The sequence below is a fragment of the Doryrhamphus excisus genome, linkage group LG6, assembly GCF_037039965.1.
Source record: "Doryrhamphus excisus strain RoL-2023G ecotype Guam linkage group LG6, RoL_Dexc_Guam_v1.1, whole genome shotgun sequence".
Classification (NCBI taxonomy): Eukaryota; Metazoa; Chordata; class Actinopteri; order Syngnathiformes; family Syngnathidae; genus Doryrhamphus; species Doryrhamphus excisus.
Genome location: NC_136362.1, coordinates 2238756 through 2310844, shown reverse-complemented (window position 1 = coordinate 2310844; position 72089 = coordinate 2238756). Strand labels below are relative to the sequence as shown.

Genomic DNA, 72089 nt, shown 5'->3' with positions numbered 1-72089 from the left:
TAACCAGGGCGCTCACTAACCGAGGTTTCCAAATTGGTAATTTTGTGAAATTATAATTGTAAAACTCTAATAACATGACAAAACAATAATGAACCTGAAAATGTACATAAACCGACATAAACCACAAAGCATGCTAACCAGGGCGTTCAATATCCGAGGTTTCCAAATTGGTAATTTTGTATCAGATGTTGTGAAATTATAATTGTAAAACTCTAATAACATGACAAAACAATCTTGAACCTGAAAATGTGCATAAACCGACATAAATCACAAAGCATGCTAACCAGGGCGTTCACTAACCGAGGTTTCCAAATTGGTAATTTTGTGTCAGATGTTGTGAAATTATACGTAATTGTAAAACTCTAATAACATGACAAAACAATAATGAACCTGAAAATGTACATAAACCGACATGAATCACAAATCATGCTAACCAGGGCGTTCATTAACCGAGGTTTCCAAATTGGTAATTTTGTGAAATTATAATTGTAAAACTCTAATAACATGACAAAACAATGATGAACCTGAAAATGTACATAAACCAACCAACATAAACCACAAATCATGCTAACCAGGGCGTTCACTAACCGAGGTTTCCAAATTGGTAATTTGGTGAAATTATAATTGTAAAACTCTAATAACATGACAAAACAATAATGAACCTGAAAATGTACATAAACCGACATGAACCACAAATCATGCTAACCAGGGCGTTCACTAACCGAGGTTTCCAAATTGGTAATTTTGTGAAATTATAATTGTAAAACTCTAATAACATGACAAAACAATAATGAACCTGAAAATGTACACAAACCGACATGAACCACAAAGCATGCTAACCAGGGCGTTCACTAACCGAGGTTTCCAAATTGGTAATTTGGTGAAATTATAATTGTAAAACTCTAATAACATGACAAAACAATAATGAACCTGAAAATGTACATAAACCGACATGAACCACAAATCATGCTAACCAGGGCGTTCACTAACCGAGGTTTCCAAATTGGTAATTTTGTGAAATTATAATTGTAAAACTCTAATAACATGACAAAACAATAATGAACCTGAAAATGTACATAAACCAACCAACATAAACCACAAAGCATGCTAACCAGGGCGTTCACTAACCGAGGTTTCCAAATTGGTAATTTTGTGAAATTATAATTGTAAAACTCTAATAACATGACAAAACAATAATGAACCTGAAAATGTACATAAACCGACATGAATCACAAATCATGCTAACCAGGGCGTTCATTAACCGAGGTTTCCAAATTGGTAATTTGGTGAAATTATAATTGTAAAACTCTAATAACATGACAAAACAATAATGAACCTGAAAATGTACATAAACCAACCAACATAAACCACAAAGCATGCTAACCAGGGCGTTCACTAACAGAGGTTTCCAAATTGGTAATTTTGTGAAATTATAATTGTAAAACTCTAATAACATGACAAAACAATAATGAACCTGAAAATGTACACAAACCGACATGAACCACAAAGCATGCTAACCAGGGCGTTCACTAACCGAGGTTTCCAAATTGGTAATTTGGTGAAATTATAATTGTAAAACTCTAATAACATGACAAAACAATAATGAACCTGAAAATGTACATAAACCGACATGAACCACAAATCATGCTAACCAGGGCGTTCACTAACCGAGGTTTCCAAATTGGTAATTTTGTGAAATTATAATTGTAAAACTCTAATAACATGACAAAACAATGATGAACCTGAAAATGTACATAAACCGACATGAACCACAAAGCATGCTAACCAGGGCGTTCACTAACCGAGGTTTCCAAATTGGTAATTTTGTGAAATTATAATTGTAAAACTCTAATAACATGACAAAACAATAATGAACCTGAAAATGTACACAAACCGACATGAACCACAAAGCATGCTAACCAGGGCGTTCACTAACCGAGGTTTCCAAATTGGTAATTTTGTGAAATTATAATTGTAAAACTCTAATAACATGACAAAACAATAATGAACCTGAAAATGTACATAAACCAACCAACATAAACCACACAGCATGCTAACCAGGGCGTTCACTAACCGAGGTTTCCAAATTGGTAATTTTGTGAAATTATAATTGTAAAACTCTAATAACATGACAAAACAATAATGAACCTGAAAATGTACATAAACCAACCAACATAAACCACAAAGCATGCTAACCAGGGCGTTCACTAACCGAGGTTTCCAAATTGGTAATTTTGTGAAATTATAATTGTAAAACTCTAATAACATGACAAAACAATAATGAACCTGAAAATGTACATAAACCAACCAACATAAACCACAAAGCATGCTAACCAGGGCGTTCACTAACCGAGGTTTCCAAATTGATAATTTTGTGAAATTATAATTGTAAAACTCTAATAACATGACAAAACAATAATGAACCTGAAAATGTACATAAACCGACATGAACCACAAAGCATGCTAACCAGGGCGTTCACTAACCGAGGTTTCCAAATTGGTAATTTTGTGAAATTATAATTGTAAAACTCTAATAACATGACAAAACAATATTGAACCTGAAAATGTACACAAACCAACATAAACCACAAAGCATGCTAACCAGGGCGTACACTAACCAAGGTTCCCCTAAGTGCCGCTTAAAGGCTAACATTGAACGAAGCACAAATAAACCGCAGACACGCAGCATATGCGGCGGTGCGTTCGTGTGTCAGACTAAGCACTTAGTGTCAGCTGGTACGAAACCAGCGGCACTGGCCTCTGAAGCAGCACGGCCGGCGTCCAAGTAACAGCTTTTCCACTTGCCGTGACACATCCAACGTCTGGTCAACGATGGCATGCGACCACAAAGACAAAACAGGTGCCTCGTGAAAAAGTTCAATATCTGGTTTCCGTAAGAAAAAGCTAACTGGAAAGACTTAATAAGAATAGAATAGACCTATAACAGAAGGGAAGTAGTTGATAATGTGGAAAAACTGAGCTGGAGATGTGACATTTATTTATTCAGTCCCCCCCCCCAGCCCCCCACCCCCTACCCCTGTCAAATGCAAAGCCAAGAAGTCATTTGGTTCTATTTCATGCTGCGGTTCAGCTGAACGCTGCGCGGATGAAAGTGTACGGTCTGGAAGTTACATTTCCCTTTAACATCTCACTCTTTCAGGAGTGACAATGTTTACCAACATGCTAACACATTTAGCATTTAACCTCAGGAACTAGCTCTTGGGTTCATTTTAAGGAGGTTTCATGTTTCATAGCAGGATGGATTTTTGTGTACAAGGCCAACTGAAAATGTGAAAAAAAATAATTACTCTTTCCGGATTAGACACACTTGAAGATATGTGAGATTGTGGAAGTGGTAAAGCGAAACGCATCACAATTTTGCGCTGAGGTCATGTGCAAGAGGCAATATTTGGCATTCACCGGAATCATAATTCAACCAAGTGAGAGGTTGGTTCCAGAGTTGGTTGTCAACTGGTGGGTTGGGACCCAAAAGTGGGTTGCGGATCCATTCTGGGTGGCTCGCAGACAGATGTATAATATAAAACAGATGTTGCAAAATTGAGGCTTTGTAAGCAAAATATATGATTATGCAATTTTATTTAGTGCAATTTTTTAAATTTTTATTATTTTTTTTATTTCATTTGATGCATTATTGACATGCCATTATCCTGTCCTTTGTCATTCCATGTCAAAATGTGGTAATAAATTCATTTTTAATTGAATAATTAATTAACTAACTAACTAATTAATTAACTTTGGACACATACATTTCTGTATTCATGTTTCAATACATGATATGAAAAAAAAACAAATTAATTGACTTGGTTTGGTTTCAATAAACTGTGACAAACCTTAAAACATATTAGGAAAGCAGGAAGTGAACAAATGTAACAAAAATTAAAATTTAATTAAAAACATAATTTAAATTTAAAATAATTTTAAATAAATAATAAATAATAATAAATAATAAATAATTTAATTTAATTTAATTTAATTTAATTTAATTTAATTTAATTTAATTTAATTTAATTTAATTTAATTTAATTTAATTTAATTTAATTTAATTTAATTTAATTTAATTTAATTTAATTTAAAAAAACTTAAACTATATTAGGAAAGCAGGAAGTGAACAAATGTAACAGTTACTAATTGTAAAAGTACCAAATGGAGGGGTAGGATTTAATAAGCTTTGCTTCTTCCTACTCCTTTTGGACATGTGGAACTGTGAACTGATTATGGGATGCACTCAATTGTAATCTGATGCATGTTCAAATGAAATAAAACCATTACCATTACCAAAAATAACTGTAAAAATAAAAAAATACAACATAAAACAGACTTAAGAGTGTAAAAAATAACGTAAACAACATCTATGTTAACTCTAAACGTATCGGAGCCGGGAGCACTCCCTTAAAAGGGAATGATGTGTGTTTAGAGTTATTATTATTATTATTATTCCCGATAGCACTTGTCGTTCTACAGTATGTGTTTTTCTTACCTGTCAATAATGTGCTGGTATTTTTTGTGTCACACTTGACATTTCATAGTGTGGCTACGCTACTGCTTGCCCAATTAAAGGGGAGGGGGTGTATGTAGAGATAAAGACAGGAGCATTTTTTTTTTTCTCTGGATCCCGAGGGCTCGACTCTTTTTAGGTTTTGCCTGTTAAATAATTCCTTTTTCCATTTCTATACGACACTGGAATCTGTCATCCGAACAAAAAGACGCAGCCAAGGGAAGAAGACCTTTTAGGATGGCAAACACTAATAGAGCACCACGGTGGTTCTCAAGCGTACTTACAAAAGTATACAAGATGAAGGGGTTTTTTTTGTGCTGTGCTATTTTGGTCTTAACATGTGGAACAATACAAAATATTCACAAATGGTAATGGTAATGGTTTTATTTCATTTGAACATGCATCAGATTACAATTGAGTGCATCCCATAATCAGTTCCCAGTTCCACATGTCCAAAAGGAGTAGGAAGAAGCAAAGCTTATTAAATCCTACCCCTCCATCTGGTACTTTTACAATCAGTAACTGTTACATTTGTTCACTTCCTGCTTTACTAATATTGTTTAAGGTTTTTTTTATTAAATTAAATTAAATTAAATTAAATTAAATTAAATTAAATTAAATTAAATTAAATTAAATTAAATTAAATTAAATTAAATTAAATTAAATTAAATTAAATTAAATTAAATTGTTTTTTATTAAAATTTTATTTTCGTTACATTTGTTCACTTCCTGCTTTCCTAATATGTTTTACGGTTTGTCACAGTTTATTGAAACCAAACCAAGTAAATTTATTTGTTTTTTTCATCATGTATTGAAACATTAATACAGAAATGTATGTGTCCAAAGTTAATTAATTAGTTAGTTAATTAATTAATTAATTAAAAATGAATTTATTACCACATTTTGTCATGAAATGACAAAGGACAACCAGTAAGTGTTACATTTGTTCACTTCCTGCTTTCCATAATACAGTTTAAGGTTTTTTTTATTTTTTTGGTTATTTTTTTTTTATTTTTATTCTTAATTTGGGTTTAACTTCGGACATGAAAGGGCAATCGGTGTCTTGACCTAACGATGTCCTGGGGAAAATCTCGTAAATAAATATCTAAATATCTTTCTTTGTGTTTTTTTTACCTGTTAAATTAATACAGTGGGACCTCAGTTAGCGGATTCCCTGGTTTGCATGTTTTTGGTTAACAGTGGAAGTTTTGTCTTGGTTTGCGTACATTTTTCATTTACATTTATTGACTTCCTGCCTTCCTAATACAATTTAAGTTTGTTTTTTTAACTTTATTTTATTAATTTTAGTTTTTTTTTTATTAATTTTAGTTTTTTTATTTTATTAATTTTAGTTTTTTTATTTTATTTAATTTGACTTTTTTAATTTTTTGTCACATACCAAAGTACGAGGTGATATGAGCATCCAATGACATAATGGGTACCATAGTAAGTGCCAATATAGTGATAAATAATGCACATCATGACTGGTTCAAGACTCTTCATCCTTGTATTTAGCAAACATCAACTGCTTGTATTGTTTCTTGAAAAAAAAAAGTCTTAATTATGACCAAATAATTTGGGAAGAATAGTTGAAAATGGCATTTTAAAAACAACCACACAAAACAATTTGTCACTAAATTCATGTTTTATTTTTATTTTTTGTTATTGTTTTAATTATAATGATCATGAAATGTGAAAAAAAAATTATGATAGGACTGAACTCCGTTCTTGAACTCATTATTGTATATCATGTTTTTTGTTAAGTGTGCTTCAGTTTCAGTTTACATGGGGCATATCAAAGACATTAAAACCAGATAAACCTGTGCGGTAACATACTGTCCAGTATCCCCCATAAATCCATCACTTCATCCATCCATTCCCAGGTCTATCTCTACGAAAAAGCACGTCTAGCGATCCAAAGACTAAGGTGCATGAGGTAGTAAATCTCAGTCGGTGAGGCAATTCTCCAAGTTGGAAAAATCAGTTCATATTTTACAATCCGTGAACGCACCGTGGGAGATCAATCGCAGTGTTGCCAGGGTCCGTATCGACTTTCTCTTCAGGATTTATGAGAGAAATATTTCATTAGTTATTCACATTTGTGACAATTAAGTGAAATCAAGTCGAACGTAACACAACAATAACTACTATCAATTCCTGCACGATTCCGCTTTTGATCAATCAATCAAAAGGTATGAAGCAAATTTGGTGGCAATTCAATGGAACACCCTAAGTCAGGGGTCTCAAACTCAATTTACTTGGGGGACACTGGACCTAGGGTCTGGACGAGACTGGGCCGCATCAGGTTTTCAAAAAAAAAAACACAAAAAAAAAACGCATTTATTAAAAACAGAAAAATTAATAAACTTTGCCTTGGTTTCGATTTTCTACAAGAAAAGCTCTGATAAAACATTCCACTGTCCTTCAAGTTATTTCCTTTAAACTTAAATAGCCAAAAACTTACCACTTCCACACGGATAGGGAGGATAACTAACAGTTATTTAACCTTTAACATGAACATTAATCCAACGTAATAATTTTTTCTGGGTACATGATACCATACAGCAGGGGTCTCAAACTCAATTTACTTAGGGGACACTGGAGCTAGGGTCTGGGTGAGACTGGGCCGCAACAGGTTTTGCAAAAAAAAAACAAAAAAAACAAAACGCATTTATTAAAAACTTTAAAAAAATTATTATTTTTTAAAAAAAACGTCGCTTTGGTTCCAATTTTCTACAAGAAAAGCTCTGATAAAACATTCCACTGTTCTCAAATATCTTACTTTTTATTTTTTTACACAAAATAAGATGAAAAATAAATAAACAAATCAAGAATAAAAAAATCAATCAATCAGTAATAAATAAATATAATAATAATAATAATAATAAAACGGCAAATAATAAAAACTTAAGAAACCACATATAGTTGGTCGGTGAACAATTATTTTTTTCAGATAAAAATGAACAAAGCATTATTAGAGCCCTGTAGACATGACAAAACACGACTATAGTCACATTTATACTTTTTTTTTATTTACAACATATTGCGCAACTGCAGGGTCTTGACACACATGCTAACTCGCAAACTACAGCGCTAGCGACCTAAACGGCAGCCTTCAAGTTATTTCCTTTCAACTTAAATAGCCAAAAACTTACCACTTCCACACGGATAGGGAGGATAACTATTAACAGTTATTTAACCTTTAACATGAACATTAATCAAACGTAATAATTTTTTCTGGGTACATGATACCATACAGCATCCATATCAAACTTGCGCGAGCCGCACTAACATTAAACTTTCATATCAAGGCGGGGGCCTCAAAGTAGTGTCCTGCGGGCCACATTTGGCCTGCGGGCCGCATGTTTGAGACCCCTGGTATAAGTCATATACAGAAAGGACATAACAATCTGGAAGCCTGAACAATCCGTGCTGCAGTTATTATTATTATTATTATTATTATTATTTTGCAGGAATGCACAGAAACTGAACTTGACTGAATTATGTAACACAAAAAAACATAAGCAAAACCCTCGGACAGGTGGTACGGATCTGGCACACATTCTGCCTATAAAAAGTAGCATAAGAATGATGTGTTCCTAGTTACGCACTTTATTAGTCGGTATTTCTTCAAGTGGAACTTGGAAAATAACAAATAAAAAGATGTTTTTTTTATTTTCAAGGCTGCGTCTGGTATTGTGCTACACGATTGATGAACACATTCTAATCAGTTTGACACAAGTCTTTCTTCCAGCAGATTTCTTTGCGCCTGTTGTGTATAAAACCCGATCTGATATTAATTTCAGCCTCATCATTTTGTGTTTGTGAAAAATAACACAAATAAGTCCTACAAATCGGCGGAAGTATTAAAGAACTAATTTTGCTGCATACAAATCGTGTATTTTGACAAAACCCGGAAGGTGAAGTGTGTTATTATATATTATTATTTGGAGTTTTGATACCCAATTTTAGTTACTGCTTTTATTGTTGTGTGTTTTTATTATTATTATTATTATTTTAATTATTATTTTTTTCTTAATAGAGACAGGATCTTTTTTATTATTTTTGGTAAGGATTGTGATTTTTATTTAAGTGACATTTGTGCTAAAAAAAAAGACTGAGATTCCATTTTATTTTCATTGGTTTTTTTGGCCTTTTTTGTTTTAATATGCTGTTTTGTGTGTTTAATTTATTTTTATTAAAAATTTAAAAATATAATTACAATATTTAAATTTAAAAAGATACCATAATTGTGATAATTGCTATTGTTTTAATAAAATTATTATTTTTATTATTATTATATTTTATTATTTCTTTTGATTATTATTATTATTATTATTATTTCTTCCCCATATACACATAAAATCACACATACAATAATATACTGCAGCTAAATGCACATGTACACCTACAAATTATTATTATTATTATTATTAAATTATTTATTATTTATTATAATTTTAAAAAATATAATTACAATATTAAATTATCTTCGAAAATTAAAGTGTATTGCTTTGGTGTCATTATCGTGCCATACATTATGATTAAATTAATAAACAATTGTGTCAAAATAATGTTGATCAGCAATAATTGGTATGAGAATAATAATTGGTGTTATCATGACAGGACTAGCAGTGGCTGATTGCCGCAGCCAAAAATCGTCAGAACAAACAGGGAACAATTATACTGCACCCAATTCCTTACATAATTGCCCTTATCAGGACACCATCTGGCACCGTTTATTGGCTATATTACTGTTTTGCTTTGAATACTAATAATTCAAAAACTTTGTGAATGTATTTTTTTAATGACTTAGTTGGAGAGAATGTGGCACGTAAGCCCTTCACAGTCAAATTGGATGTACTAAGTGCTTCTGATATACAATTAGACAGGGGTGATTGCCGCATCACCAATTTCATGCAGGAAATGAGAGTGTAAAATGGCATAAGACACACCGGATTATAAGACACTAGGCAGCTTTTATTTTGAAAGAGGCCGCCATGGCAGCCATTGGCCAATTAACTGTTCTACTGGTAACAATGCAGTTAAAGTAGTTGTTGTTTTCTTACATAAAACCCTATTGGATTTGTCTTGTATATTTCTTAGGTACCCTTTGAATGTTGCTAAGTGATGATTTTACTCCCGTGTTGAGACCCGGTTTTGGGAACTCACTAAAACTAATAAATGAGCTGAGTGAAGAGAGTGTAAGAAGGCAGTCAGGGAGTTCATCTGATCTACATATATAAGTACGTATATATAAGACTATAAGACACTAGGCAGCGTTTTCTTTGAAAGAGGCCGCCATGGCAGCCATTGGCCAATGAACTGTTCTACTGATAACAATGCAGTTAAAGTAGTTACTGTTTTCTTACATAAAACCCTATTGGATTTGTCTTGTATATTTCTTAGCTACCCTTTGAATGTTGCTATGTGATGATTTTACTGTGATGATTTTATGATTTTATTTTAAGTAAAAAAAAAAGTGAGTATAACAACAAAAACGTCCTTCTCTTCCACTCGACATTGTGAACTTGTGCGGTGTTAAAATCCTTCTCGTAGGAGTCGAAGTGTCCTTGCTTGGCTGGAGAATCTCATTTTGTGGCAACAATGAAAGAAAGTGCCTGCCGTCCGAGACAATAATCTGGTTCATCGCCCTCAATCAAAAGACGTCGTTACTTCACAAACTACCACATTCAAAAAATAACAATGCATCCCGAGATATAAAAGGTCCATGATGGACCTCTTGGAGATAAACAAGCCTGTCAAAAACCACAACCACAATAGGAATAATAATAATAATAGTGACTAAAAATTCATTTAAAAATATTTGGATTCATCATATTGTTAATGAAACGCTGTAATGATCATCTTGGGTGAATGTAAACATGTAAAAAATATAATAACTATTACATTTGCAGGAAATTATTCCATATGTGGGAAAGTGAAAAACTGTAAATGTAATAACTTCCCATAAATGTAATATGAGACAAAATAATGATCTTTGTGGTTGTTGTTGTTGTTTGTTCTTTCTTCTTTTAATGAGGGCAAAGGTGTAGATGTCATTTTGAGGATTTTTTTGTGGAAAAAATATTATTCAAAGAGTATTATTTGAATACATTAAAGGAATATTTGATTACTAAATTATTTATTATTTATTATAATTTTTATTTTTTATTTATCAAGTTTATTTTAAATTTAAAAAGATACCATAATTGTGATCATTGCAATTGTTTTAATAAAATTATTATTACTATTATTATTATATTATATTATTATTATTATTATTATATTTTATTATTTCTTTTGATGATTATTATTATTATTTCTTCCCCATATACACACAAAATCACACATACAATAATATACTTTAACTAAAACGTACATGTACGCCTGCAAACAGAGTGATTAATTTTTATTATTATTATTTTACAAATTAATGTTTAAATTATTTATTATTTATTAGAATTTTTATTTTTATTTATAAAGTTGATTTTTAATTTTAAAAGATAACATAATTGTGATAAGTGCAATTGTTTTAATAAAATGATTATTACTATTATCATTATTATATTTTATTATTTCTCTTGATTATTATTATTATTATTATTTCTTCCCATATACACACAAAACCACATATACAAGAATATACTGTAACTAAAATGCACATGTATGCCTACACACAGAGCGATTCATTATTATAATTATTATTAAATTGTTATAGAAATTTATTATTAAATTATTTATTATAATTTTTATTTATAAAGTTTATTTTAAATTTAAAAAGGTACCATAATTGTAATCATTGCAATTGTTTTAATAAAATTATTACTATTATTATTATATTTTATTATTTCTTTTGATGATTATTATTATTATTATTTCTTCCCCATATACACACAAAATCACACATACAATAATATACTGTAACTAAAACGCACGTGATATTTACACCAAATTTGAATCTAATTGAATGGGAAAAATATGAATATTAAAAATCTTCAAGTTGCTCACTAAATGTGTTCAACAGGCTGAATTTTGAAAGATTTACACCGCCAATACATATCACAGCAAATAAAACCACTGCAGAAGCAAAAGTGCCTGGTGTCCAACATAAGGATTTCGTCCCGTAATACTGCTCAAACGTGAAAACATGGCGAGACAATTGACAAGCTGAAAATACCACAGCGATAAAAAAACATTCCCATCAAATTCAGGTTTGGGACTCTAAAAGGTTAAATGAGCCGTCAGAGGTAATAAATAGCAGCATCCAAGGGCAGTCTTGCAGCCGTCTGAAGGTAAGTAAACAAGTCAGTCATTGCACGCTTCCTCTTTCGGGTGAGACTCGCACAAGTTTAAATCATTCAATGGAAATTGAAAAAAAAATAAAAAAGTCATGACCGGCAGCATGACTTGGACACAAATGGAGTGTTTCTGTTAACAGTTGATGGTTGGTCCTGAAAGCAAACATGTCTTTTATTTGACCCCGCCACCCCATGCTAACGTTTTATAGACCTGACTGCTGTGCCCCGCCCCGCTTTAGCCTTGTTTTTAGCCTTGTTTTTAGCTCTGAGTGAATGTATAGATATTGTATTTTAATGCATCTTTTAATCAGTTTTTCGACTCAACTTTTATTTATTTTCCCACTGTAAAGCGTCTTTGAGTAGAAAAGCACTAAAAAAAAATGTATTAAAAAATGTATTGGAAAAAATGTATAAAATAATAATAATAATAATAATTATTATTATTATTATTATTATTATATATTTTATTCTTTTAATGTATTATTAATTTATTATTAATAATATTCTTATTATATTATAAAACCAATTGTATTATTTATATATATATAATATTAATATATAATAATATTAATGATCGTTATTATTATTATTATATATTTTTTCTTCTTTTTACTATGTATTATTAATGTATTATTAATTATATTCTTATTATTGATTTATAAAAACAATTGTATTATTAATATATATATATATATATATATTATTAATGTTAATATTATTGATCATGATAATGGTCATTATTTTATTATTATTATCATTATTTTTTTTACCATTATTATATAATATATTTTATTATTATTGTTAATATTTTGCATTGTTAATTATATTTTTATTGTATTATAAAAATAATTGTATTATTAATATTAATGTATATGTTAATATTAAAATATTAATATATAGTATATATAATAATATATATTAATATAAATATATTAATATATAGTATCTATAATGTTAATATATATATTATTAATGATAATGATTATTATTATTAATAATAATAATAATAATAATAATAATAATAATAATAATAACAATAATAACGATAATAACCATAATAACCATAATAACAATAATAATAATAATAATAATAATAATAATAATAATAATAATAATAATAATAATAATAATAATAATAATAATAATATATGTGACTGGATGTTTGCATTTCCTTTAGGATCAAAAAGTCAATCTATTTACTTCCCCCACTATTGATAGATTTTAATTAAATTAGTGGCAAAAAATAAATAAATTAAATGGGAAGTCGTCAAATTTTTTGTCTTATTTAAAGAAGTATGCAAGTAGTTGAGCTAATAATGAGTACTAACGTAGACCACAGAGGGTCATGTTTCAAAAGTTCACTTGAGGTCTCAGACCGAGAAGAAACATTCTCAACTCACAAAAGGTGCTTTTGATTACGGCGCTGGCATTGAGCTGCAGGAGAGCCAGCTCTGCCTCCCCAATGAGGCTCCCCCGTGTCCAATTAATCACAGGAGGTTCAAGGCGGCCCGCAAATTACTCTTTTAGAATCTTTCAGGAGCAATTTGGAGTCAAGAAGATCTACGACCAGTCCCCCCAAAATGTCTCCAGCCAGGTTTGGTGCCATGTAAAGAAATGGGCAATTGTACCAGTGGTTTTCCTGTGGTGGTTTTTACTAACCACTTAAGGTACATATCAGGGAAACTAGACTAGGGAAGACCAGGAAGGACTTAAACACTTTTTGTTTGAGCGTCCATACATTCATTAAGAGTTTAAAAAAGGATAAAATATTGAGTAACCATTGAGTAACAAAAACATATTTCTATGTTGTTTTTTTTTATCCCGAATGCTTGCTCCAAAAAAATGTTTTTTTCGCAAAAAGTACACAATAAGAGGTAACTTTTCATAAAAAAACATAAAAAGTGCATCTGATAAATGCCTGGGATTAAAGATCCAAGAGTGCAAATTGTAAATTTTTGCAATCTTTCAACTGCTCTTGGTTATCAATCATGGACTCTAACCAAAACGCACTCTGACAAAATCTTATTTCCCCATAAAAAATAATGTGAAGTAATTAATCAGGTCTAGGAAGCCAAAACTCTTAACACAAAACACATATTTTATCGTTCTAGTATAGTTTTACATGTAGAAAAAACTTTGAAATACATATAAAAATACTTCGATTTTTTTTAGTTCTATTGTTGATACAACAAAAATATTTGTATATTTGACCTAATAAAGAAAGTTCCCAAAAGTCATGTGAACTTGATCTTGTAAATTGGAGAAACTTGAGTAACAAAAGCATATTTCTATGTTTTTTTTATCCCGAATGCTTGCTCCAAATTTTGGTTTTTTTTTTGCAAAAAGTACACAGTAAAAGGCAACTTTTCATAAAAAGTCATAAAAACGTCCAAAAGTGCATCTAATAAATTGCTGGGATTGAAGATCCAAGAGTGCAAAATGTAGATTTTTGCAATATTTTAACTGCTCTTGGTTATCAATCATGGACTCTAACCAAAACGCACTCTGACCAAATCTTATTTCCCCATAAAAAATAATGTAAAGTAATTAATCAGGTCTAGGAAGCCAAAACTCTTAACACAAAACACATATTTTATCGTTCTAGTACAGTTTTACATGTAGAAAAAACTTTGAAATACATATAAAAATACTTCGATTTTTTGAGTTCTATTGTTGATACAACAAAAATATTTGTTTTTTTGACCTAATAAAGTTCCCAAAAGTCATGTGAACTTGATCTTGTAAATTGGAGAAACTTGAGTAACAAAAGCATATTTCTATGTTTTTTTTATCCCGAATCCTTGCTCCAAATTTTGTTTTTTTTGCAAAAAGTACACAGTAAGAGGTAACTTTTCATAAAAAAACATAAAAACATTCACAAGTGCATCTGATAAATGGCTGGGATTGAAGATCCAAGAGTTCAAAATGTAAAGTCTTGCAATCAGCTGCTCTTGGTTATCAATCATGGACTCTAACCAAAACGCACTCTAACCAAATCTTATTTCCCCATAAGAAATAATGTAAAGTAATTAATCGGGTCTAGGAAGCCAAAACTCTTAACACAAAACACATATTTTATCGTTCTAGTACAGTTTTACATGTAGAAAAAACTTTGAAATACATTTAAAAATACTTCGATTTTTTTTAGTTCTATTGTTGATACAACAAAAATATTTGTATATTTGATCTAATAAAGAAAGTTCCCAAAAGTCACGTGAACTTGATCTTTTAAATTGGAGCAACTTAATTGTGAGTTGAAATTACCTGAAAAAATTTGCTCGATTTAATAAAAAAATTTTAAGTCAGCGAAGTTAAAAAAAAATTTAAGTTGAGTCAACTTGGATTTTTTTTTAATTTACTTGAGCTAATTAGTTTGACTAAATAAAAAGTCGGTTGAAATGACTTGAGTAAATATTTGTTTATTTGACCTATAAATTCCCTGAAACAATTTGCTAGATTTAATCAAAATTTTAAGGCTCAACTTAAAAAAAATTTTTAAGTTGAGCCTTAAAATTTTTGATTTTTTTTTTGAAATTTTTTTACACTGCCGATGACTTTGAAAGACGAGCGACGGATCTTATTCCGGGTTCCTGTTTCCGTGTGATAGAAACCTAACTTGCTAATAATGTACTCAAACCAAGACAAAACCTCCACAGCTAACCAAAAACATGCAAAGCAGGGAATACGCTAACTGAGGTAATGAGGTAACGTTGGTTAAAAAACAGACAAAGAAAGATATTTAGATATTTATTTATACTACAAAAAGTATAGTAAAGTAAATAAGTATGACATAGGAGCTTACTAGACTGAAAACTACAACCACAATAACTAACATGTGGTACTTCTGTTACCAGTTATATTTCGGTTTCCATGTACTGAGAGTATTCAGCCGGATAATAAGATCCGTACTCCTTCACCACATGATTTACAGTATTTGAACGCGGTATCATTTTCCTGGCATGCAGTTATGTTTTATGATATTTTTCCATGCTTTATATAATCAGCACCATACCAGCACGTAAATTTAGATCAAAATCATAAAGTGATTTGCTCAGCATGCATGGTACGCATGACAAGGCCATACATCGAGTACTTTGAAGTAAAGTTACACAGATTATTGAAGTGAAATATGACGTCGTCACACCAAGTAGGATTCTACTCGCATGTTGCACAAGCTCAAATATTATTATCTGATTGATGGATCCTTTGGTCATACGTTTGGATATGATACGCAAACTACTAGTCGCAACTACAACAACAACAACAACAACAACGACGACGACGGTTTGTACTTGAAGGCCACACAGGCAGGATCACAGCTCAGGAAAAACTCTCAAAATATTAAGACACAAAAGCTGCATTTTAACTCATAATAAATAATAATAAATAATAATAATAAATAAATAATAAAGTCAGAATTTTATGAAAACAATGTCATTTTCGGGGGATCGCGGGGGTGCTGGAGCCTATCCCGAGATTTATTTTAGGGGGAGATTAAATATAAATTTTTAAATGTATGAAATATATTAAATATTAAATATTAAATATTAATTATTAAATATTAATTATTAAATATTAAATATTAAATATTAATTATTAAATATTAAATATTAAATATTAAATATTAAATATTAAATATTAAATGTTAAATATTAAATGTATCAAACATCAAACATCAAATATTAAATATCAAATATGAAATATGAAACATCAACTATTAAATGTTAAATGTATTAAATGTATTAAATATCAAACATCAACTATTAAATATTATATGTGTTAAATGTGTTAAATGTGTTAAATATTAATATTAAACATTAAACATTAAACATCAACTATTAAATGTTAAATGTATTAAATGTTACATATTAAATGATAAATGTAATAAATTATTAAATGTATTAAATATCAAACATCAAGTATTAAATGTTAAATGTATTAAATGTATTAAATATCAAACATCAAGTATTAAATACTAAATATGAAATGTGTCAAATGTGTTAAATGTGTTAAATATTAAATATTAAATATTAAATATTAAATATTAAATATTAAATATTAAATATTAAATATTAAATATTAAATATTAAATATTAAATATTAAATATTAAACATTAAATATTAAATATTAAATAACTATTAAATGTTAAATGTATTAAATGTTACATATTAAATGATAAATGTAATGAATTATTAAATGTATTAAATGTATTAAATGTATTAAATGTATTAAATGTATCAAACATCAAATATTAAATATTAAATATTAAATGTTAAATGTTAAATGTTAAATGTTAAATGTTAAATATTAAATATTAAATATTAAATATTAAATATGAAATATGAAAAATCAAAATTAAAAATTAAAAATTAAAAATTAAAAATTAAAAATTAAAAATTAAAAATTAAAAATTAAAAATTAAATATCAAATATCAAATATCAAATATTAAATATTAAATATTAAATATTAAATTAATTAATTAAATTAATTAATAATAATTAAATATTATTATTAAATATTATTATTGATCGCCAGCCAATCACAGGGCACATATAGACAAACAACCATTCACACTCACATTCATACCTATGGACAATTTGGAGTCACCAATTAACCTAGCATGTTTTTTTTTTTTATGTGGGAGGAAACCGCAGTACCCGGAGAAAACATGCTAGAAAACATGCTAAACAAAATAAAAAACATGCTACGTTAATTAGCATGACTCCAAATTGTCCATAGGTATGAATGTGAGTGTGAATGGTTGTTTGTCTATATGTGCCCTGTGATTGGCTGGACACCACCTGAAGACAGCTGGGATAGGCTCCAGCACCCCCCTTTGCGACCCTTGTGAGGATAAGCGGTAGAAAATGAATGAAAATAATATCAATAATTGGAAATATAGTCCATAAAAAACAGCAAAAATGCCAAAAAAACAGCTGTAATTTTTTTCAAGACAGCAAAAAAGTTGCACTTATAGAAAAAAAAAATGTGATCAGTAATTACTGCAAGACCCACAAATATGTGATTCCAACCTGGGGTGGTGGGGGGGGGGGTGAAAAAGAGGACTAACTGTTGATACAGCAGCACAGCCCGTCCATTGTGAGACCAGCCAGACCAGTGCGGATATCGGAGCGCCGCCGGCTCAGAGAATAGGAACGTTCAGGAAAGGTCAGAACAGAGCCGACCTCTCCAAGCGTGTGACGGCGTGTGACGGGCAACACATTGATGCTTTTGTTTCCCGCCGCGGAGAATCAGCCAGCGCTTCCCACAGGAAAAACTCGACACAAAAGTTCCAATTGTTTGAAATCCAATACTTCTATATTATTATTAATATTATTGTTTTATTGTGCTAACCGATGGTGTGATATTATATAAACACACAAAATTATAAGTAATAAAGCTCTTTCCTGTCAATATATAAGTTTAAGTTAATGTTTTTAATGTGTTTTTTTTCTGTTATCAATCCACTATGTACGCTTCTGGTTGCTAAATGTACATTTTTGGAAGGAATAAAATACTAATGAAATACAGTAGTACATGTGAAATACTATAAAAAGTAAATAGGCTCCATATCCGACAGTGATAAGTGAATTTCAGCAAAAGTGGGATTACTCATTTTCATTCATTCATTCATTTTCTACTGCTTATCCTCATGAGGGTCACAGGGGGTGCTGGAGCCTATCCCAGCTGTCTTTGAGCGGGAGCGGGAGTAATCAAATATTAAATATTAAATATATTAAATTATTTTAAAATGATATTAAATATTACATTATTTTTAAATGATATTAAATATTAAATATTACATTATTTTTAAATGATATTAAATATTACATATTAAATACTAAACATTAAACATTAAATATATTAAATTATTTTAAATTGTATTAAATATTAAATATTACATTATTTTAAATATTAAATATTAAATTATTTTAAATTATATTAAATATTACATATTAAATATTAAACATTAAACATTAAACACTAAATATTAAATTATTTTTAAACATTAAACATTAAATATTAAATATATTAAATTATTTTTAAATGATATTAAATATTTAATATTAAATATTTAATTATTTTTAAATGTTAAATTATTTTTAAATGATATTAAATATTAAATATTAAACATTAAATATTAAACATTAAATATTAATTTATTTTAAAATATTAAATATATTAAATTATTTTTAAATTATATTAAATATTAAATATTAAATTATTTTAAATATTAAATTATTTTTAAATTATATTAAATATTAAATTATTTTTAAATATTAAACATTAAATATTAAATATATTAAATTATTTTAAATATTAAATATTAAATTATTTTTAAATATTAAATATTAAATTATTGTTAAATGATATTAAATATTAAATAATTGCAAAATTAATGTATTATTTATTATTTATTATAAAGCCAAATATTATGGAAATAATTGAGCTGCACGGCGTGTGAGTGGTTAGCGCACAGGCCTCACAGCTAGGAGACCTGAGTTCTATTCCACTCTTTGTGTGGGTTTTCTCCGGGTATTCCGGTTTCCTCCCACATTCCAAAAAATAAAACATGCTAGGTTAATTAGCCACTCCAAATTGAGTGTGAATGGTTGTTTGTCTAGAAAATGAAATAAAGAGAAACAAAGAAAAAAGGAAGTACAAACGTGCACGAATAACATGCACAAATACAATATCAGTAACATAACCACATGAATGACATTTTATGACTTTATTATGAATTATCCTCCCTTAAGTGACACGATACTTACAGCTTTTAATTTCTATTCTACAGATTATTAATCAAATTGTGAAACAGTGGCGTCCCTTCGCTTTAAAAGACATAATAATGTTATTAGTTCGGATTTTTGGATGTTCTGTGTGTGTATGTGGAATAAAAAATACATTTCAACACAAATCCTAAGCCAAAATACACACCGAGTGTCTCGTAGTGACGTAACAACAGCCTACTATTCGTAAAAGTCTGCAATTAACATAAATAAACGATAAACGAACACTAGAACTGAAATAAACGTGCCAGCGAAATGAAAGTGAACGCGTCGCAAACATAGTGTTGGAAACAAAGCACTTACCTTTACAAAGTTCCTGGCGACACCAATAACTTGTCACACGCGACAGAACCTCCAGGCTTCCACACGAAAACTTTCCGGGAAAATTCCCACGAATACGAAAAGAGTGGCCTCCGGTGGTGAAACTCCTCCGGGGTGTCTTCCGTTTGGGGGTTGGGGGCTGGGGGTTCGGGGTGGCCCCTGCGCTTCCCTGCTTGATGATGAAAGTCAGGATCCGTGTGTGCTTGGCCAAACAGGAAGTGATGGGAGAGCTTGGAGGACAAACGGGAAGTTCTTACTGACTCCTAGAGGCGCGACGGGGAGCTGAAAGGGATTTTTCAATATTTTTTTTAATAAATACAAAAAAATATATATATTTTTTTAGATATATTTTTATATTTAAAAATATTTTATATATAACAATTATTTTTAGATATTTATATATATTTTTTTTTTTTCCGCCATCATTGCATACACCATGGGTGTCCAAAGTGTGGCCCGGTGGCTATTTGCGGCCCATGGCTGTTTTTATTGGCACAGCCATCCATTTGCGTTAAGTGTATTTTATAATTTTATTTTAAAAATAATAAAATAAAATACAAAAATTTCAAAAAAAATCATTAAAATCTATTTCAGCTTCCACTTGAAATATACTCTTAATTTTCTTTTAAATAAATATATTCAGTTTATTTTCTACACACTTATTTACTTTCAGTAATACATCTGGCAGTTTATGTTTATGAAAAAAAATATATATATATATAAGGGGGAAATAGATAAAATAAAAAATTATAAATTAAATAATAAAATAAAAAAATAAAAAATGTTGTTAAAATCTATTTCAGCTTTCACTTGAAATATACTCTTAATTGACATTTATATGTAATTAACATTTAATATTTAATATACATCGAATATATCTAATATAAATTAAATATATTTAATATAAATTAAATATATTGATATTTAATATAAATTAAATATACTTAATATTTAATATTTTTCCAACTTTTCTTCACCGGTTCTCCGGCCGAATTATTTTCAAAAAAATCGACAAAGATGGTTGTTTGATGAACAGTTCAATGCTTGTGATTATTAAAATAAAATAAAAATATAATAAATATAATAAATATAATATAATAAAAATAAAATACTATTATTAAAATACTATTATTATTAAAATATTATTATTTTATTATTTATTTTATTATTTTATTATTTATTATTATTTATTATTATTTATTATTATTTATTATTATTTATTATTATTATTTATTATTATTTATTATTATTTATTATTATTTATTATTATTTATTTTATTATTATTATTATTGATCGCCAGCCAATCACAGGACACATATAGGGCACATATAGACAAACAACCAGTAACTCTTTACTTCATAACTCATGGCCAGTGTGTATTAACATATCATATCATATCATATCATATCATATCATATCATATCATATACTCCAGCTGCATGTCGTTAAATTACAAAAAAAAATGCTCAAACTCCAAGAAATAATACCACCATGTGTGCTCGTCTTCTGCTTGTCATCACGACTCGTAACCGAGATGAAACGAGCGAAAGGAGAGATTCCTCCATTTTTATGTGCGGCTTTGGGATCCCATTGACCTTTGACCTTGACCTCAATTTTTATAAATCTCAGAACGGTGCCGATACGGACACACGGGAGAAATATGACCCCGTTGCTCATCACGGGTCGCCTGTGGATGCTTCTGCTGTTACATCTATTAACCCCCCCCCCCCCCCCCCCCCCTCCCGTTGTCTCCTGCACATGTTCGAGTTCGGTAATTTTGCTGCAATTGACAGCATAAATTTTGAAAAAGTTTGAAAAGCAGATGTGCCCCCAAACCCCCCCTCAACCCCGTCCCCCAGGTGTTCCTGGATCTTGTTTCTCAGATGAATTTAGCTCAGGGGTCTGGGTGAGACTGGGCCGCATCAGGTTTTCAAAAAAAAAAAAAACACATTTATTAAAAACAAAAAAAACATTTTTTTTAATTAAAAAAATTAAAAAAAAAATTAAAAAAAAATAAAATAGAAAAACCTCACATTTTCTACAATAAAAGCTCTGATAAAACATTTCACTGTTCTCAAATATCTTACTTTTTATTTTTCTACACAAAATAAAATGAAAAATAAATAAATCAAGAATAAAGAAAATCTATCAATCAGTATTAAATAAATATAATAATAATAATAATAGTAATAATAATAAAACACCAAATAATAAAAACTTAAGAAACCACATATAGTTGGTGGGTAGACAAATTATTTTTTTCATATTAAAATGAACAAAGCATTATTAGAGCCCTGTAGACATGACAAAACACGTCTATAATCACATTTATACTTTTTTTAATTTTCAACATATTGCGCAACTGCAGGGTCTTGAGACACATGCTAACTCGCAAACTAGACCGCTAGCGACCTAAACGGTAGCCTTCAAGTCATTTCCTTTAAACTTAAATCGACAAAAACTTACCACTTCCACACCGATAGGGAGGTTAACTATTAACAGTTATTTAACCTTTAAAATGAACATTAAAAAAACGTAAAAAAAATTTCTGGGTACATGATACCATACGGCATCCATATCAAACTAGTGTCCCGCGGGCCACATTTGGCCCGCATGTTTGAGACCCCTGATTTAGCTAAAACATCGGCAACCGGGAATACTCTGTAGTCAACAAGTCATGCAGTCCCACAGCCTCTAGCATAATAAGCGGGGGCGGGAAAGGGGAGGGGGGTGCATCTGGATGTGACCTCTAAATGGTCTCACGGCAGGGGCTATAATCTGACGATATACCCACCATGAGGAATGGCTAATGGCTTAATAGCCAGCATGAGTACCACACACAGACCAGCACTAATTACGCAACCTGCAAGGCCGTGTTAATAAATGACACCCATCATGTTGCCACATGCTCCGGGTAGACATGTTCATACGTAGAGTCACGGTTCTTGGATGAAGCTCAAGTAGAACCGTGGTTCATCTCTCAAGATGAAAGTCGCACTCTCATTAACGAGCTTCCTGCGGCACATGAAAAGTATCATTTATCAAAAACGGACCCTAAAGAGGAGCATAAGAATCAATGAATGGAAGTACTGATTGTTGGTAATTAAATTAAATTAAATTAAATTAAATTAAATTAAATTAAATTAAATTAAATTAAATTAAATTAAATTAAATTAAATTAAATTAAATTAAATTAAATTAAATTAAATTAAATTAAATTAAATTAAATTAAATTCATGACTAAAAAAAGAAAAAAAAACTGTATTATGGAAAGCAGGAAGTGAACAAATGTAACAGTTACTGATTGTAAAAGTACCAGATGGAACTGGGAACTGATTATGGGATGCACTCAATTGGAATCTGATGCATGTTCAAATGAAATAAAACCATTACCATTACTTTTATGGACAGAATGCAGCCAAGGCGTTAAATTAAATTATAAATTATAAATTGCATTTTAAATTACATTTTAAATTACATTTTAAATTAAAAATTACATTTTAAATTAAAAATTACATGTTAAATTATAAATTACATTTTAAATTTTAAATTTTAAATTTTAAATTTTAAATTTTAAATTTTAAATTTTAAATTTTAAATTTTAAAATAAAATAAAATAAAATAAAATAAAATAAAATAAAATAAAATAAAATAAAATAAAATAAAATAAAATAAAATAAAATAAAATAAAATAAAATAAATTTCTTTGAAGCCAGCGGCCTCAAGCAAGAGACCCAATCCGGCATCCACCGAACCAAAACCCCCCAACGCCTTGGCTGCATTCTGTCCATAAAAGTAATGGTAATGGTTTTATTTCATTTGAACATACATCAGATTACAATTGAATGCATCCCATAATCAGTTCCCAGTTCCACATGTCCGAAAGGAGTAGGAAGAAGCAAAGCTTATTAAATCCTACCCCTCCATCTGGTACTTTTACAATCAGTAACTGTTACATTTGTTCACTTCCTGCTTTCATAATATAGTTTAAGGCTTTTTTTAGCTTTAATTTAATTTAAGTTTTTTTTGTCATTTGTTCACTTCCTGCTTTCCTAATATAGTTTTTTGTTTTAATTTAATTTAATTTAATTTAATTTAATTTAATTTAATTTAATTTAATTTAATTTAATTTAATTTAATTTAATTTAATTTAATTTAATTTAATTTAATTTAATTTAATTTAATTTAAGGGGTGTAATACCGGGCTTCAACCAGCAGAGGAGCTGTTTAGTCAATTTGAACAAATTTGACAGACGTGTTTTTATATGTTTAGGAATGTTATGTTTTATAATTCAAGCAGGGTGGGGTGCCCCTTTGATCGGGCAAATCTTTCTAAAGTGGGTTAGTTCCTTCCTTCCACAGTGCCCCTGGGATAAGGATCTGGGATCTCAGTGTGTCTGGGTCATATTATGGTTCCGCCAAACAATGTACGGAAACAAAAGAACTCAAACCGAGAAACACAATATTGCCATATTTTATGTAATAAAATGTTTCAGAATGTTTCCCACTGTGGGGCGGCTGTCACCAGCGGGCCTGCGAGGCTTTTCCTCGGCCGTTAAACTGTCAGACTAGCCGTTGATTACAAGGGTAGAGAGGGACTTCTGGAATGGCTTAGCATCGAATCACGTTACGTTCTGCAAGTACGCAATGTACTATGTACTATGTGTTGGCGTGTACCATATTGGGCTATTATTACAACTACATATATCGTGGAAATTATATACTGATGATTATTGTGGTTCAATGTACTGCAAGTACCCGGTTTATCTTTAATAGGCAATAATAAGGCACAGACATATTAGCATTAAATCATAGGCTAACATTGGACGCAGTTTATAATATTCACTGAATGTATTGTGCCTTATTACAAATGTATTAACAACGTAGCAGCTATAAAACATGAAGTATATTCTATTTGGTTTTCCTCAGCATGCCAAATATCATTTTTTATGTTTTTATGTATGTAAATAAAATAAAAAAATAAAAACAAAAAATATATATATTAGGAAAGCAGGAAGTGAACAAATGACAAAAAATTAAATTAAATTAAATTAAATTTAATTTAATTTAATTTAATTTAATTTAATTTAATTTAATTTAATTTAATTTAATTTAATTTAATTTAATTTAATTTAATTTAATTTAATTTAATTTAATTTAATTTAATTTAATTATGAAAGCAGGAAGTGAACAAATGACAAAAATTAAATTAAATTAAATTAAAACAAAAAAACTTAAACTATATTATGAAAGCAGGAAGTGAACAAATGACAAAAAATTTTAAATTAAATTAAATTAAATTAAATTAAATTAAATTAAATTAAATTAAATTAAATTAAATTAAATTAAATTAAATTAAATTAAATTAAATTAAATTAAATTATGAAAGCAGGAAGTGAACAAATTACAAAAATAAAATAAAATAAAATAAAATAAAATAAAATAAAATAAAATAAAATAAAATAAAATAAAATAAAATAAAATAAAATAAAATTAAATTAAATTAAATTAAATTAAATTAAATCATGAAAGCAGGAAGTGAACAAATTACAAATATTAAATTAAATTAAATTAAATTAAATTAAATTAAATTAAATTAAATTAAATTAAATTAAATTAAATTAAATTAAATTAAATTAAATTAAATTAAATTAAATTAAATTAAATTAAATTAAATTAAGAAAGCAGGAAGTGGACAAATGTTACAGTTACTGATTGTAAAAGTACCAGATGGAGGGGTAGGATTTAATAAGCTTTGCTTCTTCCTACTCCTTTTGGACATGTGGAACTGGGAACTGATTATGGGATGCATTCAATTGTAATCTGATGCATGTTCAAATGAAATAAAACCATTACCATTACCATTACCATTACCATTACATCATCATTTGCCTTTTACAGCGTTTTCTACCGCTTATCCTCACGAGGGTCGCGGGCGTGCTGGAGCCTATCCCAGCTCTAATCGTACAAGAGGCGGGGTACACCCTGGACTGGTGGCCAGCCAATCACAGGGCACATATAGACAAACAACCATTCACACTCACATTCATACCTATGGACAATTTGGAGTCGCTAATTAACCTAGCATGTTTTTTTTTTTGGAATGTGGGAGGAAACCGGAGTACCTGAAGAAAACATGCAAACTGTACGCTAACCACTCGACCGCCGTGCAGCTTGACTCGAAAACTTGTTTGCAAAAAATTGTGTTTTCAACCGGTAGTTTTAACATTTTAACCAGGAATCTTTACCACACTGTAGCAGAGGTCAAGGGGTCATATCAGCGCTGATTTTCCTTTCCGGCCAATCAGTGATGACCTCACTGTCGTCTACTATAAGTGCTATCATGGCGTAACGCACCCGAAGACATGAACGCGTGTCCATTCGGGGGGCTCGCTTCCTGTGGCGATCATCATCATCAAAGTGGCGTCAAAGTGCGGTTGATGAGGAGCATCTGCAGAAGCAGCCATGTGGAACGCAGAGGTTGGAGACCATTTGTGCTAATCACACCGTGTAAACATACAGTAGTGTGTGTATACGTAATAAATAACGAGAATCGCACTTGTTTCTGATACAGATGGCAAAGCTTCGTAATTGCTATCGGAAGCTAACTGGGGGGTCTTGGTTGTTTAGATTAGGGTCTCTCGTTGCTAAATACTTAGGGGCAACAAAAGGCAAACACTTTCTCATTGGTACTCTTAGAAACCACACGGACACCACCTTCCTGTTTTGCCATGAGTTATTTTTTGATATTTTTTTATTTTGATTTTTTTGATTCGATTCAATAGTTTTTCTCACATTAATCACCCAAAATGGAGCCAAGTTTCAGGAGCCAGCATTTTGATAAAGAAAGTGGACACACAGATGAATTTATTAAAATTAAAAAAATAACTCATGACAAAACAGGAAAATGATGTCTGTGTTGTGTCCAAGTCAGCTGTGACAGTGGAACCTTAGCATCGTTAATTCATTCCAGAAGGTTCAACTCTAACCGAAACGGATGCTAACTGAAAACTTGCTAACCGAAACTTGATTTGACTTCTCGTCTATCACAGTGTTGTTATAATATTATTATTATTATAATAATATTATATTATTATATTATATTATATTATAATAAAAAATAATAATAATATAATAATAATTATTATAATATAGTAATATAAATATAATAATATAATAATAATCATCATCATCATCATAATAATATGATGATGATGATGATGATTATTATTATTAATAATCATCATCATCATCATCATCATCATCATAATATTATGTGACAGTGGAACCTTAGCATCGTTAATTCATTCCAGAAGGTTCAACTCTAACCGAAACGGATGCTAACTGAAAACTTGCTAACCGAAACTTGATTTGACTTCTCGTCTATCACGGTGTTGTTATTATATTATTAGAATAATATTATAATATAATAAAAAAATAATCATATTGTTATTATTATAATATAGTAATATAAATATAAATATAATAATAATAATCATCATCATCATCATCATAATATTATGATTATTATTATTAATAATAATAATCATCATAATAATCACCATCATCATCATCATCATAATATTATAATGCTGATGATGATGATGATGATTATTATTATTGTCTTATTCCTTAGCATCTGGCTACAAACATGTTATTTCATTTGGTGTGTATTTTGCCACATGTGTGCATCTGTCTACTGTGTCTACACTTTTTGGTAGTTTTTATGAAAAATGACAGCCATGACGATGAAGCAAGCGCTTTGATGAATTCAACACATTATTTTTATGTTTTCAAGATCTGCTTCCAATTACTTGAAAGTGTTTTTAACAGCAATAATAATAAAAAAAAAAAACACAGCAACAACAACAACGCTCTCATGCTTCAGTGGTAAATGTGGAAGTGATCAACAAAATCCCTTCCAACCGGGTGACTCCATGATTTATGTGAAAAAAAAAACGCTTCGAACAAGTCATATTTCAGATCATGTGACTGAATTTTATTTATTAGTGTCCTCAAACTCCAATTAACGTGCGTAATTATCTGCTGCACCTGAAGGAAGATTAATGAAGCAGCTCAAACCCCGTCTGCTCGTGACATTTTCACGTTAGGAGACGCCTGCCTGCTTCGTCTTATGAAATATGGAGCTTTGCGTTCAGTACCAATTATTTCTTTCACATTGAAGCCATCAAACTTGAATGACTTCAGGCTGAGTCGCTTTATTATAACCAACACTCGAAAATCCGCCGACCCTAAAACGCAATAATAAATTCTTCGTCTTCTATTCTCTTCATCTCTGAGGCAAGATTTTATTTTTAGATCTAAGGTAACATTAACAGTTTTGGTCAGACATTAAACAGATATGAATCTATAAAACAAAATATAATAAGTCACATGAGTTCAAGTGGGAAATACAGGCATAAAGCCATTTCTAAGGCTTTGGGACTCCAGCAAACCACAGTGAGAGCCATTATCCACAAATAGCAAAAACAGCGGTGAACCCTCGCAGGACTGGCAACCAAAATTACCCCAAGAGTTCGTATCCATTAGGTCACAAAAGTCCCCACACCGACGCGTAAGAGTCTTCCCAGGACTGGGAACCAAAATTAGCCCAAGAGTTCTTATTCAATAGGTCACAAAAGTCCCCACACCAACGCGTAAGAGTCTTCCCAGGAGTTGAAACCAAAATTACCCCAAGAGTTCTTATCCAATAGGTCACAAAAGTCCCCACACCGACGCGTAAGAGTCTTCCCAGGAGTTGGAACCAAAATTACCCCAAGAGTTCTTATCCAATAGGTCACAAAAGTCCCCACACCAATGTGGAAGAGTCTTCCCAGGAGTTGGAACCAAAATTACCCCAAGAGTTCTTATTCAATAGGTCACAAAAGTCCCCACACCAATGTGGAAGAGTCTTCCCAGGAGTTGGAACCAAAATTACCCCAAGACTTCTTATCCAATAGGTCACAAAAGTCCCCACACCGACGCGTAAGAGTTTTCCCAGGAGTTGGAACCAATATGACCCCAAGAATTCCTATCTAATAGGTCACAAAAGTCCCCACACCAACGGCTAAGAGTCTTCCCAGGAGTTGGAACCAAAATTACCCCAAGAGTTCTTATCCAATAGGTCACAAAAGTCCCCACTCTGATGCGTAAGAGTCTTCCCAGTAGTTGGAACAAAAATTACCCCAAGAGTTCTTATCCAATAGGTCACAAAAGTCCCCACACCGACGCGTAAGAGCCTTCCCAGGAGTTGCAACCAAAATTACCCCAAGAGTTCGTATCCAATAGGTCACAAAAGTCCCCACACCGACGCGTAAGAGTCTTCCCAGGAGTTGGAACCAAAATGACCCCAAGAGTTCTTATCCGATAGGTCACAAAAGTCCCCACACCGATGCGTAAGAGCCTTCCCAGGACTGGGAACCAAAATGACCCCAAGAGTTCTTATCCAATAGGTCACAAAAGTCCCCACACCGACGCGTAAGAGCCTTCCCAGGAGTTGGAACCAAAATTACCCCAAGAGTTCTTATCCAATAGGTCACAAAGGTCCCCACACCAATGTGGAAGAGTCTTCCCAGGAGTTGGAACCAAAATTACCCCAAGACTTCTTATCCAATAGGTCACAAAAGTCCCCACACCGACGCGTAAGAGTTTTCCCAGGAGTTGGAACCAATATGACCCCAAGAATTCCTATCTAATAGGTCACAAAAGTCCCCACACCAACGGCTAAGAGTCTTCCCAGGAGTTGGAACCAAAATTACCCCAAGAGTTCTTATCCAATAGGTCACAAAAGTCCCCACTCTGATGTGTAAGAGTCTTCCCAGTAGTTGGAACAAAAATTACCCCAAGAGTTCTTATCCAATAGGTCACAAAAGTCCCCACACCGACGCGTAAGAGCCTTCCCAGGAGTTGCAACCAAAATTACCCCAAGAGTTTGTATCCAATAGGTCACAAAAGTCCCCACACCGACGCGTAAGAGTCTTCCCAGGAGTTGGAACCAAAATTACCCCAAGAGTTCTTATCCGATTGGTCACAAAAGTCCCCACACCGACGCGTAAGAGTCTTCCCAGGACTGGGAACCAAAATGACCCCAAGAGTTCTTATCCGATAGGTCACAAAAGTCCCCACACCAACGGGTAAGAGTCTTCCCAGGAGTTGGAACCAAAATGACCCCAAGAGTTCTTACACACCACGCATAAGAGTCTCCCCAGGAGTTGGAACCAAAATTACCCCAAGAGTTCTTATCCTATAGGTCACAAAAGTCCCCACACTAACGCGTAAGAGTCTTCCCAGGAGTTGGAACCAAAATTACCCCAAGAGTTCTTACACACCACACGTAAGAGTCTTCCCAGGAGTGGGAACCAAAATTACCCCAAGAGTTCTTATCCAATAGGTCACAAAAGTCCCCACTCTGACGCGTAAGAGTCTTCCCAGGGGTTCTTATCCAATAAGTCACAAAAGTACCCACACTAACGCGTAAGAGCCTTCCCAGGAGTTGGAACCAAAATTACCCCAAGAGTTCTTATCCAGTAGGTCACAAAAGTCCCCACAACAACGTGTAAGAGTCTTCCCAGGAGTTGGAACCAAAATGACCCCAAGAGTCTTCCCAGGAGTTGGAACCAAAATGACCCCAAGAGTTCTTATCCAATAGGTCACAAAAGATAGGTCACAAAAGTCCCCACACCAACGGGTAAGAGTCTTCCCAGGAGTTGGAACCAAAATGACCCCAAGAGTTCTTACACACCACGCATAAGAGTCTCCCCAGGAGTTGGAACCAAAATTACCCCAAGAGTTCTTATCCAATAGGTCACAAAAGTCCCCACACTAACGCGTAAGAGTCTTCCCAGGAGTTGGAACCAAAATTACCCCAAGAGTTCTTATCCAATAGGTCACAAAAGCCCCCGCACCAACAAGTAAGAGTCTTCCCAGGAGTTGGAACCAAAATGACCCCAAGAGTTCTTATCCAATAGGTCACAAAAGTCCCTGCACCAACAAGTAAGAGTCTTCCCAGGAGTTGGAACCAAAATGACCCCAAGAGTTCTTATCCAATAGGTCACAAAAGATAGGTCACAAAAGTCCCCACACCAACGGGTAAGAGTCTCTCCAGGAGTTGGAACCAAAATTACCCCAAGAGTTCTTATCCAATAGGTCACAAAAGATAGGTCACAAAAGTCCCCACACCAACGGGTAAGAGTCTTCCCAGAAGGTGGAACCAAAATGACCCCAAGAGTTCTTATCCAATAGGTCACAAAAGTCCCTGCACCAACAAGTAAGAGTCTTCCCAGGAGTTGGAACCAAAATGACCCCAAGAGTTCTTATCCAATAGGTCACAAAAGATAGGTCACAAAAGTCCCCACACCAACGGGTAAGAGTCTCCCCAGGAGTTGGAACCAAAATTACCCCAAGAGTTCTTATCCAATAGGTCACAAAAGTCCCCACACTAACGCGTAAGAGTCTTCCCAGGAGTTGGAACCAAAATTATCCCAAGAGTTCTTATCCAATAGGTCACAAAAGTCCCCACACCAACAAGTAAGAGTCTTCCCAGGAGTTGGAACCAAAATGACCCCAAGAGTTCTTACACGCCCTGCGTAACAGTTTTCCCAGGAGTTGGAACCAAAATGAGTTCTTATCAAGTAGGTCACAAAAGTCCCCACAACAATGCGTAAGAGTCTTCCCAGGGTTTTTTTTGGTTAAAAAAATGAATTATTTGAGTTATTAGTAAGTTATTAGAACTTTTTTAAGAACTTTGAGTATGCATAACTTCATTTATTTAAGTACTTTGAACATTCGGGTTTACGGTGCAGTAACATTCTCAGCACATAAAGAAACAAAACACTTCTTTTAGGGGGCAACACGTTGAGTCATGGCAGACGGGGGTGGACGGGGGTGGACGGGGGGGTGAATACGGTCAGTGCCGACAGGCTGACTGCTGGGGAAGCCAGCGGGTTCAACGGACTGCGTCTCCGCGGGTGTCCGCAAAACCGAGACCTGCTGCCCCCGAAGCTGTTTTTCATCTCTGTATGTTATCTTTTCCGACACCAACTACACCTTTGAACATTATTCCCGGGAATGATATCCATATATTCCAAGTCTTCATCTGTATTCTCATGCTCCCTCCCAGCAGTGAAAGCAACGTAACCGTAGACAAAAAAAATGTGGCATCTCTCCGACTTAATGGTTTGTAGTTTTCTAAATCCCTGACATGAATACTGATCACGACTGCCTGCGTCCAAGGCGGCAGGAAAACAACCTTGAGACGGGGAATTCAACCTGCAACCACACTGTCTTCTCTTCAAATTTAAGAATATGACCAAAGTATACCACTTAAATAAAATATAAAACACCCACTGTATCTTTAGAACATCGGTCTCAAACATGCGGCCCGTGGGCCAAATGCGGCACGCAGGACACTACTTTGAGGCCCCCGCCTTGATATGAAAGTTTAATGTCAGCGCAGCCCGCGGAAGTTTGATACGGATGCTGTATGGTATCATGTACCCAGAAAAAATTATTACTTTTGATTAATGTTCATGTTAAAGGTTAAATAACTGTTAATAGTTATCCTCTCTATCCGTGTGGAAGTGGTAAGTTTTTGGCGAATAATTTGTCTACCGACCAACTAAGTTTTTATTATTTGCTGTTTTTGTTATTATTATTATTATTATATTTATTTATTTATTACTGATTGATTGATTTTCTTTATTGTTGATTTGTTTGTTTATTTTTCATCTTATTTTGTGTAGAAAAATAAAAAGTAAGATATTTGAGAACAGTGGAATGTTTTATCAGAGCTTTTCTTCTCATTTTTCCGATTTTTAATAAATGCTAATAGCATAAGGCTAATAGATTATTAGAAAAGCCATCTAAAAATCCAAACTAAAACTTCTTACCATGCTGTTAACTACCCCCTTCAGAGAGAAGCGCAAACTGGGTCTAACAAGGACAGAAAAACGCTACAGAACTGTGCAAGAAGACATATCTGAGAGTGTGTTTTCCAAAGAAAAACACATTTTCATGCATTTCACAAACATTTTTTTTTTCATTTCACAAATAATTTAAATTAATCAGATGATTTTCAAAGAAGGATGTACATTTATGTTAGCATATGCTAACATATGCTAACACAATGGTTATTCAGCTACACAAAAACCCATCTAAAAATCTCAACTAAAACTAAAATCTCTTACCATGCTGTTAACTACTCCCTTCAGAGAGCAGCACAAACTGGGTCTAACAAGGACAGAAAAATGCTACAGAACTGTGCAAGAAGACATATCTGAGAGTGTTTTCCCCAAAGAAAAACAAATTTTCATGCATTTCACAAACATTTTTTTTTCCCATTTCACAAAAAATTTAAATTAATCAGATGATTTTCAAAGAAGGATGTACATTTATGTTAGCATATGCTAACATATGCTAACACAATGGTTATTCAGCTACACAAAAACCCATCTAAAAATCTCAACTAAAACTAAAATCTCTTACCATGCTGTTAACTACTCCCTTCAGAGAGCAGCACAAACTGGGTCTAACAAGGACAGAAAAACGCTGCATATCAGAGTGTGTAGTTTAAGACAAAGACGCCTCACAGGTGGTATCACCTGGTATCTGTACTAAATAGTACCGGAAATCATTTCTTTTTTTATTAATACCATATATTTTTCTTACCAGGTACTTTCTATTTCCATGTTATTGTCATATTGACTTCGATAAGTACTTCTTACTTGAGTACATTATACTCGTATTTCAGTTTTTGCAGTGTGCATGAAAGTCAACCAAATGTACCATTACATCATTAGTCCTGACTCTTGACTCCGGTCCCAAAGTATTTTCAAGTAAAAAGAATATATTTTCAAGATGACTTATTGAGTGTAATAAAATATGAATACCTTAAATAGTTTGAAAGATTTATAACTTCACTCATGGAGTCTAGACTGCCCTAACAATCCATACCTTCGGCCGTGACTGACTTTACAGTCCAAACATACGATGAACATATGTTCAAAACTGCATCCACATGCAGCTAGGAACACGCACGCATGCAAACTCGCTCGTAAAAATCGGGTGTCAGGACATGAGACCTCCGTGAAGACCGCTTCGTGAAGACAAATGAGGCCTACAACAAATCAGAAGTGGATTATCCTTGATTATATTCAAGGATCTAAAACTGGAAGGACAACAGTCGTAACTTGCTGACATTTACTTTACTATGCTCAACAGCTAATGAGCGGCACAGACGGTGCTGTCGACCAAGTTAAAGCCACCGCTCAAATTATGGTAATGGTTTTATTTCATTTGAACATGCATCAGATTACAATTGAATGCATCACATAATCAGTTCCCAGTTCCACATGTCCGAAAGGAGTAGGAAGAAGCAAAGCTTATTAAATCCTACCCCTCCATCTGGTATTTTTACAATCAGTAACTGTTACATTTGTTCACTTCCTGCTTTCTAAATAAAATAAAATAAAATAAAATAAAATAAAATAAAATAAAATAAAATAAAATAAAATAAAATAAAATAAAATAAAATAAAATAAAATAAAATAAAATAAAATTAAATTAAATTAAATTAAATTAAATTAAATTAAATTAAATTAAATTAAAGAGATATCTACAACAACAGATAACTGTTACATTTGTTCAATTCCTGCTTTCTAAATTAAATTAAATTAAATTAAATTAAATTAAATTAAATTAAATTAAATTAAATTAAATTAAATTAAATTAAATTAAATTAAATTAAATTAAATTAAATTAAATTAAATCTACAACAACAGCTAACTGTTACATTTGTTTACTTCCTGCTTTCCTAATATAGCTTAAGTTTTTTGTTTTAATTTTTTTAATTTTATTTAGTTATTTTTTAAATTTGATTTAATTAAATTAAATGTTACATTTGTTCACTTCCTGCTTTCCTAATTTAATTAAATTAACTTTAATTTAATTTAATTAATTAAATTAGGAAAGCAGGAAGTAATTAAATTTAATTAAATTTATTTAAATCAGGAAAGCAGAAAGTGAACAAATGTAACATTAAATTTAATTAAATCAAATTTAAAAAAAATAAATTAAATTAAATTAAAACAAAAAAACTTGAGCTATATTAGGAAAGCAGGAAGTAAACAAATGTAACAGTTAGCTGTTGTAGATAATATCTAGAACCGAGTGGGTAAATATTCCATTCCTAACAATCTCATCAACATGGTTCCAGCTTGTGGAGCATACTCCACTTAATTGGCTTAATTGTTCCTGATGAAACGAATGAAGAATATTCCATAATTTCACAGAATGAGGCACATTCCATCAAACTCTCACCGAATATATGCATTTTTAACAAATCCTAAACTACATTCTTACATAAGTTGTTGAATAGAGAAAAATATTTTTTTCGGTATTGATTACAACAAAGTGGAAATCTACACAGTATTATTCCATTTAACAGCTTTAAAGCCTTTCAGTACTTTGGGTTATGAATAAAGTGCTGCAAATAATTCTATTTGAGAACTTAACACTTCATCTCCGGACTGTGACTTTCTCCCTTTGCACCATCTGCGATTATTACATCGTGTGAGCATAACTGCAGTTAACTTCCAGCCTCTAGAACAGGGGTCTCAAACATGTCGCCCACGGGCCAAATGTGGCCCGCAGGACACTAGTTTGAGGCCCCCCGCCTTGATATGAAAGTTTAATGTGGATGCTGTATGGTATCATGTACCCAGAAAAAAAAAATTAATTAATGCTCATGTTAAAGGTTAAATAACTGTTAATAGTTATCCTCCCTATGCGTGTGGAAGTGGTAAGTTTTTGGCGATTTAAGTTTAAAGGAAATAACTTGAAGGCTACAGTTCAGGTCGCGAGCTGTCTAGTTTGCGAGTTAGCATGTGTCTCAAGATTGTGCAGTTGCGCAGTTATGTTGTAAATAAAAAATTATAAATGTGACTATAGTCGTGTTTTGTCATGTCTACAGGGCTCTAATAATGCTTAGTTCATTTTAATGTGAAAAAAAATAATTTGTTTACCCACCAACTATATGTGGTTATTATTATTATTATATTTATTTATTTATTACTGATTAATTGATTTTTTTATTCTTGATTTGTTTATTTATTTTTCATTTTATTTTCTGTAGAAAAATAAAAAGTAAGATATTTGAACCAAAGCGAATTAAAATTTTTTTTTTTTTTTTTAATAAATGCGGTTTTTTGTTTTTTTTTGGAAAACCCGATGCGGCCCAATCTCACCCAGACCCGAGCTCCAGTGTCCCCCAAGTAAATTGAGTTTGAGACCCCTGCAAGCAATACTTCCATGGAACCAATCAAGCTTTGTTTATCAATATTATTACTATGAGGTGTGTAGCTTGGATGCCCTCCAATGAGGTAAACAATGAGTAAATAGGAGCACAGAACTACTGGATTTGGATTTCATCCTGCGTGCCAGACAGAGGAAATAAAAAAATAAGCACTCTACAAGAGAGAGAGAGAGAAAAGCAAATGGCCAATTACAGTGGAAACAGTGATAAAGGACGGATCTAAGGACGTCTTTTCTGTGATGTGGGAAGGTCTGAATTGAACGGCCTTGTAATTCCTTCATCACACACTTTGTCAGCCTCTCTCTTTCGTTGTCGCTTTCATCTCAAAGCAGCTCGCGGTGCTCCAAATTTGCATGACAATAAAATATCAAGTAATGTGGGAAGGTCTGCATTTTTTTAGCTAGTTTTAGTGTCGGAATTGAACATCGTCGGAATTTCTTTGTCACACACTTTGTCAGCCTCTTTCTTTTGTTGTCGCTTTCATCTCAAAGCAGCTTGCAATGCTCCAAATTTGCTTAACGATAAAAAATCAAGTAATGTGGGAAGGTCTGCATTTTTTTAGCTAGTTTCAGTGTCGGAATTGAACGGCCTCATAATTCCTATGTCACACACTTTGTCAGCCTCTCTCTTTCGTTGTCGCTTTCGTCTCAAAGCAGCTTGCGGTGCTCCAAATTTGCATGACAATAAAATATCAAGTAATGTGGGAAGGTCTGCATTTTTTTAGCTAGTTTTAGTGTCGGAATTGAACATCGTCGGAATTTCTTTGTCACACACTTTGTCAGCCTCTTTCTTTTGTTGTCGCTTTCATCTCAAAGCAGCTTGCAATGCTCCAAATTTGCTTAACGATAAAAAAATCAAGTAATGTGGGAAGGTCTGCATTTTATGAGCTAGTTTGAGTGTCGGAATTGAACGTGGTCGTAATTTCTTTGTCACACACTTTGTCAGCCTCTCTCTTTTGTTGTCGCTTTCATCTTACAGCAGTTTGCGGTGCTCCAAATTTGCTTAACGATAAAAAATCAAGTAATGTGGGAAGGTCTGCATTTTTATGAGCTAGTTACAGCGTCGTAATTGAATGGCCTCGTCATTTCTTTATCACACACTTTGTCAGCCTCCCTTCCGTTGTCGCTTTCATCTCAAAACAGTTTGTGGTGTTCTTGTTCTTGTTTCTCTCTGTATTGTCCGGTCCGGTTATGAGCAAGTTTCAGTGTCGGAATTGAACGGCCTCATAATTTCTTTGTCACACACTTTGTCAGCCCCATGTTTTACATGTTCAGATCTGCAGAGAGCAAATAACTTTAGCGCGAGAAAGGTTATTTTATTAATCTCACTACGTACAAAAACTAGCCAAACGTATGTGATGGAATGATGTCTGAAACAGAACTGGCAGTAAATACCGTATATCCAATTCCGTCGCCTCTGAACCACAAAATAATTGCAGGATGGATTGTGTTGAGGGAACAACAGTGCAGAAGAAAGGGGGCCAAGTCCTCCCACTATTACATGGGAAGCAGATTCAGACCTTTGATAAGTACCGTTAGGGTTTATACACTGAAAGGAATTCAGTTTGAGGAGGTTATGCAGCTTCTCATTTTAACATCAAGCTCATTATCGTTACCGCTCTTGTCATCGATCTTTCCTCACCCCTTGATACCCTCTCAAAGTAGCAGAACGCATTACAGGCGTACTATAAATAGCTCAGTTGCATAGTCATTTCCTTATTTTCCTTCTCCTCGTCTTTTATAAGATGAACGTTTTTTTTTCCCTTTTCTGTGTCTGCCTCAGGAGGCGAACGAGCAGAAGAAAGAAGGCTTGTCAGCTCATTTATCAGCCGGTGGCCCATGTGGAGTTTTCTATGCTATCAGGGACCTGCAAACCGGCGCCTGTCGATGTGTCTGTCTGTTGTACTGTAACCAAAACGAAGATGCGACAAGCTGACCTGATCTGGTCGGATGCAACGTGGGTAAAAAAAAAGTGCAGCAGACAAGGTGGAGCCACTGGAATGACCTCTGTTTAAGAGAAGATAGTGAAGATAGTGAGAACCTTGGATAGTGACCGCCCCAGTTAGCGTGTTTTTTGGTTAAGGTCAAAAACTTGCCTCGGTTTGCGTACACGTTCTGTTTAGCGTACATTATCCACATATCTTGTTGTGTTATTATTATAATGTGTGATTTTTGTGTATTTTTAAACCACAAAAATCCTTGTTAGCAACCTTCACTTGCTAACAAAATTTAATTATATAATAAAATATAATATGTGTGCAGTTTTGGGTTCTCCAAAACATCTAAAAACATGTACATATATAAGAGAACCTTGGTTAGCGCCCACCCGAGTTAGCGTGTTTTTTGGTTAAGGTCAAAAACTTGCCTCGGTTTACGTACACGTTCTGTTTAGCGTACATTATGCACATATCTTGTCGTGTTATTATTATAATGTGTGAGTTTTGTGTATTTTTATAACAAACATCCTAGTTAGCAACCTTCACTTGCTAACAAAATGTAATTATATAATAAAATATAATATGTGTGCAGTTTTGGGTTCTCCAAAACATCTAAAAACATGTACATATATAAGAGAACCTTGGATAGCGCCCACCCCAGTTAGCATGTTTTTTGTTAAAGGTCAAAAACTTGCCTTGGTTTAAGTACACGTTCTGTTTAGCGTACATTATGCACATATCTTGTCATGTTATTATTATAATGTGTGAGTTTTGTGTATTTTGTATCACAAACATCCTTGTTAGCAACCTTCACTTGCTAACAAAATTTAATTATATAATAAAATATAATATGTGTGCAGTTTTGGGTTCTCCAAATCATCTAAAAACATGTACATATATAAGAGAACCTTGGTTAGCGCCCACCCAAGTTAGCATGTTTTTTGGTAAAGGTCAAAAACTTGCCTTGGTTTAAGTACACGTTCTGTTTTGCGTACATTATGCACATATCTTGTCATGTTATTATTATAATGTGTGAGTTTTGTGTATTTTTATAACAAGCATCCTTGTTAGCAACCTTCACTTGCTAACAAAATGTAATTATATAATAAAATATGTGAGCAGTTCTGGGTTCTCCAATCATCTAAAAACATGTACATATATAAGAGAACCTTGGTTAGCGCCCACCCGAGTTAGAGTGTTTTTTGGTTAAGGTCAAAAACTTGCCTCGGTTTGCGAACACGTTCTGTTTAGCGTACATTATGCACATATCTTGTCGTGTTATTATTATAATGTGTGAGTTTTGTGTATTTTTATAACAAACATCCTAATTAGCAACCTTCACTTGCTAACAAAATTAAATTATATAATAAAATATAATATGTGCGCAGTTCAGGGTTCTCTAATCGTCTAAAAACATGTATATATATATATAAGAGAACCTTGGTTAGCGCCCACCCCAGTTAGCATGTTTTTTGGTAAAGGTCAAAAACTTGCCTTGGTTTAAGTACACGTTCTGTTTAGCGTACATTATGCACATATCTTGTTGTGTTATTATTATAATGTGTAATTTTTGTGTATTTTTATAACAAACATCCTTGTTAGCAACCTTCGCTTGCTAACAAAATTAAATTATATAATAAAATATAATATGTGTGCAGTTCAGGGTTCTCCAATCGTCTAAAAACATGTAGATATATAAGAGAACCTTGGATAGCGCACACCCCAGTTAGCGTGTTTTTTGGTTAAAGTCAAAAACTTGCCTTGGTTTGCGTACACGTTCTGTTTAGCGCACATTATGCACATATCTTGTTGTGTTATTATTATAATGTGTGATTTTTGTGTATTTTTATAACAAACATCCTTGTTAGCAACCTTCACTTGCTAACAAAATTAAATTATATAATAAAATATAATATGTGTGCAGTTAAGGGTTCTCCAATCGTCTAAAAACATGTACATTTATGAGGGAACCTTGGTTAGCGCACACCCGAGTTAGCGTGTTTTTTGGTTAAGGTCAAAAACATGCCTCGGTTTACGTACACGTTCTGTTTAGCGTACATTATGCACATATCTTGTCGTGTTATTATTACAATGTGTGAGTTTTGTGTATTTTTATAACAAACATCCTTGTTAGCAACCTTCACTTGCTAACAAAATTTAATTATATAATAAAATATAATATGTGTGCAGTTTTGGGTTCTCCAAAACATCTAAAAACATGTACATATATAAGAGAACCTTGGTTAGCGCCCACCCCAGTTAGCATGTTTTTTGGTAAAGGTCAAAAACTTGCCTTGGTTTAAGTACACGTTCTGTTTAGCGTACATTATGCACATATCTTGTCATGTTATTATTATAATGTGTGAGTTTTGTGTATTTTTATAACAAGCATCCTTGTTAGCAACCTTCACTTGCTAACAAAATGTAATTATATAATAAAATATAATATGTGTGCAGTTCAGGGTTCTCCAATCGTCTAAAAACATGTACATATATAAGAGAACCTTGGTTAGCGCCCACCCCAGTTTTTTGGTTAAGGTCAAAAACTTGCCTCGGTTTGCGTACACGTTCTGTTTAGCGTACATTATGCACACATAAAAAAATACTTCTCCGGAGTAACTACCTCCTTTACGGAAAGTGTGCAAGTCTGAAGTATTCCTTCCTGTTTTCGGTAGTTTTCCTTGTTATTTTTCCTTTTTCCACCTTTTGTTACGACTTCTGATATAGCTTACAAAATAAATAATTTCACCCTAACCACTTTATCGTCGAACTTGATTTATGTAGTTTTAATTCCCTGGCAACTAGCTGGGTTATGACAACATAATATGACTTTTTTCCAAACGCCACAATGAAATAAGGATAGCTGAAACACTGCAGAAGCCTGCAGTGGAAGTCGAGGTTAATGATGCTAATCACTCAGCAATGGCCGACTCATTAGAACCACTCTGACGATAGCTATAATTGTGTACAATCAACATTAAGTGTTTAATTTATCAAACGGAAAGCATGCATAGTATTTTTAGAAATCATAATAATTACGTCGTCAGATGCTAAGCTACTCAGCAGAATAAATACGATGCTAAAAATGCTAAAATTAGATGTATGTATTTCGGATTTTAACGAACATGTGTGCATGGGAAAAATTATTAATGTCATTTATGTGAAGTCATAATAATGAGCAGGCTGCACGGTGGTCGAGTGGTTAGCACGATTGCTTTACTTTACTCAGAATGATGAACGGGTTCCATTATGTACAGGAAATGGCGGTTATGGCGTCCAAAGTAGCACTCCTCTTAGCGATAGCAAGCAAGCTACGTCATGTGAAATGATGCGTCAACATGGAGATGACACGACAAGCATTGGGTATTCGGAGCCATCTGCTGCCTTCATATTCACTGGAAACCCGGGGGGGGGCGCTGCCGGGGAAGGGGGCCTCGATTTTCCATGGTAGACACTAATGGTATCGTTTAAAAAACTGGTCAGCTTGGAGGTGACTTTGGGGCTGTTTTTGCGACCGGGTTGCACGGTGGCCGAGTGGTTAGCATGCAGACCTCACAGCTAGTAGACCCGAGTTCATGTTCTCCCCGTGCATGCGTGGGTTTTCTCCGGGTACTCCGATTTCTTCCCACATTTAAAAAAAAAACATGCTAGGTTAATTAGCGACTCCAAATTGTCCATAGGTATGAATGTGAGTGTGAATGGTTGTTTGCCTATATGTGCCCTGTGATTGGTTGGCCACCAGTCCAGGGTGTACCCCGCCTTGGATAGGCTCCAGCACCCTCGTGACCCTTGTGAAGATAAGCGGTAGAAAATGAATGAATGAATGAATGAGTGAGGCTGCACGGTGGACGAGTGGTTAGCGCACAGACCCGAGTTCAATCCCACCCTCCATCCCTGGAGTATGCATGTTCTTCCCGTGCATGCGTGGGTTTTCTCCGGTTACTCCCACATTCCAAAAAAACATGCTAGGCTAATTAGCAATTTCAAATTGTCCATAGGTATGAATGTGAGTGTGAATGGTTGTTTGTCCTTATTATGTGTCCTGTGATTGGCTGGCCACCAGTCCAGGGTGGACCCCGCCTCTCGCCTGAAGACAACTGGGATATATTAAGGCCACATGTACATCCTGTCAACAAATGCTAAAACATGAATTACTTACATCGAGTGTGGTTCAATCAGTGGATGGAGACCGCCACAGGTGTCGCCGGGAAGTCCAGTGGATCCCTCCACATTCGTAAATTCAGTATTCACAAACCTGCAAATTTGAGAAATCTCTGAAAATATTTTTTGTCCTCAAAAATAAAATAAAATAAAATAAAATAAAATAAAATAAAATAAAATAAAATAAAATAAAATAAAATAAAATAAAATAAAATAAAATAAAATAAAATAAAATAAAATAAAATAAAATAAAATAAAACAAATGTGCCTTTTTAAAAAGGGAAAAATAATAATAATAATAACAACAATGGAAAATAGAATGATACTGTGGCTCCAGCACCGCCCATGACCCTTGTATTGTATTTACAATATACCGATTAATTTTAACCCCCCCCCCCCCCTTTTTATTGCATATGGCGTATATCCAACCATAAAAACAGCCAGGAGTTACGTATCCATCTTGGCACTCACTTCCATTTCCAGCCTTTCAGGTAAAACATCCATCATTGTCAGTGGATAGTAATCTATACTACGATACAAGCTGTACTTTGGCAAGATACCCATTTCTGTAGTATTGTCCCCGGGGAGGAGATACTGAAATAAAAATGGCGACTGAAACGTGAAGGGTTATGGAAGCCATATTGGCGTTGTCCTTATCGGCTCTTAAAGTATCAACGTGTTTTTAGCTGCTGGAGGTCAGATGTCCTTGGAGCTTCAGCCATTGATTCAGCGGGCGTACTCCTCTTTTATGAGCGCCGTTATCTTTAGGGGGGGGGGGGGGGCTTTTCATTGAAGCTCACAACACCCAGATCAGATTAGAGAGTCATGGAGTAGAATTTTAACGTGGAAAAGGTGAATGATCACATTTCATGGGAAAGCGTTATTTGTCTAAGAGTAGGAAGCACTCTAACAAAATGGCGGGGGGGGGGGGGCAAGAACAAAATGTCCAGTAAGTCAGTTTGTGATACAAAATACACAAAACTCACACATTGTAATAATAACACGACAAGATATGTGCATAATGTACGCTAAACAGAACATGTACGCAAACCGAGGCAAGTTTTTGACCTTAACCAAAAAACACACTAACTGGGGCGGACGCTATCCAAGGTTCCCTAAAGTCTCTCAGCAAAATTTATTAACCTAAAATTTTCTAGGATCTGTCTACTTCAGAACCCGAGAAGACCCTTTCCCTGGAACGCTGATCCTCCTGATATGGAAAATCCATAATAATTCATATTTTCATATTTTCGATCCATGATCCTTGAGGTTTAGGAATTAGGAATGTTTATCGCGGCGATAACTTTCCCGTTGTAGGTGTTTGATTTCTCTTGTGGTTTTACGTACTGTTGAACGCTAACAAAATAAATAACCGTGCACAGTTCCGCATCGTTTTTCTGTCCTTGTTAGACCCAGTTCGTGCTGCTCTATGAAAGGAATAGTAAGAGACTAAGTAAGAGATTTTAGTTTAGATTTTTAGATGGCTTTTCTAATAATCTATTAGCCTTATTAAATGATTAACTTGGATTAGCAGCCATACCAGGAGATTGAGGCTCTAACTCTAACTCTAAAGTTGAACGCCCAAAAAATAAATACATTTTAAGTGATATTAAAATTTAATTTAATTTAATTTAATTTAATTTAATTTAATTTAATTTAATTTAATTTAATTTAATTTAATTTAATTTAATTTAATTTAATTTAATTTAATTTAATTTAATTTTTTTTAAATAAAAAAAACTTAAATTATATTAGGAAAGCAGGAAGTGAACAAATGTAACAGTTACCATTACCATATGTTTTCGAGTTTTTTGCAACACCGCGTAACAGGGTCAACAATTCGACTTTCCGACACCAATAATCAAGAGTGACAACTCGTCTTACTCTCGTTGAATTATCTTGCATTGTTATACCAACAATGACTCCCCACCGAGAAACCGAGTTTTGGAGTCTTCATTTTTCGGCACTTTTTGCCAAGCTGTCCCGTCACACGGACGTGAAAGAGTAATGAATATGAATCGGCGTTCCGGAATGAATGAGCTATCAGCCTTTATGTCGGATGAGTGCCCTGAGAAGGATGTACCTGCAATGAGCCTTTTTATTGCCCCCCCAAACCCCACCCCCCACCACCACGGTGCTCCTGCATACCAAACAGGCCCCGTTTGGCTCTCTGTGCCCGATGGATGTCTGTTTACATTTTGGAGCTTCTACATCACAACAGCAGGGTTATGATCACAGTCCGAAGGCTTCATTTAGCAATGCTAACAAAATGGAATGACACAAGCATTGGGGGGGCACCGAATAGAAGGGGATACTCCGGTAAGCGTTTCTGACAGGTACATTGAATGAAACATTATGTTGCGTGTAAACATGTCGAGATCTTTTCGGTTTTCAGACGTTTTTACGACAATCCGGTATCATGATCCGCTTTTGGGAATTACACTCCATGAGTCATGGAATGAATACCACATTCCAAGTGTTGATATACTTTGATGTTCCTTTTTTTAAAGGAGTTTAAGAACCTAAAGGCCTTCAAGATCGAGGTCAGGATGGAACTCAGATCGACAGGACGATGGTCCCTCAATTTCCCAGGGTCCCTCCGACTGGTAGGAACGCAGGGCATGTTGGAGAGACCGTCTTTCAACTGGCCTGGCAACGCATCGGAATAGGTCAAGTTGCTTCCCTGCTTCGGTTCCAGCCTTCGCGACCCAACTTCGGATAAGTTGAAGAAGACAAATGGATGGATATTAATAGTTGGGATATCAAACTACGTAAATATTACGTTGCATATTGTTGTTTTTGTCTTACTTTGTGAAATCATTATTATGATTCTGGGTTGCACGGCGGTCGAGTGGTTAGCGCTCAGACCTCTAAGCTAGTAGACCAGAGTTCAATCCCACCCACGGCCATCTTTGTGTGGAGTTTCTCTGGGTACTCCGGTTTCCTCCAACATTCCAAAAAAACATGCTAGGTTAATTAGCGACTCCAAATTGTCCATAGGTATGAATGTGAGTGTGAATGGTTGTTTGTCTATATGTGCCCTGTGATTGGCTGGCGACCAGTCCGGGGTGTACACCGCCTCTCGCCCGAAGACAATTGGGATAGGCTCCAGCACCCCCCGCGACCCTCGTGAGGAAAAGCGGTAGAAAATGAATGAATGAATGAAAGATTCTGGGTTGCACGGCGGTCGAGTGGTTAGCGCTCAGACCTCTAAGCTAGTAGACCAGAGTTCAATCCCACCCACGGCTATCTCTGTGTGGAGTTTGAATGTTCTCCGGGTACTCCGGTTTCCTCCCACATTCCAAAAACATGCTAGGTTAATTAGCGACTCCAAATTGTCCATAGGTATGAATGTGAGTGTGAATGGTCGTTTGTCTATATGTGCCCTGTGATTGGCTGGCAACCAGTCCAGGGTGTACGCTGCCTCGGATAGGCTCCAGCAACCCCCGTGAAGATACGCGGTACAAAATGAATGAATGATGATTCTGGGTTGCACGGTGGTCAAGTGGTTAGCACTCAGACCTCACAGCGAGGAGTTCAATACCACCTTCGGCCATCTTTATTTGGAGTTTGCATGTTCTCCCCGTGCATGCGTGGGTTTTCTCCGGGTACTCCGGTTTCCTCCCACATTCCAAAAAAAACATGCTAGGTTAATTAGCGACTCCAAATTGCCCATAGGTATGAATATATAAGAAAATGAATGAATATTATGATTGTAAATATTATATCAATAGAGATTCATTATGTGTAGGTATTTTGCTGTATTTCTTGTCGTATATCTTACATTTTTATGTTGGTCTTTTGATCAGTGGAAGGTAGCTAATAGTATCATTTTCAGACCGACAGCCAGTCTGCAGTATTAAATACTATTAAACGTCTAAAAAAAAAAAAAAGGTTTGCTTTGTAACATTTGGATTATGTATGCTCCATCTGCTTGCGTGATCTACACTAACCCTCTGCTGGTTTACAAGATGAACCTTAGAAGGTTGGTGCTTTGTGATTCCCTTTTAATGAGCTCGGCGATGATACACAAGCACACACACAATCTCTTAGAAAACACATAAAAGCTCATAATGAGTCATAATGAAATGTAGTTAGTCATTAATGCATTAATACTGAAAGCGGCATTTCTTTTGTGAGCCCTGAACAGTCGTTAGAAATGTGTCACCTATTTGTTTCCATCAAGGGAAATCTCCTGGCAGCTCCATAACACATGAGAGGTTGTGTTCAAAACCGTGTACTGTAGAAAACTTCCCCCTGAGGACTCTAAGTCGGTTTCGAATAGAGAATAAGGGAATCTTAAAGAACCAAATTATAGAATGAGAACCAGATTATTTATCCCTGACAAAAAATACCTAATACAGACGTCCGGGTTTATCTGCAGTCCCTGTATTCCTACAAGTAAGCGTGTCTTATTACAGCGCAGCTGCAAAAAGCACCCTTCCTTAAAGAATCAAATTATAGAATGAGAACCAGATTGTTTATTCCTGACAACAATACCTAATACAGACGTCCGGGTTTATCTGCAGTCCCTGTATTCCTACAAGTAAGCGGTTCTTATTACAGCACAGCTGCAAAAAAAAAGCACCCTTCCTTTCACTGCCTGGCTTTTTATACAATCAAGACCCTAATACAGACGTCCGGGCTTATCTGCAGTCCCTGTGTTCCTACAAGTAAGCGTGTCTTAATACAGCGCAACTGCAAAAAAAGCACAGTTCCTTAAAGAACCAAATTATAGAATGAGAACCAGATTGTTTATTCCTGACAACAATACCTAATACAGACGTCCGGGCTTATCTGCAGTCCCTGTATTCCTACAAGTAAGCGGGTCTTATTACAGCACAGCTGCAAAAAAAGCACCATTCCTTTTCCCTGCCCGGCCTTTTATACAATCAAGACCCTAATACAGACGTCCGGGCTTATCTGCAGTCCCTGTATTCCTACAAGTAAGCATGTCATAATACAGCGCAGCTGAAAAAAAAGCACCCTTCCTTAAAGAACCAAATAATAGAATGAGAACCAGATTATTTATTCCTGACAACAATACCTAATACAGACGTCCGGGTTTATCTGCAGTCCCTGCTTTCCTACAAGTAAGCGGGTCTTATTACAGCACAGCTGCAAAAAAAAGCACCCTTCCTTTCACTGCCTGGCTTTTTATACAATCAAGACCCTAATACAGACGTCCGGGCTTATCTGCAGTCCCTGTATTCCTACAAGTAAGCGTGTCTTAATACAGCGCAACTGCAAAAAAAGCACCGTTCCTTAAAGAACCAAATTATAGAATGAGAACCAGATTATTTATTCCTGACAACAATACCTAATACAGACGTCCGGGTTTATCCCTGTATTCCTACAAGTAAGCGGGTCTTATTACAGCGCAGCTGCAAAAAATAGCACCCTTCCTTTCACTGCCCGGCCTTTTATACAATCAAGACCCTAATACAGACGTCCGGGCTTATCTGCAGTCCCTGTATTCCTACAAGTAAGCGTGTCTTAATACAGCGCAGCTGCAAAAAAAGAACCGTTCCTTAAAGAACCAAATTATAGAATGAGAACCAGATTATTTATTCCTGACAACAATACCGAATACAGACGTCAGGGTTTATCTGCAGTCCCTGTATTCCTACAAGTAAGCGGGTCTTATTACAGCACAGCTGCAAAAAAAGCACCGTTCCTTTCCCTGCACGGATTTTTGTACAATCAAGACCCTAATACAGACGTCCGGGCTTATCTGCAGTCCCTGTATTCCTACAAGTAAGCGTGTCTTAATACAGCGCAACGGCAAAAAAAGCACCGTTCCTTTCCCTGCACGGCCTTTTATACAATCAAGATTGTGTAAGAGGCCTGAGTCCAGGACCAATCAGATTTCGTCACTGTCCTTGCTTCCAGATTATTTATTCCTGACAACAATACTTAATACAGACATCCGAGCTTATCTGCAGTCCCTGTATTCCTACAAGTAAGCGTGTCTTAATACAGCGCAACTGCAAAAAAAGCACCGTTCCTTTCCTTGCACGGCCTTTTATACAATCAAGATTGTGTAAGAGGCCTGAGTCCAGGACCAATCAGCTTTCGTCACTATCCTTGCTTCTAGATTATTTATTCCTGACAACAATACCGAATACAGACGTCCGGTTTGATGACCTCCAACCCAAATCGCTTCCTCTGGTTTCTTATGCGTGCCGAGGTGCACAAGTCCATCTCGTAATGTTCACGGAAAATGAAATAGGCGTCGTAAGCCTAATTAAGCTTTGCACAGCTGCGGTGTTCTTTCAAAGATAATGAACCCCCATCTCGCGTGCTCGAGTTTTTACGCACTTTAAAAGCAAGCCTGCTGGAAGGCCTAAATCTGACAGAAGCAATGAATTTCTAAATTAAAGCCGTGCGATGATAAAAAAAACTAAAAAAGGTGACAAAGGCAAATTAGTTCATCGTTTTCATTTTATTTACCTGACATGAACGTATTCCTTTATTTTCTTTACTGACATTATTTTTCACCGTACATATTATGGGTCAAGAATAAAGCAGCGGGGGTTGCTTTCAATGCTTTTGCAGTTTTCCTGCCTGGTGATTGTCTGCCTAGTCTCTCTGCTGAATAATGAAACAAGTGGTGAGTGGTGTGGGCGGGGAAAGAGGGATGGCCTCGACTTAAAATAGACTCCCATCCACTGCAAAAGTCGAGTAGTTCAGAGAGGCAAGATACAGGAGCGCCAGTACTGCAGAGTATCTGCAGGATAATAAGTACGGAATCATGTTCCCACTGAATCGTAAAAGGTAGAATCCTAATCATTAATATTCATTGGCTTATGATTCTGACATGCCTTTGTCGTATTTCTTTAGTTTGGTTTCCATCCATCCTTCTATCCAGTTGATCTCATCCTGTTGAGAGCTGAAGTTTATCCCAGCTGAAAAAAAAAAATTGGGCTACACTCTGTAACCGGCCGCCAGCCAAACACAGACACGGCATTCTTACTCAGGTTCTAAGTGGGAATCGATCCCAAGCACAAAAGTAAGCCATCCACAGCACTATCGGTGACCTGCCTCCAAAAGATGGAGCACCTGACGCAACACAAGATGTCAGCATGTTGCACGAGCCTGTAGAGTACATTACCAGATCGCTACATCACCAGATCACTACGTTGCCACATCACTAGATCACTACATCGCTACATCACCAGATCACTACATCCCCACATCACCACATTGCTACATCACCATATCACGACATCACCAGATCACCACATCACTACATCACCAGATCACGACATCACCAGATCACCACATCACTACATCACTAGATCACCAGATCACCAGATCACTAGATCACCAGATCATTACATCACTACATCACCAGATCACCACATCACCTCATCACTAGATCAGAAGATCACCACATCACTAGATCACCACACCACCACATCACAAGATCACCACATCACCAGATCACTACATCACCAGATCACTAGATCAGAAGATCAGAAGATCACCACATCACCTGATCACCACATCACTACATCACCAGATCACCACATCACCACATCACCACATCATGTGGCATGAGCCTGTAGAGTACATTACCAGATCACTACATCGCTACATCACCAGATCACTACATCACCACATCACCACATTGCTACATCACCATATCATGACATCACCAGATCACCACATCACTACATCACCAGATCACGACATCACCAGATCACCACATCACTACATCACCACATCACCAGATCACTAGATCACCAGATCATTACATCACTACATCACCAGATCACCACATCACCTCATCCCTAGATCAGAAGATCACCACACCACCACATCACAAGATCACCACATCACCAGATCACTACATCACCAGATCACTAGATCAGAAGATCACCACATCACCTGATCACCACATCACCAGATCACCACATCACCTCATCACTAGATCAGAAGATCACCACATCACTAGATCACCACATCACCACATCATGTGGCATGAGCCTGTAGAGTACATTACCAGATCACTACATCGCTACATCACCAGATCACTACATCACCACATCACCAGATCAGAAGATCACCACATCACCAGATCAGAAGATCACCAGATCACCACATCACCAGATCAGAAGATCACCACATTACTAGATCACCACATCACCAGATCACCACATCACCAGATCAGAAGATCACCACATCACCAGATCAGAAGATCACCACATCACTAGATCACCACATCACCAGATCACCAGATGTGTGGCAGGAAGTACTCTTACTTAGTAATACAGTTTTAAATATGAAAGCTAGAGAATTGGGATGATCTCACGTTCCATCCTTCCCTCAGTCTTGACCAAAACAGGGGGGTACTGACACACCCCCACTTAGGTCAATCTCATATATCACGTTTACATGGGTTTTTTTTACATTGAATCCCAGCACATTCGTTCATTTTACGCCGTAAAACTTTGCTTTGCCTCAATCGCAGATTAGCTGCAGCTCAGTGAAAGTAGTAGTAGTGGTAGTAGTATTAGTAGTAGTACTTTTGGTCAATGTAGCTAACTGTCACAAACCAGTTAGCATAATTATTTTGACCTATTTAGCAGTCAGTCAGTCACTTACTTACCCACCTTGTTTTTTTTTATTAAGAGAGTGGGGGTAAAACTAGGGTGCAATACCCCCCCCCCCACCCACCCGCAATCCACGGAGACTGCCAACTCATACATCCGCCCCTGCACGCTGATAAGTGAACTTGCGAGGAAGACTGGCAACCATAACGGCCGTGGAAGCCACTCATTATGATTTCCGCGCATGTAGTCGCGGCGACGGCGGCGGCGGGTGGGTGTGCGCCATGTGAGGTAACAGCGCTGTTACTATTTTTAGAAGCAACGTTGCGGTAGTGGAATCAATCAAAAGCGGGGATGGCGTTCGCCGGCGTGTGCCGCTGATGCGTTTGAGTGCGACTCGGAGCCGCGTATCATGGTGAGACACTCGGGACAGGATGTTGCGGATGAACTGATGGATTGTGGGGGGGTGCGGATGGGGGGGGGGGGTACTGGCAGATGGGAAACTTTTTCCTCCGTGGAATCTGGACCACTTCATGGCGGCAACACTGCTGTGGAAGCCGGTGTAGTTTTTTTTTCTTCATGCTGCATTTGAATAACAAATAACTAAAGGGGACTCAAACGCGGGGAAGGTGGACGCTGTTGCAGTTTTTTTCCTCTCATCTGTGTCAAAAAAATATATATTTTTTTCTGCCTCTTATGGGAATTAAACACTCGTCCCGTTGCATGCTCCTCAGGAGAAAAATGGCGGATTCTGACAGCAATGAGGTGAGTAAGTGGATTTTTCATCACACTTAGTAGTTCGATTCCTGACACCCGGATGTGTGAAAGTTGCAGATACTAAAAAAAAACTAAAAAAAAAAATTAAAAAAATGTTGCTGCAACCACTAAAAAGTAGTATTTCTATTTAAAATACCCTATTGATAGCAGTATTGTAGTAGTACTTCCATATTTCCATCAAGGTACTTTGTCCCCCCCCACATACTTTAAACATCTGGCACTACTTCACACCATGCATACAAATGTGCTCATTACATGCATCAGATTAAGTACACTATATATCAGAGTACCTATTTTTATGCTCATAACTGCAATGCATCACATTCATATTATTTTTTTTTTTAAAACAAGTCAGCTGGGATAGGCTCCAGCGCGTCACATGACCGTGAGAATGCTAAGCAGTTAAAAATAACTAAGATAACTCTTATTATTATACTCTTATTGCATGAGATTGTATCTATTGATATAAGTATATTCACTTGCGCTGTCCGTGGTACTGCAGCAGCTTATGGAAGACTGCAGCATCAGAGGGAACATCGCTTTAAAGCAAGGTCACTAAAGTATTTATTATAAATTGTATTTTTGAGCTATAAATTATGTTTATGAAGGGGTGGGGGGGGCGTATATGTACATGAGAGGGGGGGTCAGAGGTTCGCCTTCATGATGGCAAAGAGAACTTAAGCAACCGTGTTAGCGACGACTCTTAAAAGTGGAGGACACAAAGGGAGGGAGATGATGGATTTTGGTTATGGTTTGGTGTCCATCATGTTTGGTGTCCGTCGCGTTCGGTGTCCGTCGCGTTCGGTGTCTGTCGCGTTCGGTGTCCGTCGCGTTCGGTGTCCGTCGTGTTCGGTGTCCGTCGCGTTCGGTGTCCGTCGCGTTCGGCGTCCGTCGCGTTTGTTTGGTGTCCGTCACGTTTGTTTGGTGTCCGTCACGTTTTGGTGTCCGTCACGTTTGTTTGGTGTCCGTCACGTTTGTTTGGTGTCCGTCACGTTTGTTTGGTGTCCGTCACGTTTGTTTGGTGTCCATCATGTTTGGTGTCCGTCACGTTTGTTTGGTGTCCATCATGTTTGGTGTCCGTCACGTTTGTTTGGTGTCCATCACGTTTGTTTGGTGTCCATCATGTTTGGTGTCCGTCGCGTTTTGGTGTCCGTCGTGTTTTGGTGTCCATCACGTTTTGGTGTCCATCACGTTCGCGTTTGGCATCCATCGCGTTTGGTGTCCATCACGTTTGGTGTCCATCACGTTCGTGTTTGGCGTCCATCACGTTTGTTTGGTGTCCATCATGTTTGTTTGGTGTCCATCACGTTCGCGTTTGGCGTCCATCACGTTCGTGTTTGGCGTCCATCACGTTTATTTGGTGTCCATCACGTTTATTTGGTGTCCATCACGTTTGGCGTCCATCACATTTTGGTGTCCATCACTTTTGGTGTCCATCGCGTTTTGGTGTCCATCGCGTTTTGGTGTCCATCGTGTTTTGGTGTCCATCGCGTTTTGGTGTCCATCACGTTCGCGTTTGGCGTCCATCACGTTTGTTTGGTGTCCATCACGTTTGGTGTCATCACGTTTGGCGTCCATCACGTTTTGGTGTCCATCGCGTTTGGTGTCCATCGCGTTGTGGTGTCCATCGCGTTTTGGTGTCCATCACGTTTGGTGTCCATCACGTTTGGTGTCCATCACGTTTGGTGTCCATCACGTTTGGTGTCCATCACATTTGCGTTTGGTGTCCATCACGTTTGGTGTCATCACGTTTGGCGTCCATCACGTTTGGCGTCCATCACGTTTGGTGTCCATCACGTTTGGTGTCCATCACGTTTGGTGTCCATCACATTTTGGTGTCCATCACATTTGGTGTCCATCACCTTTTGGTGTCCATCGCGTTTTGGTGTCCATCACCTTTTGGTGTCCATCGCCTTTTGGTGTCCATCGCGTTTTGGTGTCCATCGCGTTTTGGTGTCCATCACGTTCGCGTTTGGCGTCCATCACGTTTGTTTGGTGTCCATCACGTTTGGTGTCATCACGTTTGGCGTCCATCACGTTTTGGTGTCCATCGCGTTTGGTGTCCATCGTGTTGTGGTGTCCATCGCGGTTTGGTGTCCATCACGTTTGGGGTCCATCACGTTTGGGGTCCATCACGTTTGCGTTTGGTGTCCATCACATTTGGCGTCCATCACGTTTGGCGTCCATCACGTTTGGCGTCCATCACATTTGGTGTCCATCGCGTTTTGGTGTCCATCACGTTTTGGTGTCCATCACGTTTGCGTTTGGTGTCCATCACGTTTGCGTTTGGTGTCCATCACGTTTGGTGTCCATCACGTTTGGTGTCCATCACGTTTGGTGTCCATCGCGTTTTGGTGTCCATCACGTTTTGGTGTCCATCACGTTTTGGTGTCCATCACGTTTTGGTGTCCATCACGTTCGCGTTTGGCGTCCATCACGTTTGTTTGGTGTCCTTCACGTTTGCGTTTGCCGTCCATCACGTTTGGTGTCCATCACGTTTGGTGTCCATCACGTTTGGCGTCCATCACGTTTGGCGTCCATCACGTTTGGCGTCCATCACGTTTGGTGTCCATCACGTTTGGTGTCCATCGCGTTTTGGTGTCCATCGCATTTTGGTGTCCATCGCGTTTTGGTGTCCATCGCGTTTGGTGTCCATCGCGTTTTGGTGTCCATCGCATTTTGGTGTCCATCGCGTTTTGGTGTCCATCGCGTTTTGGTGTCCATCGCGTTTGGTGTCCATCGCGTTTTCGTGTCCATCGCGTTTTCGTGTCCATCGCGTTTGGTGTTCATCGTGTTTGGTGTTCATCGTGTTTGGTGTCCATCACGTTTGTTTGGCGTCCATCACGTTTTGGCGTCCATCACGTTTTGGCGTCCATCACGTTTTGGCGTCCATCATGTTTGGTGTCGTCCATCACGCTTGGTGTCCATCACGCTTGGTGTCCATCATGCTTGTTTGGTGTCCATCATGTTTGTTTGGTGTCCATCACGTTTGGCGTCAATCACGTTTTGGTGTCCATCACGCTTGGCGTCCATCATGTTTGGCGTCCAAATTATCCTCACATTTCTTGTGGAAGTGGTACATTTTTGCCTTCTTACTTTACCTTTTTTCCCCACCTAGTGTCTAAAATTATGAATGTTTATTGTCTATATGTGCCCTGTGATTGGCTGGCCACCAGTCCAGGGTGTACCCCGCCTCTCGCCCGAAGTCAGCTGGGATAGACTCCAGCATGCTTGCGACCGTCGTGAGGATAAGCAGTAGAAAAAGAATGAATGAATAAACATAATCTGACCTCTGCATTTAACCCATCAAAGTAGTGACCACAAGTCATTATATACACTGTGGCTGTAGGCAACCTACGATGGCAGTAATGGGAGTCACTCGATCCAAGGACACGTTAGTGATAATGGATCGGGAGAATTCTTTATATCTGGGCCATAATGGGTCTTATCCTAACAAGCAGTACAACATGTACTTTGTACATGTAGAAGTACTACCCGGATGTCAATGATGTATTAGTGTTAGCACAGACAGGGATCAAGGTAATAAGGAAGCTCATGTATCCTAAAGGACAGGCAGCAAGGACGCAGGCCACCTTATCTTGCATGCGTCAGGGCCTCTCAGTTTCACTCACTGCACCACGGAAATACACCCCCCCAAACCCCCCCCAACCCCCCCAGCAATATCAGCTGGATCCAGACTAGTCGACAAAAAGACAGAAACTTTATATTATATTATAAATTATACATTATGAATTATTATAAAATTATTAATTGATTAAATTAATTTCTAATGTAATTATAAATGTATAAAATAAAATATTTATGAATTATATATTTTTGTCATTTTTAATTTATAATTTATAAAATAAAATAATTATAAATTAAAATTAAAATTAAAATTAAAATTAAAATTAAAATTAAAATTAAAATTAAAATTAAAATTAAAATTAAAATTAAAATTAAAATTAAAATTAAAATTAAAATTAAAATTAAAATTCATAAAAGCAAGTCATGATGTGCTATATATATCACTATATTGACAGCTCCTATGGTACCCATTATGTCAGGACAAAAATAATAATAATTAAAAAAATAGAAATTGAAAAAATTAAGAAATGAAATATCAAAATTATAATAATTAAAATTTAAATTAAAAAAATATATATAGTTTTTTAAACTTAAACTATATTAGGAAAGCAGGAAGTGAACAAATGTAACAGTTACTAATTGTAAAAGTACCAGATGGAGGGGTAGGATTTAATAAGCTTTCATTTTTATTGTGTTGTTATGGTCACCTGCAAGGATATTGTTGCTAGTAGGATGGCACTTCAACCAACCACTTATCAGATCATAAAGAACTTCAATAAGAGGCGTTCAATTGTTTTGAAGGAGGCGTTGGTGCGCCCTAGAAAGTCCAGCAAGTATATGGACAGTCTCTAAAAGTCCATTTAGCTGCAGAATGGGGGCACTTTGGGGGCATCCAAAAACAGTCCAGTCACCAACAATGCAGACTTAAAAAAAACAGTAATAATAATAATAATAATAATAACAACAACAATGTTCAACAATTTATGTTTTTAACTATTTTTTCCACAGCAGCCACAGCCGCAGCAGGTCTGCATCATGCCATCACAATCGGCGCAGCCCACCTCTTTGCCGAAGCCTGTGCCTTGCATCCCGCCCACCCCAAGACCCGTTCTCCCGCCACACACGCCGCATGCCGCCAGCCTTCCCAGCTGTCCCGGACGGGGCAAGATGGCGAAGCTGTGTAACCCCGAAGAGATGACCTCAAAGGACTACTACTTTGACTCTTACGCCCATTTTGGTATTCATGAGGTATGTTGGTGTGACAGACATGAACACGGTGCTAAAAAATAAAAATAAAAAAATAAATAAAAATAAAAATAAAAATAAAAATAAAAATAAAAATAAAAATAAAAATAAAAATAAAAATAAAAATAAAAATAAAAATAAAAATAAATTTTCTTTGCTTCATATTCATTCGGTTAGGCCAAAGGTGTCCAAATTGCGGGCTGGGGGCCATTTTCAGCCTACCTGCAGCACATTGTAAAAATATGATTTAACAAGAAAAAACAAAAAAATCTGTAATTTGACAAGAATAATATCCCAATATTAAAAAGTGACCTGATTATGGGACTAAGGTGAAAACATCATGAGAATAAAACATTACGACAAACAAAATCTACAAGATAAAAAATATTATAAAAAATATAGAAAATTTGAATTAGAAAAATATGAAGAAAAAATATGTATTCTAACTAGAATCAACTTGTAATATTTTAAAATATATGTAGAAAAATAAAAATTTATTAAATTTAATTAAATTTAATTAAAAAAACATTAAACTATATTAGGGAAGCAGGAAGTGAACAAATGTAATAGTTACTGATTGTAAAAGTACCAGATGGAGGGGTAGGATTTAATAAGCTTTGCTTCACCTCAAAGTCCTGCTAAAATTAAATTAAATTAAATTAAATTAAATTAAATTAAATTAAATTAAATTAAATTAAATTAAATTAAATTAAATTAAATTAAATTAAATTAAATTAAAAATTATATTAGGAAAGCAGGAAGTGAACAAATGTAACAGTTACTGATTGTAAAAGTACCAGATGGAGGGGTAGGATTTAATAAGCTTTGCTTCTTCCTACTCTTTTTGAGAATAAAACATTACGAGAACAAAATTTACAAGATAAAAATATTAGAAAAAAATATAGAAAATTAGAATTAGAAAAATATAAAGAAAAAATATGTATTCTAACTAGAATCAACTTGTAATATGTGAAGAATTTTTAGTTTTTTGTTGTAATATGGAAAAGGAGACGAGTCCAAATAAAATTAAAAACTGTATTAGGAAAGCAGGAAGTGAACAAAAGTAACAGTTACTGATTGTAAAAGTACCAGACGGAGGGGTAGGATTTAATAAGCTTTGCTTCTTCCTACTCCTTTTTGGACATGTGGAACTGGGAACAGATTATGGGATGCACTCAATTGGAATCTGATGCATGTTCAAATCAAAAAATTAAAAAAAAATTAAAAATTAAAATTAAAATTAAAATTAAAATTAAAATTAAAATTAAAATTAAAATTAAAATTAAAATTAAAATTAAAATTAAAATTAAAATTAAAATTAAAATTAAAATTAAAATTAAACCATTACACTCCGATGCGGTAGAACTTAGCTTAGCATCAATTTGTTCCAGAAATAACAAAATAACGGAAATCCAATAATTTCTTCCAGAAAACTAAATATATCAAGAAAAACGATCATAATTATAAGCGTTAGTACTCCATGTTGGAGAGACCAGGCACCCTGGGAACACCTCGGGATACGCTGGGAGAAAGTGGACAAACATGGCCTTATGGTGTCAGGTTTCTCGTCTCCGTTTTCCATAAAATGTAACATGACCGCCGCGACGCCACAAGGACACGCATCACATTCTAACCTCAGCGTTGATGCGGCGTCATAATGCACCACCAACCTTGCGGTGTATTAGCAGTCCATGATGGCAGTAATGGGAGTAACTATTACAATTATTTTTCTTATTTTACTTGCTGGTGTTTTTCTACCGTTTCTCTGAGGGCATCGAACGTAGCGTTCCTGTTCCTGTTGAGCTGTTCTTACATTCTTCCTTCAGAGTTGAAGGTGAATAAGTTCACCTGGCATTTCTGCAGTGGCGGGCGGCATCATGGCTTGGCACCCGTTTGTTTATGAACGACGCTGACCTTTTTCTTCCATCGACTTTTATTTTTCTCCTGATGCATTTTATTCATATTTCCGGCTTCCTTGAACTTTCTCCTAAATCCCTGCGTGTCGCATAAGGCGGATTCCGTCGCTGCTGGAGTCTCACGCACATTTTGAAATGTCAATGTTTAGCGCAAAAAAAATGTGTTCCATGTCAATATATAGTCAAAATTTTAGTTATGATCTTTGTTATGTTTCCTGATTATATAATCCTACAACCCAAGACTATGCGCCATGAAAGACCAGTCACAATCCTCTAAAATGTAAAAAGTAATCGTAAAGTAAACGTAATTACTGCCCACAAACGTACTACAAATCTGCAGTTTTTAATGTAATAATTCCCGCAAATGTAATAAATTTCCCACAAACGTAATAAAATTTGCCTTACCTCTTTTCTGATATGTTGCGGACCAAACCACTACCTCTTTTTCTTTGCTTCATATTTTCGGTTAGCCCAAGGGTGTTCAAATTGCAGGCTGGGGGCCATTTTCGGACCAACTGCAGCACATTGTAAAAATCATATCTAAGAAAAAAAAGAAAAAAATCTGTAATTTGACAAGAATAATATCCCAATATTAAATATTAAATATTAAGTGACCTGATTATGCAACTAAGGTGAAAACATTTACATAAAAATTTACAAGATAAAAAATATTTAAAATATTAAAAGAAAAAAGATTTATTCTAACTAAAGTCAAATTGTAATATTTTAATTTAATATTATATTAATAATATTTAATATTTGTATTAATAAATTTTTAATTAATTGTATTTAAAATATTCAAGATTTGTTAAATTTTTTAATTTTTATTTTTTTGGGCTGCACGGTGGTGGAGTGGTTAGCGCGCAGACCTCACAGCTAAGAGACCCGAGTTCAATCCCACCCTTGGCCATCTCTGTGTGGAGTTTGAACCCCGTGCATGCATGGGTTTTCTCCGGGTATTCCGGTATTCCTCCCACATTCCCAAAAAAAAAAAAACATGCTAGGTTAATTAGCGACTCCAAATTATCCATAGGTATGAATGTGAGTGTGAATGGTTGTTTGTCTATATGTGCCCTGTGATTGGCTGGCCACCAGTCCAGGGTGTACCCCGCCTCTCGCCTGAAGACAGCTGGGATAGGCTCCAGCACCCCTCGCGACCCTTGTGAGGATAAGCGGTAGAAAATGAATGAATATGGAAAATGAACGGCCATTTTTCCGACCTTGTCTTCAACCAGGAGATGCTGAAGGACGAAGTGAGGACCCTCACCTACCGCAACGCCATGTACCACAACAAGCACGTATTCAAGGATAAAGTAGTTCTGGATGTGGGAAGCGGTACTGGGATCTTATCCATGTTTGCAGCCAAAGCAGGAGCCAAGCACGTGTACGGGGTAAGTACGCCCATGGATCTTTATCAGGGTCTAAATCCAGGCTGGAGCTCATCTTGACAGAGTCTACGGTCTGTTCCTTGTGTACATGGACGTATATTTTTGAACCAGTGAACCGTAGGCGAGGCTTAGTCTAATCTTACACGACTCCTGTGATGAAAGCGTCATGGCCGCTTGTACACATGGCGGCCATAACGACATCAGAGCCCTTTCTTGTCACCAGTAATTGGTAGTCAGGTCATGTTGGAGGATACACACCGCTAGCTCGGGATAAGCACATGTATCTGGATTTGGTACATGAACCGGACAGCATATATTAGCTTCCTTCGGGGAAGGAATATTAACTTGGAATTGCTAGGAAAGAGGCTGGCAGAAAGACCACCCTGTCAAATGTGCCTTTTTAAAAAGGGAAAAATAATAATAATAACAACTAACAAATAAAATAAAATAAAATAAAATAAAATAAAATAAAATAAAATAAAATAAAATAAAATAAAATAAAATAAAATAAAATAAAATAAAATAAAATAATGTGCCTTTTTAAAAAGGGAAAAATAATAATAATAATAATAACAAAAACGGGAAATAAAATGATACTGTGGCATGCCGATAAAATACAAGTGCTGGATTCCATATTAAGGCTACATGTACATCCTGTCAACAAATGCTAAAACATGAATTACTTACGTCGAGTGTGGTTCAATCAGTGGATGGAGACCGCCGGGAAGTCCAGTGGATCCCTCCACATTCGCAATTCAGTATTCACAACCCTGCAAATTGGAGAATTTTTGGTAAATAAAATAAAATAAAATAAAATAAAATAAAATAAAATAAAATAAAATAAAATAAAATAAAATAAAATAAAATAAAATAAAATAAAATAAAATAAAATAAAATAAAATAAAATAAAATGGGTCTGTCACTGGAAAAAGGATCAAATTACACATTGGGAAAGTATTCCTATTTTAACAGCATTCTAAATATTTATACAATTTTCAAACAGCATTCCAAACATTGTGGTTGCATTCGAGAAAGAACCGAAATGGCATCCATCCATCCATTTTCCTATGCTTATCCGAGTCCGGGTTGCGGGGGCAGCAGTCTCAGTAGGGAAGCCCAGATTTCACATAACCACATAATAATGCAGTCATTTTACGTCAATTTACGTCATGAATGCCACCAAGGGAAAAAGGAACCAAGGTAAGGAACGCCACCACCGGCCTCCGACCAGGAACACAACATTAGACATGCACTGACCACAACATGAGGATTCAATTATTGATCAAGAATAATAATCTCCAATAAAATGATATCTCCATTGTCCCCAGTAATAAAAAGCATACTTTTCCATGCGTTCCAACCAGAGGAATTCCATTGGCTTTTGTCTGATATCTCCTGCATTAAGAGTTCATACTTCTGATGTCTTCATTCCCACCACATGGACCTCCTGTTCTTCTAAAAATGTCCCACAGATGAAACACAATGTCAACTCTTCCTAAGACTGCAAGACTTCAAAAAATCGAATCGAAATCTTCTTTCTGTTTTCCACCCCCAGATTGAATGTTCCAGTATTTCCGAATACTCGGAAAGAATCATCAAGTCCAACCATCTCGACAGCGGTAAGATTCACTTTGCTTATCTTTCTGGTAACAATGAACGCAACGCATGGTTAGGACAGACAGTTTTTGGAACTGGTTAAACCAGGGTTGAAGATGAAATATTAAAGAGTAAAGATTTTAATATTCATTTAATAATTTTAAATAATTTTAAATAATTTTAAATAATTTCAAATAATTTTAAATAATTTTAAATAATTCTAAATAATTTTAAATAATTCTAAATAATTTTAAATAATTCTAAATAATTTTAAATAATAATAATTTTAAATAATTTTAAATGATAACATTTTAAATAATTTTAAATAATCTTAAATAATTTTTAATAATAATAATTTTTAATAATAATATTTTTTTATATTTTTTAATAATTGTAAATAATTGTAAATAATTTCAAATAATTTCAAATAATTTCAATAATTTCAATAATTTCAATAATTTCAATAATTTTAATAGTTTTAATAATTTTAATAGTTTTAGTAATTCTAATATTCTAATATTTTTTATTAATTTTAAATAATTTTAAATAATTTAAATATTTTAAGTTTTTAGTTATTTTTTAATAATTTTTATTAATTTTAAATAATTTTAAATAATTTTACATAGTTTAAATATTTTAAGTTTTTAGTTATTTTATAAATAATTGTAATAATTGTTAATACTTTTTAATATTTTTTAATATTTTTTATATTTTTTATATTTTTTAATAATTTTTAATTATTTTTAATTATTTTTAATTATTTAATCATTTCATCATTTAATAATAAAGAACTTTATAATATTATGGGAATAAGGTCATAATATTTTCCCATTTATATATAATGTATATGTATATATAATATAATCCACATTTGATCATATCCTATCAATTTGTGTTTCAGTGATCACTATCATCAATGGAAAAGTGGAGGAAGTGGAGCTTCCGGTGGAGAAGGTTGATATCATTATATCCGAGTGGATGGGCTACTGTCTCTTCTACGAATCCATGCTCAACACGGTTATCTTTGCCAGGGACAAGTGGCTGGTACGCAGGATGCATACAGTAAAAGCAGATTATTAATGTTCACCATAATTATTGTTGTCATTATTTCACTTTGAAAGTGAAAATATATAATAAGAAAAGCACTAGTCTGACTAGATAGGACAGCTCTAGTCTAGTCTAGAATTTAGCAGAGTTAGTTAGCAGAACTCAAAAAAAGTGAGTGCCAAATTTTTTTTCAGTTCATAAACTCAAACATTTGAGTATATCAGAGCTTTAATATTTGGAGTTGATATTAGATATACTTTTTAATTTGGGGGAATTTTGAAGAAGGTGTGCAATGGATTTATTCTTAATTGATTCTTTATTCATGTTTAATAATTACTTTTTTTTATAAGTAACTACTACTATTATATTCATAATCAAAAATTACAAGTAAAATAAACCAAAAAGACAGATAATGCAACTGGCAATAAACATTTATAAGTAGAACTTTAAAGAAAATTTTATTAATTATTTATTAATTTATTTTTAATTATTAATTAATTAATATAATAATTAATGATTATTTAAAATTTTATACTTATACCAATTAATTATTTTTGAGCAATCGGATTTACTAGTTAATTTAACTAGATTTATTAGTTAAAAGCACTCAGTTAAAAGTACTCAAATGGAACAACATGTTAAATGAACTCGACATAATTAAGTTATTAGAACTTTTTTTAAGAACTTTGAGTAGTCATAACTTCATTTATTTAAGTACTTTGAACACTCGACTTTTACAGTGTCGATAATTTTTTTATAACTACGAATTATTTTAAGTAGGTTACACAAATCTGCAAAAAGTTCATATTTATTAAAAAATATTTTAAGAAATTTTAAGAAAATTTTGAAGTTAATTTTACTTAATGTAGCCATAGTTCAACTTAATCAAAACATACTAGTTAAAAGTACTTAAAATGGAACAACATGTTAAATGAACTCAACATAATTAAGTTATTAGAACTTTTTTTAAGAACTTTGAGTATGCATAACTTCATTTATTTTTCAAATAGAAACCAGGTGGATTCATGTTTCCCGATCGAGCGTCTTTGTACGTTTTGGCCATCGAGGACAGGCAGTATAAAGACTTCAAGATCCATTGTGAGTACAATGAATGTGTGTTGTGTGAGTACACACAGATATTATATAATCGAGTGTAAATCTCCCAAAAACAAAGTAAGATCCTGAATACTAGCGTCTACAACATGCAAAAAAAATTGGACTCCTGGTTTGATGACTACTTTGACAAGTGATTTGAAGTCTAATATGAAGTCAAGTCCATAGTCATCAAAACTGAATTGAACTCTGATATGGATTCAAGTCCATAGTCATCAAAACTGACTTGAAGTCTGATATGAAGTCAGTGCCACAGTCATCAAAACTGAATTGGAGTCTGATATGAAGTCAAGTCCACAGTCATCAAAGCTGAATTGAAGTCTGATATGAAGTCAAATCCATAGTCATCAAAACTGAATTGGAGTCTGATATGAAGTCAAGTCCACAGTCATGAAAACTGACTTGAAGTCTGATATGAAGTCAAGTCCACAGTCATGAAAACTGACTTGAAGTCTGATATGAAGTCGAGTCCACAGTCATCAAAACTGACTTGAAGTCTAATATGAAGTCAATGCCACAGTCATCAAAACTGACTTGAAGTCTGATATGAAGTCAAGTCCATAGTCATCAAAACTGACTTGAAGTCTAATATGAAGTCAATGCCACAGTCATCAAAACTGACTTGAAGTCTGATATGAAGTCAAGTCCACAGTCATCAAAACTGACTTGAAGTCTAATATGAAGTCAATGCCACAGTCATCAAAACTGACTTGAAGTCTGATATGAAGTCAAGTCCACAGTCATCAAAACTGACTTGAAGTCTAATATGAAGTCAATGCCACAGTCATCAAAACTGACTTGAAGTCTGATATGAAGTCAAGCCCATAGTCATCAAAACTGTCTTGAAGTCTGATATGAAGTCAAGTCCATAGTCATCAAATCTGACTTGAAGTCTAATATGGATTCAAGTCCATAGTCATCAAAACTGACTTGAAGTCTAATATGAAGTCAATGCCACAATCATCAAAACTGACTTGAAGTCTGATATGAAGTCAAGTCCATAATCATCAAAACCGAATTGAACTCTGATATGGATTCAAGTCCACAGTCATCAAAACTGACTTGAACTCTGATATGGATTCAAGTCCACAGTCATCAAAACTGACTTGAAGTCTGATATGAAGTCAAGTCCATAGTCATCAAAACTGAATTGAAGTCTGATTTGAAGTCAACTCCAAAGTCATCGAAACTGACTTGGAGTCTGATATGACGTCAAGTCCACAGTCATGGAAACTGACTAGAAGTCTGATATGAAGTCAAGCCCATAGTCATCAAAACTGTCTTGAAGTCTGATATGAAGTCAAGTCCATAGTCATCAAAACTGACTTGAAGTCTGATATGGATTCAAGTCCATAGTCATCAAAACTGACTTGAAGTCTGATATGGATTCAAGTCCATAGTCATCAAAACTGACTTGAAGTCTGATATGAAGTCAAGTCCACAGTCATCAAAACTGACTTGAAGTCTGATATGAAGTCAAGTCCACAGTGCACTAGATGTCTGAACTGAATTGTTCTTCTATTGTTCTTCCAGGGTGGGAGAACGTGTACGGCTTCGACATGACGTGTATCCGCGATGTGGCAATGAAGGAGCCTCTGGTTGACGTCGTGGACCCTAAACAGGTGGTGACCAACTCCTGCCTGGTCAAGGTACGTCAGATGCTACCACCATGGCTAGTTCTGTCTAGATTGTTCCGAATACGTGAAACTTGTAGGTCAAGGTAGGTCAGATGCTACCACCATAGTCCATAGTCCCCCGTAGTCAAGTATAATAGTCTTTCCAGTATAATCGTATAGAAGATAGAAACACCAATCACGTAGCTTCATCTCGGTGCTAGGCCACGCATATCACGCTTAAACGTATCAGTTCTGCAATTGTTTCAGCCCGTTTTCACTTTTGTCACGGAGACGGGAGAATTATTATTGTGTGATTATTCCATCATTCCAAAACTTGCTGGTTGCCAGGCGCACTTTTCTATTCTTTGATTTAAACCCGTGTTTGACGCTAATAGTGAAATATCACACAGGGATTCTGCAGAGCCCGTGGCATTTTGGGGAGAGAAAAAGAAAGAAAAATAAATGAATGCAGCTTGGAACACCGTCTATCTTTGGATTTTGGAAAAGAGAGATAGCGCTTCCCACTATAAGATCCGACTGCAGCTTCACCAAATAAAACTGACTTGCAGTCTGATATGAAGTCAAGTCCAAAGTCATCAAAATTGACTGAAGTCTGATATGAAGTCAAGTCCATAGTCATCAAAACTGATTTTAAGTCTGATATGAAGTCAAGTCCAAAGTCATCAAAACCGAATTGAAGTCTGATATGAAGTCAAGTCCAAAGTCATCAAAACCGAATTGAAGTCTGATATGAAGTCAAGTCCAAAGTCATCAAAACCGAATTGAAGTCTGATATGAAGTCAAGTCCAAAGTCATCAAAACCGAATTGAAGTCTGATATGAAGTCAAGTCCAAAGTCATCAAAACCGAATTGAAGTCTGATATGAAGTCAAGTCCAAAGTCATCAAAACCGAATTGAAGTCTGATATGAAGTCAAGTCCAAAGTCATCAAAACCGAATTGAAGTCTGATATGAAGTCAAGTCCAAAGTCATCAAAACTGACTAGAAGTCTGATATGAAGTCAAGTCCAAAGTCATCAAAACTGAATTGAAGTCTGATATGAAGTCAAGTCCATAGTTATCAAAACTACCTTGAAGTCTCATATGAAGTCGAGTCCATAGTCATCAAAACTGAATTAAATGAAGTCTGATATGAAGTCAAGTCCACAGTCATCAAAACTGAATTGAAGTCTGATATGAAGTCAAGTCCAAACTCATCAAAACTGACTTGAAGTCTGATATGAATTCAAGTCAAATGCCATCAAAAGTGACTTTAAGTCTGATATGAAGTCAAGTCCAAAGTCATCAAAAGGTATTTGTTTATAAAGTCTAGAAGTCTCTAATAAGGTCAAGTCCACAGTCATCAAAACTGAATTGAAGTCTGATATGAAGTCAAGTCCATAGTCATCAAAACTGACTTGAAGTCTGATATGAAGTCAAGTCCATAGTCATTAAAATTGAATTAAGTCTGATATGAAGTCAAGTCCAAAGTCATCAAAACTGAATTGAAGTCTGATATGAAGTCAAATCCATAGTCATCAAAACTGAATTAATTGAAGTCTGATATGAAGCCAAGTCCATAGTCATCAAAATTGAATTAAGTCTGATATGAAGTCAAGTCCATAGTCATCAAAATTGAATTAAGTCTGACATGAAGTGAAGTCCATAGTCATCAAAATTGAATTAAGTCTGATATGAAGTCAAGTCCAAAGTCATTAAAACTGACTTGAAGTCTGATACGAAGTCAAGTCCACAGTCATCAAATCTAGATCAGATCCATGAACCCCCTTACCTTTGAGATGATACAGCGTATGTCAGAGGTCAATCTTTCATGCTTGCAGGAAGTGGACATCTACACGGTGAAGACCGAAGACCTTTCCTTCATGTCAGCATTCTGCCTGCAAATCCAGAGAAACGATTACATTCATGCACTGGTCACCTACTTCAACATCGAATTCACCAAATGTCACAAAAAGACTGGTTTCTCCACCGGTAAGGGGGCGCCGTTTTTACTTTAACTTGAGGTTTGGAGTTAAAGTATTTGAAACTATAAATGCTTGCATTCATTATTTGCATAATACTGTAATATCTCAGATATTGTTATTAACAGAATGATTAATACAACTTGTCAGGATGAATGAAAATATTGTTTGGCATGCAAAGATGAACACTAGGATGTGAGTGATTGTAGTGTTTGGCTGACCTCTAGTGGTGATAAAGCGAATTGACATATTTTAAAATTGATGAGCAAGAATAGAAAAACTGCTGTTTTTACAAAATAGGTATCGAACCCATTTTATTTTCCTTGTACAGTGGTCCCCCAAAACACTTTAAAAACATTTTAATATATCATGTGCATATTTATATAACACATTTTAGCATATTTAACTGTTCTGTCATTGGCCCGCTCAACATTCTAAAAATACAAATTATACAGAAAAGTAAAAAAAAATAGAAAATCAGCAGTAAGTTTACAAAAATAAAGTCAAAATATTACGAGAAAAGTTGTAATTTTATTAAACTACACATTGGAATATTGTTAAAACTAATTATAGCAGCATAAAATATTTTATATATAAATATTTTATATAAATAAATAATATAAATATATAAATATTAGTTTTTGGAAACAAAAATTCAAAAAGGCAAAAATTTAAAAAAGTAAAAAGTGAAAAAGTCAAAATAATTATGACAACAAAATCTACAAAAAGTAAATAAAAACAGCTGCAATTTTATGAGAATATTAAATATCATAAAAATATTTTTTTAAGTATTTTGCTAACGAGAATAAACTTGTAATATTATGAGCAAACATAATGTCATTTTAATAGCAATGACATTTATTTTAATATGCGTTTTAGATCATAAATAAATAAATAAATAAATAAATAAATAAATAAATAAATAAATAAATAAATAAATAAATAAATACAATAAATACAATAAATTTAATAAATGAATGAATGAATGAATGAACGAATGAATGAATAAATATTTGGGATTTTTTTTAAAAAGGTCAAAAATTTAAAAAAAAAGTCAAAAGTTCAAAAGTCAAAATAATAAAGACAAAAAATCTACAAAAGGACAGAAAAACAGCTATAATTTTATGAAAATATTAAATATTGTAAAAATAAAAATTGTTATATTTTATTTTTTATAAGTATTTTGCTAACAAGACTAAACTTGTAATATTATGAGTAAACATAATGTCATTAGCAGCAATTAATTTTTTTAATATGCGTTTTAGGTCATAATAAATAAATAAATATTTATAAATAAATACATACATAAATATATAAATATTAAATACAGTTTGGGGGATTTTTTTTTAAAAAAAAGGTAAAAAAAAAAAGTTTAAAAAAGCAAAAAAGTCAAAATAAAAAACAAATATTAAATATAACTCCTAAATTATATCACTTCTTAGCATATTTGACTTCACTTTGTGGAAAACCTGGAAAAGGTTTGAATCCCTGCTGCTTCTTGTGTGTGTCCTAGCTCCGGATGCTGCCTACACCCACTGGAAGCAGACGGTGTTCTACCTGGAGGACTATCTGACGGTGCGAAGAGGGGAAGAAATCACCGGCAGCATCGCAATGAAGCCGAATGACAAAAACGTTGTAAGCGTTAACTGACAAATCCATCTTATAACGGCATCGAACATGAAAACACATCCAAATCATAGAATTGTACTCACAACCATTTATTTCCCTCTGCATAGCGGGACTTGGACTTTACCTTTGAGCTGGATTTCAAAGGACAACTGTGCGAGGCGGCGATATCCCACGACTACAAGATGCGATGAAAATTTAGCTTTGAACCGCCTCACTCCTCCGTCCCTCGCCGCAAAGAGAATTGGACTCTTTTCCTCGGAGGTGGCGACCACGAACATCTCACCGCAAAAAAAAAAACAGGAAGTCCATTGGTGCAGACTCTGAATGTAATCCTGAAAAAGACAACATGTCGTCAGTTAGTGATTCTTGCTGTGATTCTGTACGTGGAATGGAGTGACGTACCGGTGTTTCTCCGTGTTCCGTGGGTGATTTCCACTCCGCCTGTGGTTAGTGAACTGTTGAATTTAGGAATCCGAGCACCACAGCCAAGGAAAAGTACTCGACTGTACTGTATGTACTATATGTGTATTACACGAAAGGTAACTTCTTGGTTCGTAGTTGTTGTACTAATGCCGTGTGTGTGATGAATGGTGTTTAAAGGTCCCGTTGTTGCAGAGTACGTGTGTTTAATCTAACAGGATCCAATACAAGAGCTTTATCAATCTCAACTTTTAAAGTACTTTGACTATTGTTCATTTTGCAAAGGCTTTTTTTTAACCCTTAAATGCATAAGTGGCTCAAAAAAAATTTATTGAAATATCTTTGTAATTATAATAATAATTATATATGAATAAATAAGTATATATATATTTATAAAATATATAATATAATTATTATATTATTTTTTATACATTTTAAGATTTGTTTAAATTTTTTAATTTTTTTATTTTTATTTTTATTTTTATTTTTATTTTTATTTTTATTTTTATTTTTATTTTTATTTTTATTTTTTTATTTTAATTTTCATATTCCAGGTATTCCTCAAAAAATATGTTTTTTGATAGAATGTCATTCACATTTTTAATTTATTTTTGTACATTTTAAGAATTTTTTTTCTTGAAATATCTTTGTAATATATGAATAAATAAGTATATATATATATATTTATAAAATATATAATATAATTATTATATTATTTTTTATACATTTTAAGATTTGTTTAAATTTTTAAATTTTTTAATTTTTATTTTTATTTTTATTTTTATTTTTATTTTTATTTTTATTTTTATTTTTATTTTTATTTTTATTTTTATTTTTATTTTTATTTTTATTTTTATTTTTTTATTTTTTTATTTTAATTTTCATATTCCAGGTATTCCTCAAAAAATATGTTTTTTGATAGAATGTCATTCACATTTTTAATTTATTTTTGTACATTTTAAGAATTTTTTTTCTTGAAATATCTTTGTAATATATGAATAAATAAGTATATATATATATTTATAAAATATATAATATAATTATTATATTATTTTTTATACATTTTAAGATTTGTTTAAATTTTTAAATTTTTATTTTTATTTTTATTTTTATTTTTATTTTTATTTTTATTTTTATTTTTATTTTTATTTTTATTTTTATTTTTATTTTTATTTTTATTTTTATTTTTATTTTTATTTTTATTTTTATTTTTATTTTTTTATTTTTTATTTTAATTTTCATATTCCAGGTATTCCTCAAAAAATATGTTTTTTGATAGAATGTCATTCACATTTTTAATTTATTTTTGTACATTTTAAGAATTTTTTTTCTTGAAATATCTTTGTAATATATGAATAAATAAGTATATATATATATTTATAAAATATATAATATAATTATTATATTATTTTTTATACATTTTAAGACTTTTTTTAATTTTTAAATTTTTTATTATTTTTTTTAATTTTCATATTCCAGGTATTCCTAAAAAATATATGTTTTTTGATATCATGCCATTCACATTTTTAACTTATTTTTGTACATTTTAAGAATTTTTTTTCTTGAAATATCTTTGTAATTATAATAATAACTATATATGAATAAATAAGTAGATATATATTTATAAAATATATAATATAATTATTATATATTTTTTATACATTTTAAGATTTTTTTTAATTTTTTTAATTATTATTTTTTTTAATTTTCATATTCCAGGTATTCCTAAAAAAACATGTTTTTGATATCATGCTTTTCACATTTTTAACTTATTTTTATACATTTTAAGAATTTTAGTTTTTGTGTTACTACCCCAACCTTCCATAAGTGGGTCAAAAATGACCCGGTCAGGTTGTTTTCTTGAAATATTTTTGGAATGAAATTTTTTTTATCATTTCATATTCCAGGTATTCCTCAAAAAACATGTTTTTGATATCATGCCATTCACATTTTTAACTTATTTTTATGCATTTTAAGAAATTTTAGTTTTTGTGTTACTACCCCAACCTTCCATAAGTGGGTCAAAAATGACCCGGTCAGGATGTTTTCCTGAAATATTTTTGGAATTAAATTTTTTTTTATCATTTCATATTCCAGGTATTCCTCAAAAACATGTTTTTTGATATCATGCCATTCATATTTTAACTTATTTTTTATACATTTTAAGAAATTTTAGTTTTTGTGTTACTACCCCAACCTTCCATAAGTGGGTCAAAAATGACCCGGTCAGGTTGTTTTCTTGAAATATTTTTGGAATGAAATTTTTTTATCATTTCATATTCCAGGTATTCCTCAAAAAACATATTTTTTGATATCATGCCATTCACATTTTTTACTTTTTTTTTATACATTTTAAGAAATTGTAGTTTTTGTGTTACTACCCCAACCTTCCATAAGTGGGTCAAAAATGACCCGGTCAGGTTGTTTTCTTTCATAATTAAAATTTTTACATTTTTTTATTTTTCTTATTCCAGGTATTCCTCAAAAAACATGTTTTTTGATATCACGCCATTCACATTTTTAACTTATTTTTTAACTCATTTTTGACCCACTTATGGAAGAGTGTAGGGTCCAGTCTTTGGTGCATCTAAGGGTTAATAGAGGTCTTGTCATGGATGGATTTCCTTTTCGGGAACGTTTGTTCGGGAATGCTTAATGCCTTTACCAAAATCCCAAGTGTTCCTGATTCCATTCTGCAATGCTGCATCTACTTTTAAGTCCTTTTAAGCGTAAACACGATTCAGTTTACATTCTGTTGATTTCATGTATTATACACATTGGGCAGCCATTTTGAACCTTGTAGGGTTACAGTCATGGAAATGATTGATTGGAATTACATCATTTTTATGGGAAAAAAATCAGTTTCAGGAAGAGCTTGAACT

General features: G+C 34.0%; 2 protein-coding genes and 1 long non-coding RNA gene across 3 annotated transcripts in view; 1 reads left to right on the top strand and 2 right to left on the bottom strand.

Annotated features, from left to right (window-relative positions):
* Positions 1-20076, bottom strand: part of tspan9a (tetraspanin 9a) — a 253478-nt gene extending 233402 nt beyond the window's left edge. Inside the window, exon 1 of the mRNA XM_058086240.2 lies at positions 19913-20076. The gene's annotated coding sequence lies outside the window, so the exon portion shown is untranslated. The remainder of the gene's footprint in view (positions 1-19912) is intronic.
* A 31341-nt stretch (positions 20077-51417) lies between these two features.
* LOC131137864 (protein arginine N-methyltransferase 8) lies at positions 51418-69518 on the top strand. The gene is made up of 10 exons (XM_078791112.1): positions 51418-51657; positions 56266-56505; positions 59654-59809; positions 61362-61425; positions 62304-62446; positions 63460-63547; positions 65096-65211; positions 67018-67168; positions 68672-68793; positions 68895-69518. Exons 1-10 carry the CDS (start codon positions 51589-51591, stop codon positions 68976-68978), a joined length of 1233 nt encoding a protein of 410 aa, XP_078647238.1. The 5' UTR covers positions 51418-51588; the 3' UTR covers positions 68979-69518.
* LOC144898592 (uncharacterized) lies at positions 60525-69540 on the bottom strand. The gene is made up of 3 exons (XR_013627470.1): positions 68628-69540; positions 66969-67074; positions 60525-60576 (listed from the first exon to the last, which is right to left on the bottom strand). It is a non-coding gene; the product is annotated as an uncharacterized LOC144898592 (long non-coding RNA).
* Positions 69541-72089: the final 2549 nt, after the last annotated feature.

Excerpts from the sequence above, each read along its gene's own strand:
- LOC131137864 (XM_078791112.1), top strand. The coding sequence starts at position 51,589 with ATGGGAATTAAACACTCGTCCCGTTGCATGCTCCTCAGGAGAAAAATG. Across the intron at positions 61,426-62,303 it reads GTCCAACCATCTCGACAGCG|TGATCACTATCATCAATGGA; the intron begins GTAAGATTCACT and ends TTTGTGTTTCAG. Across the intron at positions 62,447-63,459 it reads TTGCCAGGGACAAGTGGCTG|AAACCAGGTGGATTCATGTT; the intron begins GTACGCAGGATG and ends TTTTTCAAATAG.